At 43.4% G+C, this 67,500-nt stretch overlaps 2 protein-coding genes across 2 annotated transcripts in view; one reads left to right on the forward strand and one right to left on the reverse strand.

Annotated features, from left to right (window-relative positions):
- Positions 1–30,635: 30,635 nt before the first annotated feature.
- Positions 30,636–59,421, forward strand: prpf40a (PRP40 pre-mRNA processing factor 40 homolog A). The gene is made up of 27 exons (XM_083641647.1): positions 30,636–30,660; positions 31,372–31,455; positions 32,662–32,805; positions 35,951–36,034; positions 39,005–39,023; positions 39,143–39,162; positions 39,285–39,326; positions 39,493–39,603; positions 40,823–40,943; positions 42,959–42,983; positions 43,481–43,738; positions 47,558–47,669; positions 50,344–50,408; positions 50,518–50,682; positions 53,166–53,274; positions 53,489–53,639; positions 53,916–54,049; positions 54,342–54,456; positions 55,410–55,501; positions 55,718–55,834; positions 56,021–56,158; positions 56,295–56,390; positions 56,478–56,564; positions 57,213–57,303; positions 57,401–57,465; positions 57,568–57,723; positions 57,923–59,421. Exons 1-27 carry the CDS (start codon positions 30,658–30,660, stop codon positions 58,010–58,012), a joined length of 2,694 nt encoding a protein of 897 aa, XP_083497773.1. The 5' UTR covers positions 30,636–30,657; the 3' UTR covers positions 58,013–59,421.
- Positions 59,422–64,477: 5,056 nt separating this feature from the next.
- fmnl2a (formin-like 2a) overlaps positions 64,478–67,500 on the reverse strand; it is a gene marked incomplete at its 5' end in the record, with an annotated part of 67,626 nt that continues 64,603 nt past the window's right edge. The window contains 2 exons of the mRNA XM_083642240.1: positions 64,478–64,540; positions 66,939–67,064. Of these exons, the coding sequence (XP_083498366.1) occupies positions 66,973–67,064 (92 nt within the window). The 3' untranslated portion in view covers positions 64,478–64,540; positions 66,939–66,972. The remainder of the gene's footprint in view (positions 64,541–66,938; positions 67,065–67,500) is intronic.

A 67,500-nucleotide genomic window follows, 5' to 3' on the forward strand; every position in this document is an offset into this window, starting at 1 on the left:
GCCTGGCCTGCTTGGTATCTAATGCCCGGCCTGAATTATGATCCCAGTCCGCCCCTGGTGCCATCTCACTACGCCTCTCATTACACATTTGTCCTTTTTACATTGATAGCTGGAGGAGTTTTATTATCTTGTGAGAGCTGCGTGGAATAGACCACATCGGTTTGGTGAGGAGAGAGCAACTCTCCTTTCGATAAGACTCAACCTAGACAGGAAGTCTTATTCTGATGTCCATCAGTAGACTTTATTATGACAAAACAAACGGGAAGTGATTCCGGTGTGATTTTGTCAGCTTGACCCAAAGATGATGGGATTTCAAGCAAGACACCCCAACCAGAGATATTTTATTAATATTAATATTAGAGACACCCCACTCCAGGCTCCGCCAATCGTAAGAAATTGAACTCTTCCGGTCTCCTAAATGGGCATGGTTATGGGCTTGAGAATTGGCTGTCTGTCAATGGTATTAAACTTCATTAGCTGACCAGTCTCCTAAGGGGGCGTGGCGTGGCAGTGGCGAAACCTCTGTGGCACAGATACAGGAAGTGTCTGGAAGTTGGGGTGTGTCTATCTATATTAAGGTCTCTGCCCCAACTTCAACTCACTTCCTGTAATTTTGTCGCGTGGGTTCTGTGCATGGTTTTCCATGGACACGCCCACTTAGGAGACTTGTGGCAGGTCTGAGTCTATTGGAGTCAATGGGAGAAGTGAATGTGATCTCAGATTATAACAGATTATTTCGTCCCCATAGTTATCAAAGTAAATATTCTGCCCATTTTACAAAGCTACATCTTCTGAACATTCTGACACTATTTTTCAGACTGACATCAGGAGAAAATTTTAATTGTTTAAGACCTCTGTCTCAACAACACACTCGTGAGATTTGGCAACAGGAACTCACGTAAAGCAACATGTGAAGTTGGTTGATATAGACAGTAGCTAAATCTGTGGCTGGATTTTTTTTTTTTATCGAATATCTTAGTTACAACATATATTGAGCTAACAAGGGGCAGCTTTGTGTTTATATGTGTGGTTTGTGTGGAGTTTGGGAACTCCTGATCTCTATTTCAAGTTAGCTTGCTAGGTCAGCACTAACCACGTGTCACCAGGCAACAGTCCTCTCACAACACTTCAGGGGAGAGGTGACCACGTGACCATTTAGGAGACTTGCTAGTACCATTTGTTAGAATTGGCGGAGCCTGCGGTGACACATCTCTATAATGGACCATCTCTGGCTTGACTCAGACCGAGTTAGCCCAGGGAATGAGATGATCGAGACATTCCAAACCACTGCTCTTGGCTGCTTCGCCTGACGAATGGGAGTGGCTGAATGCTAGAGCCCTAAGACTCCCTCACTCCAGCTGGATCAACATTCAAGCAGGTGCCTTCTCACACTCTACTGCATCCTTATCTAACCTGTCAATTCTCAGCAAACTCATGTGTTGATGAGAGATGGGAAGGAAGTGCTTGCTTGAGTAGGCTTTTATTTTGATAGAGACACAGGAAGTGATCTCCCTACTCTGTGCAATGTTGTGAGCTTTAGCGCTGACGCCTACACAGGGCTTGCATCCAGCCAGGTATGAAATCAATACAAGTTGTGACCGGCGTGGGGCAAAACAGAGCTTTTCTGCTGTGGATGGCAAGACTCTGTGACGCGGTATGAACCAAGTGTCACAGACCCGGACCACAAACCCACAAGCAGACACAGAGTCAGAGAACAGTTCAAGCAGACACAGAGTCAGAGAACAGTTCAAGCAGACACAGAGTCAGAGAACAGTTCAGGCAGACACAGAGTCAGAGAACAGTTCAAGCAGACACAGAGTCAGAGAACAGTTCAAGCAGACACAGAGTCAGAGAACAGTTCAAGCAGACACAGAGTCAGAGAACAGTTCAAGCAGACACAGAGTCAGAGAACAGTTCAAGCAGACACAGAGTCAGAGAACAGTTCAAGCAGACACAGAGTCGGAGAACAGTTCAAGCAGACACAGAGTCGGAGAACAGTTCAAGCAGACACAGAGTCGGAGAACAGTTCAAGCAGACACAGAGTCAGAGAACTTTGAGGCCATTTACACCTGGCGTTAACATGTGTTTTCTGCCATCAGATTGCAATCAGATTGTATTTGATCACTTCAGCCTGATTCCATTTACACCTGGCGTTAACATGCGTTTTCTGCAATCTGATTGCAATCAGATTGCAGAAATGGTTGCATTTACATTGCATTTACACTTGTGTTCAATGTGTACACAATGCATCCCTGACCACCTCCGGAGGTGGTTTGGCCGATCAGATTGCAATCCTTCTTCAATGCGTTTTGGGGGTGTTTACACCTGTACTTTCAAGTGATAAAACACAATCTGATTGCAATCTGATCACAGAGAAAACGCATGTTAGCGCCAGGTGTAAATGGCCTCTCTGTGTTTGAGGTTGGGATTGGGCTTAAATTTTGCATGCCGGCCGGTAATGATCTGGGGAACCACCTGGAATATCCTATAAAATCCTGGAAACCACCTGGAAATCACCTCACACCCACACCCCAGTGCGGATTGGGCTGATTTTCTTTGCATGGCTGTGGGTTATGATCTGGGGAAGGTCATGGGCACGTCATCAAGTCCTGGAACCACCTGGAAAATCCTGGAAAGCACCTCACGCCCACACCCTAGGTCACGCCCACACCCTAGGTCACGCCCACACCCTAGGTCACGCACACACCCTAGGTCATGCACACACCCTAGGTCACGCACACACCCTAGGTCATGCACACACCCTAGGTCACGCCCACACCCTAGGTCACGCCCACACCCTAGGTCACGCCCACACCCTAGGTCATGCACACACCCTAGTTCACGCCCACACCCTAGGTCACGCACACACCCTAGGTCACGCCCACACCCTAGGTCATGCACACACCCTAGGTCACGCCCACAAACTAGGTCACGCCCACACCCTAGGTCACGCACACACCCTAGGTCACGCCCACACCCTAGGTCATGCACACACCCTAGGTCATGCACACACCCTAGTTCACGCCCACACCCTAGGTCACGCACACACCCTAGGTCACGCCCACACCCTAGGTCACGCCCACACCCTAGGTCACGCCCACACCCTAGGTCATGCACACACCCTAGGTCACGCCCACACCCTAGGTCACACACACACCCTAGGTCACGCCCACACCCTAGGTCACGCCCAAGTCCTAGAAAATCCTGGAAACCACCTTACATGCCCAGGTCGGATTGGGCTGAACATTTGCATGGGTTATGACCATGGATGGGATGGTCATAGGCAGGTGGTATAGTCCTGCAAACCATCTGGACACCAGCATAATTTCCAGCCAAGCAAAAGGCGCAGTTGTATTGCTTTATGCCTATTTAACCCGGGCAACGCCGGGTACATTGCTAGTATACAATATTTTCAGACTTTTCCCATTTTTGCTTTTTGCGTGTGTGTGTGTGTGTGTGTGTGTGTGTGTGTGTGTGTGTGTGTGTGTGTGTGTGTGTTCATTGGGCTTAAAATGTAACTGCTAAATGAACTTGTGTGCTGCAATATCAGCTATTTCCCCCCAAATGGAAGCCAGGCTAACACGTCTTCCTGAAGCCGCTCACCATCAAGTCATAGACTGCTTCAATCCCCAATCAATGCCCGGGCTGATTTCTAGTCACTGGACTCAAACTTCAATTCACACACTGCCAAACACAGAGCCATGACTCTTGTTGCCACTATTTGTCCTTCACATCCACGCCAGTGGTTTTCATTTCAGAGATGCAGTAGAATTAAAATCGATGTGTAAGAATCCATGGGATTTTCCACTGCTGTGAACCGCTACCCAGAGCCTAATCAGCCTGTCAGGCGTTTTGCTCTGACAGCAGTGTTAGGCTACACTGAATGACTGGCCAATTATGCAGACTGATAAAAGCAGACAAAACACTTCTCCTATGACATCGCAAAGAGGCGTGTATCAATTAGTAGTCAACAGTCAGCAATAAACACAAGTCCTTTACTAATGATACTGTCACTCATAATCATCACTTAGCTCATTTTGTTGAGTCTGAGTTTTGCAGCATTTTGCAGAATCACACAGTGGACACAGATGAGACAAGAGAGAATCATATTTAGAGTCACTGAGCTTCTTTGGAGTGCAGCTTGACCATAGAGACCAAGCATGTTGTCAGGCTGTTTCAGCATGAATCCAGTCAGCTGACAGCCAATGCAGGGCTGAGCAGGTCTCTGTTGGAGGAACCCCGGGGGAGAGAGAGAGAGAGAGAGAGAGATGAGAGAGAGAGAGAGAGAGAGAGAGAGAGAGAGAGAGAGAGAGAGAGAGAGAGAGAGAGAGAGAGAGAGAGAGAGAGAGAGGCCCTCCCCCCTCCACACTTTCGTCACGCAACGCCACAATGCACAGCAGAGCGTCCCCAAACAGGCAGCCTCTAAGAGGGGGCGGGGCCTCTCCATCACATGTCAGACTGTCTGCATCAGACACTGGCATTATGTCATCTGGGCATTTGAAAGATCAATGCAGCAAATTGCTTTCAAAATAGCTGCCTCGGTGTGGCAACATTTTTACAGCACCACAGATGCACAGTGTGATATACACGGTCTGCAAAAACCCTTCACAAGGTGGGAATTTGACATTTTCATTTTTTCACATTTCCATCAATTAGAAACTCTCCCCCATATAGAACTTTTTGAATGACTCTGATAGCTCTCTCAGATCAAAAAGAGTATTCTAATCTGTTATATGTCTAAAAGTAAAATGTGATGAAAAATGGACATTCCACAACATTGTATTTTCTACAGTGGCATTCCACCAAAACCATAAAAATAAATACTTTTGTTTTTTGAAAATAATTATTCACCATGATGTACTACGGAGATGGAAGTAACCAAATCACTCAGCAACTGCAGCGACGTGAAGGCTTTCTGCAGGCCACCACACAGATCTGGTGCCATGAGGGCACCAAAAATATCAAAGTGATATAGGCTGTTCGTCTTGCTAGCCCATTTGAGCATGTGTCAACCCAAAACAACAACAACATAAAACAGATTTTGTGGTGGAATGATGAGAAAGAAATGTACTTTTCTTCTCAGGCATGATATTATGCATGTCAGGACTAATGCCCTCTGACAGCCAAGTGACAGCAGTCACTCCTGAAGCCCTGAGCAATGGGCAGAATGGCGACCTACATGCGCTCTCAGTCTCAACACAGGCACCCAGACACATGTATGGTACAGACACATGTACGGTACAGTATACGTTCACACACACACACACACACACACACACACACACACACACACACACACACACACACACACACACACACACACACCACACCACACCACACCACACACACACACACACACACACACACACACACACACACACACACACACACACACACACACACACACGGTGATGGTGACACTATGACAAAAGGCTCCTGAGTGAATGACAAGTTGTCACAAGACGTTTGTGCTGGTCAGCTGCTGACTGATGAAAGCACTGAAAATGACAGGTGACATTTAGAAAATGCTTCAACAACTTGATGGTGAATATAGAGACCTCTCTATATAGTCTTTCTCTGAATTTGCCCATATAGTTTTCAGCAGTCTTCAACCTCTCTCTCTCTCTCTCTCTCTCTCTCTCTCTCTCTCTCCCTCTCAGTCTCCAGTGTATTTTTGCAGTGCATTTTTGGTGACAGCACTGTCGACACACATTAGCTATATCCAGAGCAGAGCACGTCAATGAGAAATCTCTCACAGGAGCTGTAGACACCCTCGAGCATCTTCCCCTAAAACTACAACATTAAGATTCTGCCCAGCACACATCAGATGTATATTGTTTTTGTATGCAGTGTCTGACAGACTGCCCCACATCAAGTGAACTCTAATAATACCCATAAATGTGATCATGTGTTTACTCGAGTCAAGAAAGATGGGCCAGGAGATCTTCACCATGGGAGAGATTGGTCATTCACGTAGCAACGTATCCTACATAGCAACAAGAGCCACCAGAAAATGAGGATTTATTTATTTTTTTATTGGCATTTCGACTTTCTCCCAAATCAAATAAACCACAAAATAGATTGTGAAATCGCACACAGTGAACAGGTATAGTGATTAATATTAACGAGCAGCAGATTATGCCAGTCAACTTGCCTGTGACTCACCACAGCCTAATATATTGGTTCTGGATAGGGCTGCACAATATTTGGAAAATAAGTAAATAAATAAATATGGATGGACAGGGCCGTAACCAGGGTCCCGAAATAGGGGAGGTCCAGCAAGGGGAGGCGTATTCGGCAAAAAAATTTGAGTTTTTTTTCCCCCCTTTTTTAGCCATATTTAGAGTAATATATCATTTTAAATCAACATTAGGATTATACTGTTGTGATGTCATTATTCAGTATATTCTCTTTCATGTCACCACCTGCTCAGCTCTCCTGTCAACATAATTGTAACTAACAAACACAAACTGTTTTAGCCAAATTCATATCAAAATGACACCTACAAACACAGGTACACAACCCAAGCCGTACACAACACACAAAGTCATCATCGATAATAAAAAAAACATACAGAGGGACATTTATTTATTCCTGATAGGAACGATTGAAAAATAAAATAAAATATATTATGTTGTTTTTAACTTTACACCACCTCTTTTTGTTACTTATTGGGTCATGAAACTGAAACCATGCATATAGCCACCTGCATACCTGACTTCGGGAGCTTGGCAATTGGCATCATGCATGATTAGCCAGTAGCATCCCAACATGTCACACAGGTAACATTACTTAAGAGACAGACTAGACACTTACTTTATTGGTTGTTGCTAAAAAATCTGTCAGTGTCACTCACTGTCTGTCGTTCACTTCGCTCACTGTCTCGCAGCTCGCTCACCTTCAATTATCTTGCCAGGCAGACAGACAGTCATCACTCACCACCATGCTGCTGCTCTCTCGGAATCAAGTTACCGTGGACGCGGCGTCAGATGACTTCCTGCCTGACCTGCCTTTCGTTTCAAAATAAAAGCGATCCCGTGTTTTTCATGCTTTTCCATGCAGATTGTTTTATAAAAAAAAATAAAAAAAAATCTCTGAAATATTAGGGGAGGTCCGGACCTCCCCGTCCTCATAGCTAGTTACGGCCATGTGGATGGAGTTTTAAAAGAATGTCAGAGCATCACATCTAACAATTTCAGTCGATCACCAGCCCGAATGTTCTTCTGGATGATGGTTTCTTCCACCTTGAGCCCATCTGGATTACTGTTATGTACATGAAAGAAATGCTTAGCCATATTGTAATCCAAATGAGCAAAGACTCGTATCTTTGAGGCGTCTCTATGTAAAAGCAACTACAAGTCGACATGGAGGGCTTAGTAAAACAGCCTACAAGTCGACATGGAGGGCTTAGTAAAACAGCCTACAAGTCGACATGGAGGGCTTAGTAAAACAGCCTACATGTTGCCACATGCACTGATGATGATGTCAGAGGGCTGTGATTGGTTGATTGCAATGTCAGTCCAGGATTGCAAGGGGGATGTTGATCCAGGATGATGTCCTACTTGGCAAAAGGCCGGCCGACGTGCCTCCTCTGTCGTATAGGCGATGCCATAAATAGCAGTGAGCCGTAGCGTGTTTTCCTAGAAGGATGTGGGCATGACATGCTACAGCGTCTGCCAGACATCTGCCACATAACATTAAGTCTGAACACAGACTCTGCTTACTGGCAGGTGGGGCAGATCTGACAGAAGGCAGCTGACACTTTGAGATTCATGTTTGAGCAGCTAAAAACACTGGAATGGATTCTGAGGGCCGGTTATTAAAAATGCAGCTGTGGTATCTCCCTCTCTCTCTCTCTCTCTCCCCCCCCCCCCTCTCTCTCTCTCCCTCTCTCCCTCTCTCCCCCCCCCTCTCTCTCCCCCCCCCCCCCCTCTCTCTCCCACTCTCCCTCTCTCTCCCCCCTCTCTCTCTCCCTCTCTCTCTCTCTCCCCCCCCTCTCTCCCTCTCTCTCTCTATCCCCTCTCTCTCTCTCTCTATCCCCCCCCCCCTCTCTCTCTCTCTCTCTCCCTCTCTCTCTCCCCCCTCTCTCTCTCTCTCCCTCTCCCCCCCCCTCTCTCTCTCTCCCTCTCTCTCTCTCTCCCTCTCCCCCCCCTCTCTCTCTCTCCCTCTCTCTCTCTCTCCCTCTCCCTCCTCCCCTCTCTCTCCCTCAGATGTTGGTTTTTGTCTGGTCAAAGCAGCGCAACACATTTATTTTTCTTCCATATCTAATTAAAGTGATGAAAGAGTTTCCAAGGAAGTATTCGTCCCAGAGCCGTTTCTTTCTGTCCAGTTCTTTATAATTGAATTAACGTGTGACATTTACTTTGTTTAGCTCCAGACATGAGAGGCATCACATCCTTCCAAGGCCCCTTCATGGAAATGAGCATATTAATATACGGTACCTACTGTTGTCTTGTTACTGGGCTTGTGAGTGGGCTTGTAGATTTAATAAGTTTCTCTAATAAGGAGCAGCTGCTGCCACTCCAACAATAACACATGCTAATGTAGTTCAGTGGCATCACATAAGAATGTCAGTCCACAGTTAGTCCACCTGCTATATCAAATGATTACATTGTGCATTATTGTGTTGTCATTTTATTTCTCTATTTTATATGGTTGCCTCAAATAAAGGTATCAGGACAGACAAACCCCATCTTTATCTGTCACAATGAATGCACCAATGCATGCACACACGTGCACGGCATTGCACACACACACATACACGTACACGCACACACACACACACACATGCATACGCACGCACGCACACATGCGCACACACACACACACACATTATATGCTTAGAGGCGCTGTCAGGACAGGAGGGGTGGGCAGCTGCAGCGAAGCGCTCGGGGACCAACTTCTTCCAACACAACCGCCGCTGGTCAGAGGACGATCTTATACAGTTGTGTAAGAAATATGTGTCCGTTATTATGTCAGTTATGTGTGAGATAATTACATGTGTCTCTAGTACAAGTGTTTTTATGTGGCTATGTCTTCATACAATATATTAGCACATGCAATTTGTTTGTAATATAGGTGAATAGATGGCCTTTTGGTCCTCTGCCATTTCCCCCGGCAGTCCAGTTTCCTAGAAATGACTGTTGTTCCTAGAAATGACTGTTGTTCCTAGAAATGACTGTTGTTCCTAGAAATGACTGTTGTACTGATGAAGTCCCAAGACAGAGTGTGAGTATAGAGCCCTCTGACACATGAGACTGAGAGAGACACGGAAAAATCCCTTCCCATTGTGTTTTTGTGAGTAAAACGTGATTCTCTATAGATGGTTTTTATGGAATTGTGTTGCTAGGCAACAGTTTGAAACCTAGGTTATTTCCTGGGAGCTATTGTATTAGCAAACGTTGCAACAGGAAGTAAGCTGGGGGCAATTTAGAATGTTTATGTTGTAAAGTTAAAAGCGTCTATATTGTAGCTACTGTATGGAAATGGAAAAATTGAAGTTGAGAAGGTTGGAAAGATTAGTATGTAATGTGTTTATATTGCACAAAATAGTATACAATGTATATTGCACGATGCAGGTACAGGTTAAACACAGACACTTTGATGTGTAAAAGCCAGCATCCTTTATGTACGTTTTTTCTGCTGGTGGTTTCTTAGGTAAGGAATGTGTTTGTGTTGAGATCGCCTACTGCTTCTGTTGAAACTCAGAACACAGATTGATACTGACAGACTGTCACCAGCAGTTAAACCACAGCTAGACCGAATTTTCAAAGAAGAAGAAGAAGAAGTCAGGCTATGTTATTTTGATCCGTGTCTTTTGCAGGTAGTGATACACCGGCGCATAGGCATCATTGTGAGGAAGGTTTTCAGACTATTTTGAATAAGAATGTATTTATTACTCTGGATGCTCTGGATTCTATTTCTTCTTCTCCCAGTTGTCACCTGTTGAGTGACTTTATGGAACAATGCTGCAATGGGGACACCACTCTTTCATTAGAGATAGATAGCCTTACATGTTTCTCTAGGGGGAACATGTCTCTTTGTTTTGATCTATTGCAGATGATGCACCTCATTGCTTCTATAAAGATGTATTGAACTAATGAAGTACCAAAGCTACCATCCCAGCCTGCATTAATGAAGATCTCTGTACTCTGAGAGATGTGTGATCAACCCCCGAGCCTTTGAATTTGAGTCAAATACGGAAGGTTGACTGTTGTATATTTGATGTTCATCAGTTTCACACCTCAACATGTGGTTTAAATAGGGAATTATTCAGTCCATTCATTATTTCATTCATTATTCAGTCCATTCAGACCTTTGAAAGCAAGACCATTGCAGAATCAATTACATCCCCAATTTGCGATTTTTGAGTATACCGATTATATTATTATATATATATATATAATAAGATTTTAAAAAGATAGCAATTTGTGAAGGAAAATAATCTCTTCACCACTTAAGTATCTCACTGTCACTCCATAGCAGTCCTTGTTTCAAGCACTCGGTCAGTCAATTTAAATGATGCAATGCAAAGAAATAAATGTTAAAAAAGCAGTAGCGGGGGGAAATGGTACAGGGGGCAGTACCACATTGGCTATATTTGCCATCCATAAAGTGTAAATCTTGGATTTCCCTCAGCAACCTCCTGATTCATGTCATTGATCACATCAGCATCAGAGCTTTTATCCTCAGTCAATAGAGGAGAGGAGTTAGAGAAGAGGTTAGAAGTTAGAGGAGAGGAGTTAGAGAAGAGGTTAGAAGTTAGAGGAGAGGAGTTAGAGAAGAGGTTAGAAGTTAGAGAAGAGGAGTTAGAGAATAGGTTAGAAGTTAGAGGAGAGGAGTTAGAGAAGAGGTTAGAAGTTAGAGGAGAGGAGAGGAGTTAGAGAAGAGGTTAGAAGTTAGAAGAGAGGAGTTAGAGAAGAGGTTAGAAGTTAGAGGAGAGGAGTTAGAGAAGTGGTTAGAAGTTAGAGGAGAGGAGTTAGAGAAGAGGTTAGAAGTTAGAAGAGAGGAGTTAGAGAAGAGGTTAGAAGTTAGAGGAGAGGAGTTAGAGAAGTGGTTAGAAATTAGAGGAGAGGAGTTAGAGAAGAGGTTAGAAGTTAGAAGAGAGGAGTTAGAGAAGAGGTTAGAAGTTAGAGGAGAGGAGTTAGAGAAGTGGTTAGAAGTTAGAGGAGAGGAGTTAGAGAAGAGGTTAGAAGTTAGAGGAGAGGAGTTAGAGAAGAGGTTAGAAGTTAGAGGAGAGGAGTTAGAGAAGAGGTTAGAAGTTAGAGGAGAGGAGTTAGAGAAGTGGTTAGAAGTTAGAGGAGAGGAGTTAGAGAAGTGGTTAGAAGTTATGAGGAGAGGAGTTAGAGAAGAGGTTAGAAGTTGGAGGAGAGGAGTTAGAGAAGAGGTTAGAAGTTAGAGGAGAGGAGTTAGAGAAGTGGTTAGAAGTTAGAGGAGAGGAGTTAGAGAAGTGGTTAGAAGTTAGAGGAGAGGAGTTAGAGAAGAGGTTAGAAGTTAGAGGTTAGAAGTTAGAGGAGAGGAGTTAGAGAAGAGGTTAGAAGTTAGAGGAGAGGAGTTAGAGAAGAGGTTAGAAGTTAGAGGAGAGGAGTTAGAGAAGAGGTTAGAAGTTAGAGGAGAGATTAGAAGTTAGAGGAGAGGAGAGTAGTTAGAGAAGAGGTTAGAAGTTAGAGGTTAGAAGTTAGAGGAGAGGAGTTAGAGGAGAGGAGTGTGAATGCTGAGCAGTAATTAGTCATCTCAGCATTGCCATGCTCATAAACATCACGGCTGTATAGACAAGATAAAGGACAATACAAAAAGTTGTTGATGCTCATCATTCAAATCTGCAAATGCATTCTACCCCTATAGATCAACAGTTCCCAACCTTTTCTGACTCATGGACCCACTCATGGACCAACTTGAAAATCTCACAAATGTTTGCGGCCCACATTTGACCATAAACAGTACGGAGGCCAAATAAAAGGAGCTGTCCATCAGCACCACAGAGACATCAGAAACTCAAAGTGAGGGGCTGTCTGCAACAGGCTAATAATTGATTACAAGTTAAACTAGAAAAGTGCACTCAGTGGAGTGCAGATCTCCGCCAGGACCGCATTTTCCCCCAAGCTGATCCATAGACCATGTGTGTGACATGACATCGTCTGAATGCAATGTGGTAGTGAGTGTTGTCATACTGAGATGCTATTGTAAATCATATATTGTTATTGTCTGCTTTTATTTTTGTGTTTTGGCTATGTATTTGTTATGATGGGTTTATTGTATGTGTTGTAACGCATGTATTTGTGTTTTTGTCAAGTTTGTGTTAGAATAATTGTGGTTTAGTTTTTTTGATTAGGGGATGAGGTTACGCGTAGAAGGGTGCATCTGAAAACAGGTCACTGTTCTCCGTCACGTACTCCTTAGTACACTCCTAAAGTTTGGAGTAGATCCGACCAACGGTTCTGGAGATCTGGGAGGAACACACAAGGAACACCCAGAAACACACAGAACACACGCACAGACAGACAGACGCACGCACTGACAGCGACAATCTCCTGGCGGAGATAATAACGCACGCTATCATGCAACATTGGAAAAATGCATTTTCATACGGTACATAATATTAATAATGGGGGGGGGGATCATGAAGATCGCAATGTTTTGCTTGTAACTAGGGTTACAATACGTAACCATTGTTATTCAATGTCCTGTCAAATGAGGCCTATGTTGGCTAAATTGATGTTTGGTTTGCTCTCGGTTTATAATTGATCAAAACAACGAGTCTGAGACTAAAAGATCAAAATATAATGGTGCTCTCTAAGATAGCCTATCGCTTGACCCAGTGAAGTGAGAAGGATCCAGCTGAAAGAGAGACAGTGAAAAACAACTTGGCAATGTTCTTTTAATTAAAGGCCCGTCTCAAGTGTGACAGGACGGACCTGTGGTATCAGAGGCACTGAGAGACGGCACAAAGGGATCGCTCTATATGCTCTGTGTGAAGTCAACAGAACCACTCCAGCGTCAATGAGAGCTGGCGGAGAGATGGCTTCTGCCCAACTGTTTCCTGGAGATAAGGGGGAACTGAACATTTGGGACGGAGCAAATTAAAGTCAGGCAAACAGAGAATGACAGTTTAACATGATATCTAATTAACAATGAGGGATTGCCAGGCATAATAAACACATCCAGAAGTTTCCAATTTGGCCAAAATAATGCTAATATAATAAAGTACAGCTATTTTTCATCAGAGGAATCAGACATACCAATCGACATCAGGGAGGTGTAAATGTTTAGCTGCTAGCCCTTACTTCTAATTGTAAACACAGCAAATAGTAAATCTGAATAAAAGTAGGTGCTAATCAGTGTGCGATCTTTATGTATGATGATATGTATGATCTTTATGTATGATGATATGTATGGCACCACATTGGTTCCCAAACTGTGTCATGCTAGCTTGTCAGGAAATAACGCTCCAAGCTCAATTTTGGTGAGGGGAAAAATAATATTTTCAAAGGGGTTCTCTTTTTCACAACCTAATTTTGGCGCGCGTGTGTGTGTGTGTGTGTGTTCATTTTATATATATACATATATAAAACGAACACACACACACACACACACACACACACACGCCTCGGGTTATCAATCTCTTCATTCAGTCCTGGATATACTGTGGCCTGCATTTGATAGAAAGTTTCTCTCTGCAATAACAATTTCAGTCGATCACCTGTTTACCCCAAATGTTCTTTTGGATGCGTGGCCTCGCCTGCCCTATTGGCATGTGCAGTGCACAATCGACTGCTCCATTGCGCAAGCACAATTGCCCAACTTCGCATCACTGATGACATCACTGTCACTGATGATGTCACAGTGCCTATGACATCATCAGTGATGATATAAGATGATTTTGGTCAATAATGATTACTGATGATGTCATAGACATTGTGACATTGTGACAAAAAGTGAAACAGATATTGCCCACTTGCTCCCTTTTATATGAAAGGAGGATATATATATATATATACACACACACACACACACACACACACACACACACACACAGTATATATAGTATGTATATATATATATATATACTGTATATATATACTGCATATACACACACACACACACACACACACAGTATATAGTATATATATATATATATTGTATACACACACACACACACACACACACACACACACACACACACACACACACACACACACACACACACACACACACACACACACACACACACACACACACACACACACACACACACACACCACTGCTGCCATGACTAGAACATTTTCTAAGTGCCTCATCTAATAACAAGCTTATGCAACTCAATAAAACGAAATAAATCATAAACTCCAGCACTGGGAATAGAATTTTTAATGTGAAAATTAACGACCCCACTCACCAGTCACTGATGCATTATGATCACAAAATAATAATGACCTTTCTCTCTTCATCTTGAGAAATGGCCTCCACCGAGAGAGAGAGCTCAGGGACTCGATGGATTCAATCACAAATGGAATGATTCCACTGGCAGCAGGAATCAGTGCTTTTAATGAGTTATCAAAAGCATCAGGCAGTTAAAGTGGATGGGGATTTTCAATGGAGCCTCGCCACCTGAGCTTCAGACAAGAGGTTATTTCTTTATTTTTCTTCTTCTACCCTGACTCACAGTTCTCATCATCTCAAACTCTGCATGCTCATTAGAGATGGGGAGCAGGTGCTTTAGTGAATATCATAATGCTGTGTCAGTCACCACATGAATATCATAATGCTGTCAGTCACCACATGGAGGACAGGAGGACAATGGCTCTGCCTGGCTCCCATGGGTCTCATGGATGCTTCAAAAGAGAGCATTCAAAATTCTTTTAGAAACTAGAACTCCAAAGAAGAAATTCTCTGAGGGTCAAAATTCCCTGAGGCAAAAGGTAAAGAACAAAAGAAAATATCCCACTTTTGCATTCCCTTTCACTTTTCTTCTGCACAAATAAAATGTGATTGGGAAATAGATTTCTAGTCCACAGCTAATGCTTACAAGCCTAGATCTAATATTATAACAGGAATGGAACAGATATCATTGACATTTTAATTAAAATCGCCATAACTGAATGACTATTTGCCTGATGCGCCTAGGCTGTGTGCACGCAGACACCTCTGATACAAATATATTATTCTTTGGGTCATTTTAAGGAATCCTTTAACAATACATGACTCTTTGTCAGGTGTTTGTTATTAATATCGCTTCATTGCCAGTGTGCATTTTTCTTTTTTGCCAACATTGTCATCAACAAATAGTGCATGAGACTTGGATAGCCGATAGTTTTGGCTCTTTTCCAGTTGCAGTTGCAGTTCAGGTGTCTGAGTCTCCTGTGCTGCTACACGTCAAACAAGGACCATTTCCAAAAGGCCATTTCGGTGCTGTTATCTCCGATGTCCTGAAGATAAGAATGATGTGACGCGCCCTCTCTATCCATTTCAATTCTAAAAATAGGAACTTCTTTATTCTGACAGTTGGTGACTCTTTGACTTGTCACACAAAAGCGTCCAAACAAAATGTTCTGTTCTCTCGTGGCCCATGGTGGTCAGTGTTGCGTGTCAAATTGGTATTGCCAGATGTGTAGACGCATTCCAATATGATGCAGAGTCTTCTCCTGCACGACAGATGTGAGTGGTTCCTCTGGATGAGCATTGTTTTGGAGGTGTCTTCTCCCCTCAGTGCTGTTAAGTATTGTGGAACTCAACCAGGCGTATGAACCTGCTGCCCGTTTACAGTTCACTTCCCCAAGCCGCTCCCTCTGGGATGAGTGTCCCATTCCACACCTGATGTTCATCCCCCACCTGATCTCAGCAGTGTCCCATTCCACACCTGATGTTCATCCACACCTGATCTCAGCAGTCTTTCAGCTCTGCTCACTTTCACACACAGATGCCACCACAGATCTAAATATAGTTTTCTGACTGTCAGTCTTTCTTTGCTCTCATTATTTCCCCTGTGAACTACACTCATTTAGACCGGCTCAACTTTAGCTGCACTATAGTCTGTATCATATTCTCCACGGACTGAGACTGTCTGTCTGATTGACAGTTAGAGTGTTTGTTACCCACACAGACAAATGAGCGCTATAATAGCTAATTGAGCGCTCCTTCGTGTCCTGAACACAATGTTCTGTGTGAACAGGGGAGGGAGTCTATAACAACCATTACAAGCTACATTCAGCAGTGGAAGTCAATATGCCTATTATTGATTCTGGGTTTGTTTCTTTCCTTTTGGCGTAAGGAAGTTCTTCGCTGTTCCTTGGAGATACGACTTCATCAGATGGCTTTAAACGGGTGAGTCTCTTGAAAGCAGCCTACATTTCAAAGTAATCTTGCTGGAGCAGTGTGGTGAGTGTGGTTAAAAGCCATGACAGATCCAGAGATTACACTCTAGCCCACATACATACACTCTGTGGAGATAAGCTGCTGGCTGGGGGGGGGGGGGGGGGGGGGGGGGGGGGGGGGGGTGGTAGCTGGTGACTAAAACAGTCTTCTTCATCCTGCATGTTCCATTTGCATCGGTCCGAACTTCCTCCTGCACGTTACAGACCACACAGCCTGAGTAGCTGCTGCACGTTACAGACCACACAGCCTGAGCAGCTGCTGCACGTTACAGACCACAGCCTGAGCAGCTGCTGTACGTTACAGACCACAAAGGGGTAGTTCTTAATGGTAGTTACTTAAGAACTGACCATTAGTTACCATGTTAACGAACCAGTAAGTAATGATTACTTCCTTAAAAAAAGAAAATTCACGCTAGTTCATAAGTAGTTAATGGGCAGTTACTTAAGAACAGACTATTAGTTACAATAGTTGTTACTAGGGAATTAATCATTAGTTCACGATTACTTCACCATTACTTACCATGTTTGTGCCCCCTCAAGTAAAGCAGGGCTTCATGCTTAGTTGTTACTAGGAAATGCATTACTTCATGATTATCTTACCATTAGTTACCAGCCAGAGACCAAGTACTTATAGTATTAAAGGTATGTTCTACCCAAATACCACTTTCTGTGCAAGTACTTAGTGTTAAAGGTATATTCTATACTAAAACTGCTTTCTGTCCAAGTACTTATACTTTAAAGGTATATTCCAACCAAATACTACTTCATGTCAAAAGTACTTATAGTTTTAAAGGTGTATTCAACCCATATACTACTGTACTTTCTGATTAAGTACTTCATTCATTCATTCATTTTAAAGCTGTATTCCAGCTTGCCTCTACCCGACCACTGAGCACCAGGATCAGTCTCAGAGACCCAGAACAGCCCTCCAGCCTGCCTCTACCCACATTCTGAGCACCAAAGTTGGCTTACAAGACCCAGGACATGCCCCTGGTAATCAGTGGAGAACGAAATTGTAGTATTTTACTGGCATATACCTAAGTTCTTAGACATGAAGTATTATTTGGGTGGTATAGACCTTCAATACTATAAGTACTTGGACACAATGTATAAATGGCCTGCATTTATATAGCACTTTTATCCAAAGCGCTTTACAATCAGTAGATAGTCTACATTCACCCATTCATACACCGATGGCGGCAGGCTGCCACGCAGGGTGCCTACACACCATCGGGAGCAAGGAGGGTTAGGTGTCTTGCCCAAGGACACAACGACAGCAGCTGGGAGGGAGCGGGGATCGAACCGCCAACCCTTGCGTCATTGGCCGACCCGCTCTACCTCCTGAGCTAAAGCCTAAGGTGATAAATACTAAGGTGAAATAGAATCATTTTTCTGGGCTGTATTTTAGGAGACATTTACCGTAAATTCCGGACTATAAGCCGCACCTTTTTTCCCGTTTTTTGGCCTTTTTTGGCCCCTGCGGCTTATACACCGGTGCGGCTTATAGTCCGGAATTTACGGTATTGATAATAGCAGAGAAACTTTCCACCGTTACACCCCTTCTCCTTCATCACAGAGATGGAGACGGCATAGTATTTCTGCCTTAGAGAGAATATTACAACTAAATAACAATAAAATGTATTCTTGATTTTAAAATATTTAAAATATGTATCCAAGATGGTAGATCACACTAAATAATACATGTCATGCACCGCCTGACACTATCCATTTTGTCATTCAGTCCTGGAAGCCACACACACACACACACACACACACACACACACACACACACACACACACACACACACACACACACACACACACACACACACACACACCCTCTCTCTCTTGAGTGACAACCTGTCAGCACTAAGCCTGACCATCTCACTTACTGACAGCCATGCAGCAACACATCTCAGATCCTCTCACACACATCCTCTTGTCAACCAGCACAGCTTTATGTAGCCTACGCAATCAGCAGAATATCTCAAGTGCTGCCTGCAGCATATATGTCAGGTTTATCAGATAATAATGGAGATATTCTGGGACAGGATCAGTATCAGACATTAATTCATTTCGACAATAATTGCTTTTGACAGAGAATGTCTATTTATTACATGTATAAGAATGATGTGACCTGTCGTGTCGTGTCATGTGTGTGTGTGTGTGTGTGTGTGTGTGTTTGTGTGTGTGCACGTGCGCGGGAGCAGTGCAGGGGAGAGGTACAGCAGACCCCTCTAAGGAGAGGTGCAGTAGACCCCTCTAAGGAGAGGTGCAGTAGACCCCTCTAAGGTGAGGTACAGTAGACCCCTCTAAGGAGAGGTACAGTAGACCCCTCTAAGGTGAGGTACAGTAGACCCCTCTAAGGAGAGGTGCAGTAGACCCCTCTAAGGAGAGGTGCAGTAGACCCCTCTAAGGTGAGGTACAGTAGACCCCTCTAAGGAGAGGTGCAGTAGACCCCTCTAAGGAGAGGTACAGTAGACCCCTCTAAGGAGAGGTACAGCAGACCCCTCTAAGGAGAGGTACAGTAGACCCCTCTAAGGAGAGGTGCAGTAGACCCCTCTAAGGAGAGGTACAGTAGACCCCTCTAAGGAGAGGTACAGTAGACCCCTCTAAGGAGAGGTGCAGTAGACCCCTCTAAGGAGAGGTACAGTAGACTCCTCTAAGGAGAGGTGCAGTAGACCCCTCTAAGGTGAGGTACAGCAGACCCCTCTAAGGAGAGGTACAGTAGACCCCTCTAAGGAGAGGTGCAGTAGACCCCTCTAAGGAGAGTTTTTTTTTTTGATTGATTGAGTTCTTTATTGATAATGAATACACAGTATATACAATATACATATATACATACACAGGCCCACCATTATCAAAAGGATAAAAACGCAATAAAGCTGACAGCTTATTTCCATTGCGGTCCTCATGATGACTGTTATAGAATGTGTACTGTTGTGTGTATGTCTGGATGTGTGTAAGTGTGTGATAGTGTGAGTGCCACAAGCACTTGTCAGAGTCTGAGGGTAATGCGTGGGTGTGCCTGCCACGCAGGGGGGAGAATGATATGGGAAAGTGGGGCACAGTGAATAACCAATAAAAATAAGCATAAAATAAGATAAAAGACAATTTGTGCTATTAAAAAATAAACCCATCAAATCCTAATAAAAACATACTTTAAAAAATAATCAAATAAAATAAATAAAATAAATAAAATACTATAAGATCTAATAACATATAGGGTCGAGTGAGACACCGGCTCAGTTACTGGCTGGCCGACAACAGGTCGCCCCCCACCTCAGTCACCTTGGCTACCATCAAATCCATCCTACATGAACCTATACTGGACAATGACAAAAGTTCAATGGACAAACCAAAGAGGATCCTGGAGCACACGATTCACTGGAAAATTGCTTTATTCAATGACTAACGTTTCAACGCCTACTGCGTCTTCATCAGAGTCAAAACTCGTTTTGACTCTGATGAAGACGCAGTAGGCGTTGAAACGTTAGTCATTGAATAAAGCAATTTTCCAGTGAATCGTGTGCTCCAGGATCCTCTTTGGTTTGTCCATTGAACTTTTGTCATAATACTGTCCTGTCCTGAGAGCACCGACCTCCTTTTGCGGAGGGGCTGACGCGCAAGAGACTCCTTTTGTATCTATACTGGACAATATTTTATAATATACTATAGCATTACATATCATTACCATACAATATTATATACTATATAATAATATAGATATAATATAATATATAATATAATAATATAATACCACAATATAACACAACACATTAAGTCCAGGTTCTATTTCTCCTGATCCAGTTCTTGACTTTACCTTTGAAGGAGGGATAGGGGCTAATTGTCTTAATCTCAGCTGGGAGACTGTTCCATGCTACTGCCGCTGAATAAAGAAAGGAATTTTGGCCGATGCATCTTTTACATTTTACTGGGACCAAGTCTGTGGGGCTCCCTCTAGTGCCGTGCCCATGTACGTCACTGACCTTGGTGAAGTAATGTCTAAGATATTTTGGGACAGCATTGTTAACTATCCTGTGGACCATGCCGAGTTTGATTTGTGATACTCTCTCCTCTACTCTTAGCCACTTGAGGCTGTCGAAGTGAGACTGTAGTAGGTGAGTCCTAGGATTCAATTGTAAAATGAGTCTGACTAATCTATTTTGTGCTGTCTGGAGCCTGTTTTTCAGTGACACAGCGATGCCGGTGTACCAGGAGGAACATGCGTAGTCGTATTGACACTGAACCAGTGCTCCCGCTAGGATTTCCAGAGCGTACCTGTTGACATAGGTGGAAATCCTGGAGAGGAATTTCACTCTCTGGTTGACCTTTTTGGCTACCCTCTGCGCCATGCTCTCTCCTGATAAGGTGTTGTCCAGCACACAGCCCAGATATGTGACCTCCTCCCTAGCTGAGACCTCTACGTCTCCCACCACCACCCTAAACCCCGGAGACCTCCTCAATTTGATGGTAGAACCAAAGAGAATGGCTTCTGTCTTACCTAAGTGGAGGGACAACCTGTTATCAACCAGCCAGCAACTGATCCTGAGTAGTTCTCGGCTGAGTATGATTTCTACCTCCCCTTTATCCTGGTGTGAGACCAGTAGAGCCGCATCGTCCGCAAAGAGAAGCAAGTCACATTCACAGGCAGATTTCATGTCATTGACATATAAAAGAAATAAGACTGGACCCAAAATGCTCCCTTGAGGCACCCCGCAAGTTGGCACTAGTGAGGATGACATAATGCCATTCACTTCTACCACTTGCTTCCTCCCCCTTAGGTATGACTCTACCCACCTTAGCGAAGCACTGTTAAAACCCATAGCCTTCATTTTGAATAACAGTATATCATGGTTCACGGTATCAAAGGCTTTTTGTAAATCTAATAAAACCATTCCACAATATCTGCCCTTGTCTACTTCTGTTCTGATTTGGTCTGTCAGGTACAGCAAACATGTGTCTGTGGAGTGAGATATTCTGAACCCCGACTGATACTCATACAGGATGTTGTTTGTTGACAGGTATTCATTTATTTGTTCAAAGATGATTCTTTCCATTACCTTTGACACCGTGCTAAGGATCGAGACAGGACGGTAATTCCCCGGGTCTAATTTGTTTCCTTTTTTGTAGATAGGAATAACTCTGGCTGATTTAAGATCAGTGGGAAACTGCCCCTTTTCAATGGACTTGTTTAAGATAAATGTTATACATGGAGCAATTGTCTCCGCTGCATCCCTCAAGAATCTGGCGGGAATCTTGTCCTGTCCTGTTGCCTTCGCAGGGTTGAGGGCCTTAAGTTTCTTTTCTACCGTGTCCTCAGACACACTTGAGAAAGAAAAGGTATCTGCCAGGATACCTTTCTTCCTGTAAAACTCCCCCACCTGTCTTTCTCCATATTTGCCACTAGGGCTGGGCAATTTATTTACTAGTTTGTTTGCTATTGTAATGAAGAACGTATTTATATAATTAGCTACATTGGCATGTCCTGTAATCAGTGTGCCTCCTATATCTAAATTCATATTTTTTGCTTTTGTCTTGAGCCTGTTCCCGTATCCCGTCATTTTCAGACACTTCCATAATTGTTTAGGATTTGACTTATTTTCTGTTATTTTTTCATTGTAGTATTCCGCCTTGGCTATCTTAATTAATCTAGTTACTTCATTTCTAAGTGTTTTAAACTCAGTATATAATTGCTCTTCGCTATTTTTTCTAAATCTAGTGAACATGTCATTTCTGGACTTTATTGCTCCAATTATTTCGGGGTTCATCCAAGGCTCCGATCTGACTTTAATTCTGATGGTTTTTTCTGGTGCACTTTCATCTACTGCTTCCAGAAAAAGGGATTTGAAAAATCCCCAGGCCCTGTCAACATGCGCACAGTTGAAAACAGGTGACCAGTCCGTGCCCCTTAACTTTTCTTTTAATGCCTCACTATTGTAGTTCTTCATAGAACGGATCCTAATAGTGTTGTGGTAGTCAAGGGCTGCCCTCATAATCCTTCGTGTACAAAAGATTATTGAGTGGTCACTAAGTCCGCAGTCTATTACACCACAGTTGGAGATTTTTGACTTATCTGACACCAGGATTAGATCAATGGTGGTCTTGGAAGAGCTTGTTATCCGAGTGGGTTTGTTTACTATTTGTTTGAAGTTAAAGGTTGAGCACAAGTTCTGAAATGCCTTAAACATTACATGGTCACGTCTTGAGACATCGGTGTTAAAATCACCCAATAATAAAACCTCACCATTCATTAGCTCTTTGTGTTTGGAACATAGATCTTCAAGCTTATTGTAGAAATCGCTCTGATCTGGAGGTCTGTAGCATACTCCTACAAGGATTGGCTTGCTTTTAGGCAACAAGATATTGGCCCAAAGTGATTCTAACTGATCCTCGTTGAGATCAGACCTTACGTTGAATACAATATCAGCCCTTATATAAATACAGACCCCCCCCCCCCTCCTATTTCGATCTTTCCTAGTTACTGTGTAATTTTCAATTTCAATTTCTACATCTGATATTGATGCATCCAACCATGTCTCAGTTATACATATTATTCCTGCCATGCTACTGTTTACGAGCTGTCTAATTTGGTGAATTTTAGGTATAAGACTTCTCACATTGAGATGCATTATGTGTAAGCCCTTTGTTTTACAAACGTCTATAATTTCTGCATTCGTATACTGCCTTGCCTCCTCCTCTGCTGCTGGACCTGAAGTCGTCGGCTCCTGCCCGCAGGGAGTCCTTTGAAGCCCGTTGTTTGGTACGGCAGACGGTGCTCTGCTGTGGCGCCTGGTCCGCTGTGGTCGGCCGCTCGGCTCCTCTGCTGCACGGCCCGACGCTGTCTGCACGGACCCACCCGGAGACCGCTCCTGGCCACTGATCTGCCCGGTCCTCGTTGCTCTGGTGGGCATCCTGGTTTGCTGCGCTGCTCCCCGGATCCCCTCTGCTGCTCGTCTCGGCGCTGTCAGCCCGCACCCGCAGGGAGTCCGCTCCTGGTCCTGGCCGTTGATCTTTTCGGCCCTTTCTGCTCTGCTGGGCCTCCTGGTTGGCTGTGGTGCTCCCCGGATCTCCTCTGCTGCTCGGCTCGGCGCTGTCAGCCCGCACCCGCAGGGAGTCCGCTCTTGGCCGTGGATCTGTCCGGCCCTTGATGCTCTGGTGAGCCTCCTGGTTGGCTGTGTTACTCCCCGGATCTCCTCTGCTGCTCGGCTCGGCGCTGTCAGCCCGCACCCGCAGGGAGTCCGCTCTTGGCCGTGGATCTGTCCGGCCCTTGATGCTCTGGTGAGCCTCCTGGTTGGCTGTGGTTCTCCCCGGATCTCCTCTGCTGCTCGGCTCGGCGCTGTCAGCCCGCACCCGCAGGGAGTCCGCTCTTGGCCGTTGTTCTGTCCGGCCCTTGATGCTCTGCTGAGCCGCTTGGTTCGCTGAGCTGTAACTCGGATCTCCTCTGCTGCACGGCACTGTGCTGTCTGCCCATACCCACTAATAGTCCTCGGTTGGTCACTGTTAGCTTCTAAGCTAACAGGGCCTGTGTTAGCCCCTTGGCTAGCTGCTCGGCTAGCATTGCTAACATTAGCATCTTGGCTGGCTAACCAGCTCGCTTGCTCACCAGCATGAATTACTGGACCTGGGCACGGGTGAATGTCGCCAGAAAGTAGGAGGCATATGACGATGACCGAACGAAGATCCCCTCCACCTTTCCGCGACACAGGACGCATCTTGCCCCGCTGTAGGACGTGGATGATCGCCGCCCGCCCGTAGCCAAAATGTTTGTCCTCCGTGTTATTGTCGTCCTGAAGGTAGAAGTTTGGGAAATTTTCCATTCTTTCTCCTACTAGTGCTTTTTCTGTCTTTACGTATCTTAGACTCGATAAAGCAGTAACGACCGTCAGGATGGTTAGCAAAATCAATGCTCCGCGAGCCGTGGTGGACACCGATCCGCCTGCTGCCGCCATTGTCACCTCTCCTTAGAGGTACAGTACCCTCTAAGGAGAGGTGCAGTAGACCCCTCTAAGGAGAGGTACAGTACCCTCTAAGGAGAGGTGCAGTAGACCCCTCTAAGGAGAGGTGCAGTAGACCCCTCTAAGGAGAGGTACAGTAGACCCCTCTAAGGAGAGGTACAGTAGACCCCTCTAAGGAGAGGTGCAGTAGACCCCTCTAAGGAGAGGTACAGTAGACCCCTCTAAGGAGAGGTGCAGTAGACCCCTCTAAGGAGAGGTACAGTAGACTCCTCTAAGGAGAGGTGCAGTAGACCCCTCTAAGGAGAGGTGCAGTAGACCCTCTAAGGAGAGGTACAGTAGACCCCTCTAAGGAGAGGTGCAGTAGACCCTCTAAGGAGAGGTACAGTAGACCCCTCTAAGGAGAGGTACAGTAGACCCTCTAAGGAGAGGTACAGTAGACCCCTCTAAGGAGAGGTGCAGTAGACACCTCTAAGGAGAGGTACAGTAGACCCCTCTAAGGAGAGGTACAGTAGACCCTCTAAGGAGAGGTACAGTAGACCCCTCTAAGGAGAGGTGCAGTAGACCCCTCTAAGGAGAGGTACAGCAGACCCCTCTAAGGAGAGGTACAGTAGACCCCTCTAAGGAGAGGTGCAGTAGACCCCTCTAAGGAGAGGTACAGCAGACCCCTCTAAGGAGAGGTACAGTAGACCCCTCTAAGGAGAGGTACAGTAGATCCCTCTAAGGAGAGGTGCAGTAGACCCTCTAAGGAGAGGTACAGTAGACCCCTCTAAGGAGAGGTACAGTAGACCCTCTAAGGAGAGGTACAGTAGACCCCTCTAAGGAGAGGTACAGTAGACCCTCTAAGGAGAGGTACAGTAGACCCCTCTAAGGAGAGGTGCAGTAGACCCCTCTAAGGAGATGTGCAGTAGACCCCTCTAAGGAGAGGTACAGTAGACCCCTCTAAGGAGAGGTACAGCAGACCCCTCTAAGGAGAGGTACAGTAGACCCCTCTAAGGAGAGGTGCAGCAGACTGCAGCAGACCCCTCTAAGGAGAGGTACAGTAGACCCCTCTAAGGAGAGGTGCAGTAGACCCCTCTAAGGAGAGGTGCAGTAGACCCCTCTAAGGAGAGGTACAGTAGACCCCTCTAAGGAGAGGTGCAGTAGACCCCTCTAAGGAGAGGTACAGCAGACCCCTCTAAGGAGAGGTGCAGTAGACCCCTCTAACCGAAATGATTGATATCCATGAAATCAGCAACTCTTTCAGAACAGCTGTGAATAGCTGTTACTCAGTAATCAACACCTTTGTGTGTGTGCGCTAGAATTGCAGCCCAAATCGGAATCCTGCCAAAAATAGTTTCTCAACCCCAATTATAATTTGAGTGTGCAGTCGAAGTTGAGTTTTTGAATATATAACACCAGACTATGAATGACCATGTAGCAGTGGAATGTAATGTCATAAATAAAACAGACTGTACAGACATGCAGGAAATGGTCATAGTATTTGATTGGTTCATGCAGAGGTCACGCTGTGATTGATCCGTGATCTAGTACAGTCGTCAATAATCGCCCACAGGACAAACATGCTTTTAGACAAATGTAGGCTCATTTTTTTTTAACAACAAACAACTAAACAGTGTTTAGGTTGTTCATTCCTCCCGTATTGGTATTCAAAGGCGTATTACTTGTCCAACATATTGTAAGGACTCAGCATACTCTACGCCAGCCCAGTACACAATGCCTTTCAAAGCTGTACGCTACAGCAAAAAAATAAAAATAAAAGACAAAACACATTTGTTATCAGCACAGCCTGAATTCCAACCGCCTGTGCACAAGAAACAACAAGGGAAATAAATGTAATTCAAATCAAAGTACCGGTAAATGATGTTCTTGTGTACCCCACACACTGCAGAACCAAGAAGTCTTCAACATGTATTTGTATAAGTGTAACTAATCATATTGAAACAGTCAAAGTGTATGGTCAAGCTACAAAGGATTACTGTGACTTGTACTGTAACTGTTCTTTTCATGATGCAGCAGCAGCTGTGGTTCTGATTAACATCAGTAGATCACAGAGATGTGAAAAGCTTAATAGCCATCAGCAAATCCAATAAATCCAGTGGTTAGAAAAATCTTTGATTGGGGCTTTAAGTCACAAAGAAAATTAACCTTGATCAAAAGAACAGATGACTTTTTCCTCGCTTAAAAAAAAAGTTTGAATATTTTTTTAAACAAGAATGGAGGACTTTTCTTTTACAAACATGTCCCCAAAAGTCTTCACAAAAAAATACTGTATATTGTGAGTTCTGCAGATACAAAAATAAATAAATAAACAAACAATCAAAAAACAAACAAATATTTCATTTCATTTTTTTATTTGTTCCTGTCATGAAAATGCACAATAGTACAATATAAATTTGGTCACACAATACATCACAATACATGTTTGAAATCAATGCTTTTCATGACTGAAAAGGAGCAGAAAGAAGAATATAATTCTTATTTTGTATCTGCCCCTTACTTGAACACAAAGAATCTTAAATGGTCTGTCATTTACAGATACCTACACCATCAACACCGTGATTACAACAACATAAACAAAAATAACCTATAAAAGAAAAAAAATTACAAGCTTAAATCAAATAAAGCTAAAATGCAATTAAGTTTCAACCCAATGAAGAATCATTTTGGAACCTTTATTTTTAGTGTGAATAGAAAACTGAAAAGCTTACTGTAGATGTCACTGTAATGTTGTTGAGCATGGACAGGAAGCCAATTGTTAGATGAGAGCAGAGTGCCTATAGGCAGGTCCGTACTCATGCTTGATGGAGTAAAACAGCTACAGGCTACATTAACGACCTCATTACTGTGTCTATACTGTGAATCAATCACACACACAGCAATGAGGCAATGAAAGTGTGTTGGAAATACATACAGTACATGCTTTAGCAAAGATTGTGCCATCCACAAAGTTGCAGTGTATGTTTTAAGGCTATATGTGAAATGGTTTTAAAATCTATTTAAGCAAACAAATAAGCAAAACAATGAACAATAAGATGATCATACGTCGCCAAACAAATGCAGCATCCAAAGATTACAAGCAGAATGATGATGTCTGATTTGTGTATTGAGACATGCATTGAGGAAAGTGTGTTTTTCACTCATCCCCCTCCAGGGAGGTCAGAGGTCAGGATGAGCCAGAGCACAGCACCCCCTGGTGGCAGGGACTCAGCGGGTTGCTCAAGGACACAAGGTGTTGGGGTTGTCTGGCTGAAGGAAGGTCACTCTAGCAGCGATAGCTATAGGATACGATGTTTGCCTTACATTTACAGTATGCAGCAACTTCACTGGCTCCCCATAATATTGCATAACTTTCAAGATCCTCCTCCTCATCTACAAATCCCTGCATGGCCTGGACCCCGACCGACCTACTCCACCCATACACACGCAGGTGATCGGATGCAACCTGCCATCCCTTCAGGACCTGCATGCAGCTAGAACACTGAAGCGATCTCATAAGATCATGGCCGACCCCTCCCACCCTAATGAGCTCTTCAAAGCACACAAGAAACTGGGGTCTGTCAAGACCAGAACCTCTCGCCACAAGAACAGCTTCTTCCCAGCCGCCATCAGCCTCACAAACAAGGCCCATAAGCCCCTTCTACCAAGGTCACCTACCAACACCCCCCACAAACCCCACCACCTCCTCCTGAACCCACCTGAACTCAGCTGAATCCCCCCCACTGACATCAGGCCCCCCACCACCGTCACTTTGGCTTCACTCCTCACTTAAAGTACAGCTGCTTCTTCCACCAGAACTCTATACCACTAGATTACTCTTGCTACCTACATCGTGCACCACTTAGACTGCAACTCATATTTAATTTAATGCCTATTTAACGGACTGTAAATTCATGTAAATTCACTGTCTATTTAACGCCCATTTAACTCGGACTGTAAATTAATATTTCATGCCTACTGAACACTCCTCCACTCGTGTATATATTGTATATATTGGACTGCACTTGCACTTGTCTTTTTGTTGTTTTTCCTATTTCTTTATCTCTGAATATTGACATGAGCGCTACGCTGCAGAATAAGACAAATTCCTCGTATGTAATCTTGCATACTGTGGCAATAAAAGTGATTCTGATTCTGATGTGGACTCCGTTCCTCCGACACTTGAATTGTCTCCATCCCCTGCACTAGGTGTTCCACCCTTGGTGACCAAGGCAAGCTTTCTCTGTTGCTGCTCCCAAGCTCTGGAACTCCCTCCCACCCTCCATCCGTGGCTCTGACTCCATCTCCGTCTCCATCTTCATCTTCAAAAACAGACTGAAAACGCACCTCTTCAGCCTCGCCTTTCCACGGCACGGCCAGGGTCCAGAGTAGGGCCAGGGTCCAGAGTAGGGCCAGGGTCCAGAGTAGGGCCAGGGTCCAGAGTAGGGCTATCCCTGTTGTTTTTAATCAATTTTTTCCCCCTATGCTTTTGTTACTACTTTTTAATTGTAGCCTACAGTATCCTTGAGTTTAAGAAAGGCGGTTTTAAATCCAAGTATTATTATTATTATTGTGCTCACACACACACACACACACACACACACACACACACACACACACACACACACACACACACACACACACACACACACACACACACACACACACACACACACACACACACACACACAGGGGCTATTTAAAGCTACATAACACTGGTGCCCAACAGGTGGTTTATGGTTTGTCTACTTCTCTGCAGTAATGATCTGTGGCTGACTGACTCCCATCGTTAGTGTGTATCTCGATCCATCAGCAGCCCTCACTGTCTCCTTGCTCACTGTCTTTCTGGCTTGTTAAGAGAATGGATAGGGAATACTACTCCAGCACTTGGATCAGTTGATTGCGTCTGTACCTCAGTGGGCTCATCTGGTTTCACAACTCTTTTGTTGCATGCGTCACACTCCAATAGCACCACTCTAAACCCCAGGGACAACTTCACAGTCAACAACCGCACAGCACAATAAGCTCCACATCCCCTACCTCTGTATAGTCATCCTTTATTTTATCAGAATATGATAATATGATCTATGATGATCTTGGATGAATAACTTGCACAGCCAATAGGCCTACATGGAAATGATTCATTTGTTTCTCAAAATCAATGTGTTTATCCGGCCATCAGACTCCTTTTGTGTTTGACTAACCCTCATAATGGGTGAGATGCTGCTTGACCTTGTTGTTCTGGATGGTGTGAAATAACGTGCTGCTGTGTCCTGCTTGAAATCCAGTGTGAATGACAATAACAACAATGAGACGAAGAAGAGGAAAAAGAAAAAATAATATTGTGCGTCATGTGAATTCTGAGCAATTGTGCAAAAATAGGAAGAGATTCAAGACAACATAAGCAGTGTGAATGACACTTAGAGAGGTAAAAAGCCTAGATTGACCACTTTCTAATTCCCCACTCTCTGGGCTTGTTCCAGCAGCCACATATATATCAAGAATTGGAAAATCACAACCTGTTCTACAAATTATCTCCAATACACCAAGGTCATGTGTTGTGTCTGAACACCAGCTACTCCAGCATCTAAAATTGGCACCTATGTCAGTCGCTGGACTAATGTCACACATTCATAGCTTTGTAAGAAAGAAAGAAAGAAAGAAAGAAAGAAAGAATGGAAGGTTATGAACAAGGCAGTGAGAATATGTGGAGTTCAGAGCAAATCAGAGGATCATAAAATCTACTAAATGTATCATTAAATTAGTTAAGTTAGATTTAATGACATTTTAAGCATTTTACAACTAACATTTTAGTTGGACAAACCTGGAGTAGACTATATAAATGTGCAGAAATTATGGCAAATTCATTTTCTTGTGATTTCCAAATTAGATGTATTATATTTTTGGACTATATTTTAGCACATTTCTATTTCTCTGAAAGGCTCAGAGTGTGGGACCACTTGGGGTCCTTTTTTTGGGGGGGGGGGGGGGGGGGGTTAACAATTCACCAACAAATTGATGAATTGTTAAACTTCACCTTTGTAGTGACTGTTAGGGACTGTTTTGGTCATAGCAGTTCCACACCGTTATCTCTCTACATAGAGTCATCGTCCATCATATCCACCATCATATCACAAAATCATATATAACAGGAAAAATATCCTCAGATTTGAGTCTGAGACAAAACATCATCAAATGGGTTTCAGAATAGCGCATTTCTGCACAATGGCTGCGCAGAATGAAGCGACAGATACGTTACCTTTGACCTTTCCGCATTGGGAGGAAAACGAACCAATCGCGTTGCTCGTTGTTGTGGGGTGACCAAGTTCCTTGGATGCTCGCCTCTCGTCAACATGGTGAGTGCAGCTTTTTCAAAAGAATCGTTTTTTACAGTTAACCACTGGTCAGAAATGTTCAAAGGTTTCTGCGTAAATTACGTCCCTTCTGTTACTGGCTGCCTTTCTGTTCCCCAGCGACTCTATCAATGATACCGTATTGTAGAAAACGACGGGTTAGCCAGAGTGTGTTAGCATTTGGCTAAATTAGCGGCAATGTACAGTCTGTTAGCGGCATCACAGCTACACATAATGGTCGTGGTTCAGACTACGTCTTGGAATGTTAAATGTTATTGTTGGTAGCTAGTAAGCGATAGCTACCCCCCCCCCCCACACACACACACCGTTACATTTCTATGCTAACATCCCATAGCAGGTGTTATCGTATGAATATTCGCCACCAGAATTTAGACAGAGTCCATGGCTAAATGAATCAATGGTCAATGGGATTTCAACAGGTTAGCATTAACATACAGAGCTGCTACCTAGGCTTTTTCATAAACCGTGTTAATAATATCAGAAGTCATTTAGGGAAATAGACGAACAGTAACGTTAACGACCAAGAGTTCAGTTTGATTTTTAACGTTGCTACCCACTGTTCGTTAGCGTGCCAACGACATGTAATGGTAAGTTGCTGAAGTAAGCACGCTGCAGTGCTAACTATACTATTCATCATCACACCAATGTTTGCTCTCCATAACTAAACCCTCCGTGCTCTCTTGTTTATGGCAGTCTTCATCGGAGGCGAATAATGGGCCGAGCCAGGCGCCACCTTACCCAGGTGTCGTCCCCCCTTCAGGGATGCCTCCCCCCTTTGTAAGTTGGTGACAGCACGATGTGAGAGTGATGGCTACATGCACAACTTCTTTACTTCCTGAAATTAGTACAGCTTCTTTATTTCCTGTCCTACACTATTGGATGAACTGATTAATCAAGTGTGCCTGATCATTGTTGTGACTGCAGCACACCTGACATTAACTCATTGAGTGCCAGCCACTTTTGGAGAACGGACGCTCCCAGTGCCAGAGTTTCAGAGCGTTTTCAGTGATTTCTCGAGGCCCACAGAATATTGTGTGATATTACTATGTAAACACCGAACACGCCCAAAGAACGATGAGACTCTCTTCTATCATCTGCAAAAAAAAGTTTATTGATACCATTTTCCGTTCTTTAGTTATGAGCCGGAGAAGATAGGTTGTTTTGAGCAAAAAGAGACGTTTCAAATTAGAACCTGAGATATTCCGCCTTTTGTGAAATTAAGCATTTCAAGCACATTCACTGAGTCTGAAGCTAATATTTTCTGATGTAGTGACGTGGTGTAGTTGTGTGGTGCCCTGCGTGCCCCACCCCCCTCTCCCCCTCTCAGCTGCAAACTCCTCCCCACACTAACACACAGCCTCACGCACCCAGTCTATTTTCGGAGCGCTCCGTTTTTGTGCGCCGGCTCCCAGCGCGACACGGAAAAGCCAAACCGGACTGCTGAGAAAGGTTTGGCCCTTCGGCGTCGGGTGCTGCCTTTCTGGCGGCTAATCGTGTGGAGAAACTATGCAGACAGACAGACAGAGGCAGAGGGGCTCAGTTGTGGGCGCGGATTGACTGCTGTTCGCAGCCAACGTCAGCTGCAGCCAGAGCCATCTATATGGCTCTGGCTGCAGCATGAGCGATTTCTCTTTCATCACGGGGCTTTTTCCTGCTGTTTTCCGGACCTTTCTCTAATCTGGAGAGCACTGTCGCCACCTAATGACTCCGTAAAATAGGTTATACACCTTCAATAGCTACAATATTTTTATAGGAGATGTAATCACTAATCGAATTGACGACGATTGTCGTCATTGGCACAAATGTGAGTTAATCTCATCCAATAGTGATGACAGGAAATAAAGAAGCTGTACTAATTTCAGGAAGTTGTGCATGTAGCCCATTACTACACACATAGCTACTAGGTTTTTAACGTTAAAGCTCACCATCAAAAGTTCCATCCAGTCCAATGTTGTATTTTTATCTCCCTCCCCTTTGGTGTAGATGGGACCACCAGGGATGCCGCCTCATTACCCTCCCATGGGAATGCCCCCTATGGGACAGCGACCACCTAACATGACTCCTATGCCCCCTGGTATGATGCCCCCTGGTATGATGCCACCTATAGGGGGGCCTCCAATGGCACAGGTGAGCTTTGCAGAAAACTTAATCCAAGTCTGAGGCTCGGTAAAAGTTTTTATTGGACTTCTCTTAATATTTGGGGTGTGAGCACTGAGCAGGCAGGTTTTCTTTAGCCTCCACCTTACAAGATACAATTTATACTTTTTATTTGGTTTCAGTACAGCTTATTATATAAGCTCTGCAACATGCTCCTCCCACTTTTTTTCCTGCAGCTAGTGGGTGATCAAGGATTTAACATTTGTAGGCCAAATAATAATGCTGACTGCAAGTTGATGACATGTTTTTATGGGAGGTGGTTGGTTAGGTTATTGGATGGTTAGGCACCAATCTAGTTTAACCCTCGTCTGTCTTCTCGTCGACCATGCACCTGTTGTCCTCCCGGCTCAAATGGACCCGGTCTGGTTTGACTGTTTATGAAGCAAGCATAAAGTATACATTCAGGCGGTGTCTCGTCATAGACACGTGATCAAGCGGTCAGCATGGAGGAAATCCTCCCGTTCTCCCCATTCAGCATAGTTAGCATTTAGCTGATGGCCCAGCCCAGGCAGACAGGATTGGGGATTCAACCCACGCAGTAAATGCACATCTGAACAGACATCTATGTACCTGCTCTTGAATCCCCAATCCTTTAGTGTAGAGAGCCAGCCCTTTGAGATATTTGGGGGGTTTCCCCCACTGCCCCCTTGGCCTTCGATCCACCTTCCCGCGGGTTACCATTTTAAACAGACGTTGATTTGGGGCTGATACTACCTCCACTGCCGGAACAAAAGGTGTAACAAAATGACTCCCCATTCTGTCCTTGTGACTTTTAAACAGGAGGTGAGGCGTAATGATGCCGCAACGATCGCGGCTTTCACAGGCTGTGTAAAAGGGACTAACGATAGCGGAAGTAAAGTTTTGTGGGCGTTTCCACACAGGCCGACTGCATCTATAAATAATCACTCAATTCTGTGTTGCACCTTTCTAGCCCACTTCATTCCAAACCATTACCAGCATTTTTATTCTTCCTATTGGAATTTATGGTCAATAGACCTCATTTACATGAAAATATACATTTTCTTTTATAAAAATACAAATAAAAAAAGAGAGAGCGAGAAAAAGGCAGACATTTTGAATTTTAAAGATCAGAAGCACATGTGTTGATGGATACTGTTTTGAAACTATTTCAATTTTTTTAATGGCAGCAAATAATCACACCTGTTCTCTGCGTCAAATTGACCCGGTCTGGTTTGACTGTTTATGACTATGAGCACCATGAAGTATACATTTTCACCCAGTTCTGTGTTACACCTTTTTAGCAACTTCATTCCAACCCATTAAAACTAATTTAAACTTCCTATAGGAATGTATGATCAATATACCTCATTTGCATCAAATTAAACTATACCTTCTTTTTCAGTTAAAAAAAAAATCGAAATTATGAATTATTTCTGAGTATAGTTAAAGATCAGAGGCACATAATGGTATTTGTCAAAGTTTAGTTGGGATACTGTTTTGAAACCATTTCAATTTCATTGTATTGTTGGCGTTTTATTCATAAATAATCACACCTGTTGTTCTGGTTTGACTGTTTATATAAAAACACCATGAAGCATACATTTTCACCTAGTTCTGTGTTACACCTTTTTAGCAACACCACTCCAAGCCATTACCACCATTTTATGCTTTCTATTGGAACTCATGGTCAATAGAGCACATTTACATGAAATCATACTTTTTTGTGTATAATTGTTGATTAATTTGCATTACATACACTAGCAGGGATGGGCAGCCATGTGTGATGGAGGACAGGTTGTTGTTCCAACCAAAGACTACAGCAGCTGATTTCCTCCCTCTGCTTGAAGATGTGCTGATCAGTGAAATTGGCTTCTGTCCACTTTAGTTGAAGGAAAACCTGCAGAGACTCAGCCCTCTGTGGCACATGGCTGCTAGGGGTGGGGGGGGAATCGATACAGCATAGTATCGCGATATTTTGTGGCAATATATCGTATCGAAGGCCAAGTATCGTGATATTTTATTATCCAAAATGTCACGTGCATGCAACATTTATGGCAGGTTTTTAGGATGGTTTTGGTCAGTCTGTCTGCTTGACAATCCCATTTTACTGCAATAAAAATGATTGAAGTGAGATGAACAGACTGGCGGTATTTTGCGCATACAAACACTGCAGGAACATGTCCACACAGATAGAAGTTAGACAGTGCTGTGTGTACAGCTGGTTTAATGAGACACAAACAAGACAGAAGTGCTAATAAACAGCATTTTCCTACTATTTTAACTGCTGATGCGTGGAGCAGCCATCTTGGATTTTTGAGGTTGGGGCTGCTGAGGCTCCTCTGAGTTCAGCAGAGAAAACCAGAGCACAGGTGACGTCACCATCGGAGCTCATGACCTTTGAACACCACATTATTCCTGTTTTAACGGAACGGCCCATTAGTTCTCCTTTAAGGTGTTCAGAGGAAGACACCTGTGCTGTTTATTTTCTTTTATTTGATTTTAGTTTATTTGATTTGATTTGATTTTTTCTTTGCCCACAAATTGTGCCATGCTAGCTGTCGTTTCACAGTTCCAACAAATATGCTGCTGTCACTCCCATTCACCATCGCATTATCCCGCCATAGTCTGTGGTATATATACTATCAATGTCTGTGGTACATAGTGTGTAGGCTATTTTTAGCGCAGGTTGGACTATACCACTTGGGCTGGAAAGAGGGTGCAGCAATCCAAATGCAACAATGTAGACAGAAGATATTTTACTTAAGTCTTTAATTAAATGTTAGATTGCAAAGATTGAGAGATTGAAGATCAAATATTAGATTTGTACAAACATTTTAGTTTTAAAAGGGGTGAATCTGCCTAACTTGCCTAATGGAGTAGCCAGTGGTGATCCCATTCTACATATAAAAAGGCCTGATGTGGTGGCAGTGTGGGGTGTCAGCTGCCAGCGTCACTAGGTGGTGAGGTGAGGGACTGCAGTTTGGCACAGGCTCAGTGGACTGTGTATGTCCCCCCCCCCCCTCCAAGTCACACATAGCCTTTCCACTCAGGCGCCCACACACCCTGTCTCACACTTTCTTAATACCCCTGCCTGCACCCAAGTGCTATGGAAATGAGCGGGTCACTGAATATTTCATGACGCTTCTTTTATTAGATGCCAGGCATGATGCCACCCATGATGCCTGGGATGATGATGCCTCCTCGCATGCCAGCTGCGGCGATGCAACCAGCAGGACCGGTAACTCTCCTCACTTTCTCTCTCTCGCATCAGTGCTCTGTTTCACACTTCATCAAAATAGTCTGCAATCTGTCAGGTGAGAACCTCAGCATTGGCACAACTAAGATAACACTGCAAACTGAGTGTTTGTACTGTACTGATGTAGGCCTATGAAACTTTTAATATCACAGTATTCAGTATTACAGAGGATTAGACAGCTGAGCTGTGATATATATACCCCTGTAATTTGGATATAAATATACAATACATATATGTATGATACAAGTTTGGAGTGAGATATTCGTAGAAATCAAATGAAGCTGCTTAGTTGTAATGAAACATCTTAAAGATGTCATTAATACAGGGTATGATTAAAATGAAAGTGAATATATGTGTAGCTACTAGCTATATGAAGATCATGTCCCTTAACACGTTCACTGCCATTGACGAGATATCTCGTCTTAAAAAATCCAACGGTTGACTGCCAATGACGAGATATCTCGTCTTAAAAAAAAAAAAAAATTTTGACGGTGGGACGTGGATCAACGCCCCCCACGTCTCCTATAAAAATATTGGAGCCACCGAACGTGTACAACCCATTCCACCGACCCACTAAGTGGCGACAGTGCTCTCCAGACTAGAAAAAGCCGAGCCAAAACTGCAGGGGAACGCGCGAGGAAACCATTCTCTCATACTGTAAAATGGATTGGCGAAAACGCTTTCGCTTTCGCGCATTATCGCGCTGGGAGCTGGCGGTGGGGGATTGCAAATTTGCATAATAGATTATGCGTGCAACACACTTTGAAACACCCGCAGAAAGCCCACAATCGCACGCAGCTTCATTGCAGCTGAGCTCACAACCGAAACGACTCATGCAGACTCGCCCAAAGAGCAGCCGCCAGCAGCCAGGCAGCACAGACAGGCAGAGCCTCGCTTGTGACAAACGCTGCAAAGCCACCAGAGACACACCCACGGAGGGAGGAGTTTGAAGGAGAGGGGGGTTTCCTGCTGCTATGGAGGAAATTACTGTTCAAAACTATTGTTTAGATGTCTGACGTCTTACGCCAAAAATAAATGGTTAAAGTGACTGTTCTATCGAATTTCACAAAAAGCCATTTATCTCAGAATAAATTTTCAGACGCTGAAACCATGCTGTATTCTACTGCTAATGCCTACATAACTACTAACTCTACAAACTAACTCTTTTAGACAGAGAAAGCACACATTCTATTAGTTCTTTTGAGATCATTTGTGTTCACAAAATCTTAGCAGAAAAGAATCCTCGGCTCTTGAAAGATGAGCCAGAATCCTCAAAAAAAAAACTTGGCAGAACCTACCTACAGTATTGAATAGGGGTGGGACAAAATATCGATACTCACGGTATCGCGATATTTCCACTTGCGATACGTTATCGATACACTGGCACCAAGTATCGATATGTTTATTAAAAAAAAAAAAAAAAAAAAATTTTTTTTTTTTTTTTTTTTTTTAATAAACAGGCTAAAATATTATGCTGTGTGTGGTAGTTCAAACATAGTTTCAAGTTGACGTTTATTTATGTTTGTAGTTGAAACAAAAACATAAATACTGTAGGCTACTGAATGGAAATGTTTGATCATTAATATCTACTTTTAGAAATTATATAGGTAGGTAGGTTATATAGGTTTTCTTGTTTTAATAATAATAATAAAAAGACTTAATGTGTAACTTTTCCTCCGTGGTATCGAAAATGGTATGAGTGAGTGAGTGAACTCTGAGAGAGTTCATGTCAATTCTGCTAATAAATACATAATACCTGCTTCTTGCCTTTTAGGGGTATTTTTTTCTCTTCAGTTACACAGGTATCGTGATGTATCGTCTTCCAATATATCGATTATCGCAGTATCGCTGTATCGTGATATATCGTTATCGAGGGCCAAGTATCGTGACGATATCGTATCGTGAGCTACTCAGCGATTCCCACCCCTAGTATTGAAAAAACGGCTGGCAGTGAATGTGTTAAGTGTGTCTGTAATACATACAGTTCTGGGAACGCTTCGGTCCAAATGTGAATCACTAACATAATGATGATCAATGTATTCATCACCTGGGCCCGTCGCTGTCATCCTTGGCATATGGCCAACCTTTGGGTCAACGCTCGTGCTTTGTTTAGAAAGGAACATAATGCATCATGGGACGCCCCCCCCCTTCCCTTTAGGAAGACTATAGAGATGCAAAGTGACGCCTGCTTCAGCGCTGTACCAGAGATTTTCATCCGCCATTCATTTTCCCATAGACATTTCATAAAATGCGTATAAAAATAGTTTTACTTGTTCAAACCAAACGTTTCAGCTATATTTAGAATTGGGAGAGACCATAGAACATTTCACTCGGACCCAAAAAAAATAAATAATAAAAATAATATTTTCTTTAAATAGGCAATTTCTTTTACGTTTTGGTCCGATTGAAATGTTATGTGGTCTCTCCTGTTTTTAAATATAACTGAACTGGTTGGTTTGAACAAGTAAAACAATTTTTATAAGCATTTTACGAAATGTCTATGGGAAAATAAATGGCGGATGAAAATCTCTGGTACAGTGCTGAAGCAGGAAGTAGGCGGTCACTTTGCCTCTCTATATTGGTGTTCTGCCCATTTTTGCACCATGACCAGAACCAAGTCTATCCTGTTTGTGTGAACTGTTTTGTTTGGTTACTGGAGAGTAATTAAATTATTCAAAATTGCATCTCTGATGTATGAAGTATTTTGACAGCAGCCAGATGCCGTTATACATCATCTTATCAACACAAGCATATATTTGCATGTTGAGAGTTTTGCGCTCATTAAGAAAACCTTCTCAAGTGTGATTTATTGTAACACTGGAATTGATGCGTCTTGCAGATAAGTTCATTATTCAGTGGTAATGAGGAGTTGATGTAGACTTCCAGCAGCGTGAATGTGTCCCAGTGTTGATATGGTATTAATTTTCCTTAATCAAATGGTCTCTTCCGCAGCCTGGTGTGGACTCCACAGGTGAGACCATTCATTGTCTACTCTTATCTAGACTCTACTCACAAATCATATTCTGGGTTATTATTTTCTGTTCTCCAGAAGTATCTGATTTATGCTGATTTATCTTTTTATCCCAACAGCGCCTGCACCTGGGACAGTTGTAAGTCTAACCTCATTTTCCTTTCTACACAGTAACTTCAGGTGCCCAAGTTACACAGTGCCGTGCTGTCCTTCCTGTAATTGTAGTCGATCAACCTTGTCTTCTGTTCTTTTGTCCTGCAGAGTACCACAAATGGATCTTCACAGGAAGAACAACCAAAGAAGGTTTGTGCACAAGAGAGCTAGATCATATACACACTTTAAATATTCATTAGGGTAACCCTGGTAACCCATTTAAAATACAGACATAGGTCAGTTTGTTTTTTAAACAAAACACTTCATTTAATAACCCAGAGCAGCTGATTGATCTGTTTGTTCTTGTCCTCCTCAGAAGTCCCTGTGGACAGAGCATAAATCTCTGGATGGAAAGACCTATTATTACAATACAGAGAGCAAACAGTCCACCTGGGAGAAACCGGATGATCTCAAATCTCCCGTCGAGGTACAAACATTTAAGCTGTGTTCACACCCACATATTTATTTGTCTCTCTGTCGCTCGATTCAACCCTTTGGAGTCGCTCTGTTTAAATCGCTCGTCAACAGGCACACGAATTGACGGACATCTGGGGGCTATAACGTTATGTAATGTCATGATGTTTGTCCACTACGAGCCACCGTAGTTGTTTACAAGCTAAGCCTATCAGCGTGCTCCTAACGCAAGCTCCATACCGGTAGTACAGGCTTCACTTCATGTCAGCTGTCAGCTGTCAGCCTGTCAATGAGCTGTCAATGCGGTTTGTTGCCACACAATAAACCAGCGGTTTGATCCTTGACTCACTCTCACACGGCAGCCAATCAGCGTTGAACAGCGAGCGACTGATGGCAGCGAAATTTTGCTCGAGTTGGGATATTTCATCTGGGGCGACGAGCGAATTTTCGCCCTATCGCTCTGTCTCTGTCGCTCGGACGGCCATCGATTTTTCTCCCGGGCGAATATACGCTCAATCGCTCGTTTGCATTGACTTTGTATGTAAACTCGATGCCAGCGAAAAACTTTAATAGGTCGGTGTGAACGCACCTTTATTACTTCTGTCACGTGTATATATTAATTCTCGTGTTCAGATCAACGTTTATTTTTATGGGAATCTTAACATCTGTATGGTTATGGGCGTCCGGCTAGTGCAGCGGTAGATTCCCTGCCTACCAACACGAGGGTCGCGGGTTCGAGCCCCCGTGTTACCTCCGGATTGATCGGACGTTCCTCGCTATCAGGTGCAAAGAACCGGCAGGCGACTGCACATGGATCAGAGGAAGATGGGCTAATTTACAACTCTCCCCAGATGGGCAGAGGGGGTGGAGCAACGACGGGGACAGCAGGTGGAATTGGCCAAGTACAATTGGGAGAAAAATGTGGATCCAAAAACAAACATCTGTGTTGTTATTTCACTCTGTCATCATAACTTCATATGTTCCCATCTACTTGTGTTGTTATTTCACTCTGTCATAACTTCATATGTTCCCATCTACTTGTGTTGTTATTTCACTCTGTCATAACTTCATATGTTCCCATCTACTTGTGTTGTTATTTCACTCTGTCATAACTTCATATGTTCCCATCTACTTGTGTTGTTATTTCACTCTGTCATAACTTCATATGTTCCCATCTACTTGTGTTGTTATTTCACTCTGTCATAACTTCATATGTTCCCATCTACTTGCAGCAAATGCTGTCTAAATGCCCTTGGAAGGAGTACAAGTCAGACACGGGGAAGCCTTATTATTACAACTCCCAGACCAAGGAGTCCAGATGGACCAAACCCAAAGAACTGGAGGATCTGGAAGGTAAAGAGCTGCTGACTGAAGCTGACGAGCCTGTTGTGAAAAAGACAGTAGCGCAGCGTGAATGTAATACTAGACTAGACGGTGTTCTAATCTCTGTCTGGATAAAGCCTTAAGGCCATGGCACACCAATCAAACATTCTCAAACAAACACCAACAAACACCAACAGACAATTGTCTGTGAATGTTGGCAGATGTTGGAGATTGTTTGAAAGCATGGCACACCGACCAAACATATTCAGCACAACAGTCCCAAACATGTAAAAAAGAAACACCAGAAAAATAGAAACTGCACTGTGTTACAGCACATAGAAGATGGCTCAGACTGACAAAGTTAGTTATACATCTGTCGAGTAATACAATGATACACCCAGTTTATTTCTTTTGTAGCGACAGATGGCCATAAACGCCACACTCACGTGACGCTTCTTGAGAGAGAGGTGAGGTAACTGCATCTTTCTGCAGACTTTATCGAGGGACCTTGAAGGCGTCATGTGACAGGCAACACTAGTTAAAGCCTGGAAGTCCTGCTCATGGCCGCTGCAACAGTGTTTTCTCTGCTATCAACCTGGTTAATCTCGCTATATTCTTCACCACAGCGGGTCATTACCCGCTGTGCACTTAATCGTGCACTAGTTCTGCATAAGCACCTGCAGCTCTCTCCTTATTTTACTGACGTTCTCAGTGATCACACGGCTGTTTACATGTGTTTCTGAACGGCTAGCTAGTTATTAGCATAGCTCGCTGTTAGCCGTCATGGATGTTCTCTCTCTCCCTCATTATGTAACCTTGCTGCGCATAACATTACTTATTTGCGGGAGTGCATGGGAGAAGTCTCCCGCTAGTGTTGTTGATGCCCAGTGTGATGGCACATGGTTGGCAGAGAAACGTATGTTTGCTGCGTCGCGTGTAACGTTAATTTAGAGGAGGCTCTGCCTCTGACCAGACAACCGCATGCATGAGCTCCGTTTCCATGGATACGCGACTGAAAACATGGGAAGTTACCAGACAACAGCGAACAGCGAACAACGCCGGATTGAACAAGTCGAATCCTGGCAAACATGACAGAACATCGCCGAACACGAACAGACAAGGAAAGACAGCTATGGCACACCAAACGAACATTTGTCTTTGTTCGTGTTTGTTCGTGTTTGTTTGTGTTTGTTTGAGAATGTTCGTTTGGTGTGCCATGGGCTTTAAAAAACCATGATGAGTGTCTGTCTGTCCGCTGGTCTGTTTGACTGATAATACCATGCATTGGTTTTGAGCGGCAAACACAGGAAGCACAACACAGCTGGCTCCTTCAGTGCATTTCTCTCTGTGCTTTTCTCTCATCTGCAACGTGCTGTGAAATGAAAGCAAGTACCTTAACAGCCATCTAACCCTAACAAGTACCCTAACCCTAACAAGTACCTTAACAGCCATCTAACCCTAACAAGTACCTTAACAGCCATCTAACCCTAACAAGTACCCTAACCCTAACAAGTACCTTAACCCTAACAGTAACAAGTACCTTAACAGCCATCTAACCCTAACAAGTACCCTAACCCTAACAAGTACCTTAACCCTAACAGTAACAAGTACCTTAACAGCCATCTAACCCTAACAAGTACCCTAACCCTAACAAGTACCTTAACCCTAACAGTAACAAGTACCTTAACAGCCATCTAACCCTAACAAGTACCCTAACCCTAACAAGTACCTTAACCCTAACAGTAACAAGTACCTTAACAGCCATCTAACCCTAACAAGTACCCTAACCCTAACAAGTACCTTAACAGCCATCTAACCCTAACAAGTACCCTAACCCTAACAAGTACCTTAACCCTAACAGTAACAAGTACCTTAACAGCCATCATACCCTAACAAGTACCTTAACCCTAACAGTAACATGTACCTTAACCCTAACAGTAACAAGTACCCTAACAGTAACAAGTACCTTAACCCTAACAGTAACAAGTACCTTAACCCTAACAGTAACAAGTACCCTAACAGCCATCTCCTTCTCTCTATTCCAGCCATGATCAAAGCAGAGGAGAATGGGTAAGCACTTACTGTTCATCTTCAGCTACACTGCACCGCTACACTATTGATGACTTTGTCGAAACCCTCATTAAGGACAACACATCCATCGCTTGTTCAAGAAGATTCAAGACAATCATTTCACCTCCATTATATCAATCCTAGTCATGTTTTTACCGCGGCACTGGGCCAGTCGCCCCTGTCAGGGTCATAAGATGGAGAAGTCATGACAGTCAGTCAGTCAGTCAGTCATGGACGTTTAGTGAGTTTAGTGGTTAAAGGGACATAGCTAGGGAGGAAGGTGAGTTGGGATTCGAGGGGTAGGATTAGTGGCTAGGGGGATATGGGTGGGGGAGTGGCTCCATCATCTAAAATGTTTGTGCTTGTTAGAAATGTGCCCGTGTACGAGAGAGCTGAGCCTTTTCCATTCCACGCAGTGACATTGTGCTGTTATTCTAAGTGACATGCCGGTCACGCCGTGTGACTGGGCCCGTCACTCATCATCGCTGTGATTTCAGAACGCTTGAGGCTGCGGCGCCCGGCACCACCCCGCTCCCTGTCCTGCAGGCGGATCCCTCCGCCGCCATGCTAACCGCCATGGAGGCAGAAGCAGCAGCAGCAGCAGCTGCAGCTGCAGCAGCAGCAGCCTCGGTCTCAGAGGAGCACCTGTCCCAAGCGGCCATGCTCCACCACGCAGCTGAGGTCAATGCCGCCGCAGAGCCTCCGCCCGTGGCTGCACCAGAGCCGTCAGCCGCCACGGAGCCAACCGCAGCCAGGTAACATGTCTGACAGACACGTACTGCCACGTACTGCCACGTACTGCCACGTACTGCCACGTACTGCCACGTACTTCCGCCATCTGCAGATGATCAGTTGATCAGTTATGCCATAGCATAACATCATAGGGTTTACTGTCAGCTAAATGTATCGGTGGATACAGAACACAAATCTGCCTTCAGACTTGTTGCTCGTCTACAGAATTGGCTAGATAAGAAATGCAACTACACAGGTTCAGTCCATGGTACACCAAAGTAACTAACTACACAGGTTCAGTCCATGGTGTACCAAAGTAACTAACTACACAGGTTCAGTCCATGGTGTACCAAAGTAACTAACTACACAGGTTCAGTCCATGGTGTACCAAAGTAACTAACTACACAGGTTCAGTCCATGGTGTACCAAAGTAACTAACTACACAGGTTCAGTCCATGGTGTACCAAAGTAACTAACTACACAGGTTCAGCCCATGATGTACCAAAGTAACTAACTACACAGGTTCAGTCCATGGTGTACCAAAGTAACTAACTACACAGGTTCAGTCCATGGTGTACCAAAGTAACTAACTACACAGGTTCAGTCCATGATGTACCAAAGTAACTAACTACACAGGTTCAGTCCATGGTGTACCAAAGTAACTAACTACACAGGTTCAGTCCATGGTGTACCAAAGTAACTACACAGGTTCAGTCCATGGTATACCAAAGTAACTAACTACACAGGTTCAGTCCATGGTGTACCAAAGTAACTAACTACACAGGTTCAGTCCATGGTGTACCAAAGTAACTACACAGGTTCAGTCCATGGTGTACCAAAGTAACTAACTACACAGGTTCAGTCCATGGTGTACCAAAGTAACTACACAGGTTCAGTCCATGGTATACCAAAGTAACTAACTACACAGGTTCAGTCCATGGTATACCAAAGTAACTAACTACACAGGTTCAGTCCATGGTATACCAAAGTAACTAACTACACAGGTTCAGTCCATGGTATACCAAAGTAACTAACTACACAGGTTCAGTCCATGGTATACCAAAGTAACTAACTACACAGGTTCAGTCCATGGTATACCAAAGTAACTAACTACACAGGTTCAGTCCATGGTGTACCAAAGTAACTAACTACACAGGTTCAGTCCATCGATCTTAACACGTTCAGTGCCAGCGACGCCATATGGCGTCATTAGAAATTTACCGTACAGTGCCAGCGACGCCAAATGGCGTCATAACTCCAAATTGTTTTTTTGACGGGGGGGTGTCGATCTAAGCTTCTTACGTCGCCTCTAACAATATTGTAGCTATTGGAGGTCGATAACCTATTTTACAAACCCATTAGGTGGCGACAGCACTGTCCTGATCAGAGAAAAAGGAGCCAAACACACAGAAATAGTCACTGGTGAAAATGAGGAAATCGCATTGCATCCGTCCGTATGCATCGACGTGCCTCCATAAACGAGCACAACGCCAGCTGTGCCCCCAGCAGCAGCATCCGCTGTCACAACTGAGCACTTCCATGTACGCTGCAACAGCACATTCACATAATCAGCATTATTATTCCGAACTGGAAGCATGCCAGCCCGTGACAAACACACGCGGAACCAAAAAGCTGAATGTCGCGCACCATTCACTGTGTGTGCGCAGCAAACTCAGCAGAGACTGAGAGCCACCAGACACATAAGACACACCCAGGAGGCGTGTGCAGTTGAGGGGGGGGGGGGGGGGGAGCACGGAGAGCAGCAGAGCAGCATACACTTCACCCAGACAGACCCAGACATCAGAAAATTAGCTTCAGAGTCAGAGATGTGCTTGAAATGTTTAATTTCACAAAAGGCTCATTATCTCAGCTCGTAGAAAAAAAGGTATGTTTTTCGTTCAATCAAGCTATCTTCTCCGGCTCATAACTAAAGAACGGAAAATGGGATCAATAAACTTTTTTTTGCAGGTGATAGAAGAGAGTCTCATCGTTATTTGTGCGTGTTCAGTGTTTACATAGTAATTATTAAAAAAATTATATGACTGTTTTAAAATGCATTGCGGCCTATGTGGCACAGCAAGCAACCTTTTGCCCAAGGGCCGTGGCACTGAAAGTGTTAATTTCCACTGGGTCACCGCAGGGCTGTGTTCTTTCTTCCTTTCTTTTTATTTTATATACAAACGACTGTCTTAGCAAATATAAAAATCACCATATTATAAAATTTGCTGACGACAGTGTTATCTTATCTCTTCTCAGTCAGTCAGACCAATCACATGGACCCATAATACAAGACTTTGTAGACTGGTGTGATCGCTCTCTTTTGGATCTAAATGTGTCCAAAACCAAAGAAATGGTAATCTCACCAAAACACATAGACATCGCTCCAACAACCATCCACGGAGCTGATGTGGAAATTGTCCAGAACTATAAATATCTGGGAACTGTGTTTGATGACAAACTGAGATTCAGTGACAATACAGATATTGTTGTAAAAAAGGCTCATCAGCGTCTGTACTGTCTTCGTAAACTAAACTCCTTTGGAGTCGACCAGAGAATTCTGGCCACGTTTTATTCTTCCTTTATTGAAAGTATTTTAACATTTTCATTTATCTGCTGGTTTTCATCCCTCTGTCAAAAAGACAAGAACAGACTGCAAGGTGTTGTCAACCTTAGCTCTAAAATTATAGGCAAAACACAAAGATCCCTAGTACAGTTTAATAGTGCACAAGTGCTCAAGAAAGCGCACAAGATAATCAATGACTCCACACATGTCCTTCATGTCTGTTTTGATTTAATGCCATCAGGAAAGCGCTTTAGACAGCCTGCCTGCAAAACAAACAGAAGGAAGTTTGGTTTTGTTCCAGAGGCCATTCGACTGGTGAACAGCCACAGTACAAGAAATGGTCAGTTTATCTAGACTAAGTCTGCACCTTGACCTTTTGATTTGAATATATTCCTTGTGGTGTTGGATACATTGTAATCAGGGATCTTGCTTTATCAGTGCCATTTATTGTATTTATTGTCTTGTTTTTTGTATTGTTTTTGGATGTGTACAAAGTACAGCTTGTTTGCAGTATTCATGCCTTAAATTGCCCCTTGCGGGACTAATAAAGTTTTTTGAATTGAATTGAATTGAATTGGTATACCAAAGTAACTAACTACACAGGTTCAGTCCATGGTGTACCAAAGTAACTACACAGGTTCAGTCCATGGTATACCAAAGTAACTAACTACACAGGTTCAGTCCATGGTATACCAAAGTAACTAACTACACAGGTTCAGTCCATGGTATACCAAAGTAAGGAGCATATTGAGAACCTTGGATGTGATGAGTTTCCATCTTATGATGTGTGTAGTCTGTCCTCTCCCTCTCTCTCCTCCTCCTTTCCTGTCACTCTAGTATTTGGACTCAGATGTGAAAATGCTGCTAACTCATCTCAATCCAAACCTTGTTTTTTTGTGAACACAACCCAAGAAAAGGGACATTTAGCAAGTTATCTCTGCTACAGTCGTCTAACAGATAAATGGGCAGTATATTTGAAGTCTTGAAGTAAAATAATCTTATAAGATCATCCCACGGTCACAGTAAATATTCTCAGGCCAGGCCACTATGATACTTGTACTCTGATACTTGTACTATGATACTTGTACTCTGATACTTGTACTCTGATACTTGTACTCCTTAATATTGGTTGCTTGTAATGTTGGTTATCTAAGAATAGAAGTGTTTTGTTGTATTCATGAAGTGATCCTGGATGAGAGAGCATCAGCGATTAATGGCTCAAATGTTAAAGGCCGTCGTAGCTAAATGAATCAAATTTCATATTTTTTCCCCCTTTTAGCCTCGGCACTGAGGTTGCTAAGGAGGAGCGGCCAGAACTTCAGAAGAAGACGTACAAGTGGACCACAAAAGAGGAGGCCAAGCAGGCCTTCAAAGAGCTGCTGAAGGAGAAGGTGAGTCTATAGCCATGCTGTCACATGGGATCAGTGCTCAAGTGAACTAGGTCAAACACCGGAGAGGCTGCGCTATTTCTCTAGGCCAAACTCTGCATCTTTATGTTTATTGACATGTAACCGTTGAAAAATAAACACAGTATCAGTTTGCTGTATTCATCAATATATTTGCGTTTTCAAAATGTCAGGCAAACATTTTGAAACCCCCCCCGGACGATCTAACCTGCTCTTTAAAAGTGTTCTATTGCAACAATAAGGAAATACCTTTAAAGTCTCAATACATTTCTGTTAATACAAATGATTGATTCCTCATTATGATAGTTCTGATAAATGAGTTGTAATTTCAGGGTTCCCACGGGCCCTTGAAAGTTTGTGAATGTGAAAAATCAAAATCAAGGCAGTAAATGTTTTTGAAATAAATAAGACACGGCTCATTCAAAGTGCTTGAATTTAGGCTTTTTTCTGCATCGAGAATTATGAGGGGACCGCCTCCGTCAAATTTCGCTCCGCCTTCAGCTCTCGATAAGTGAAAACAAAATATATTCCAACAAGCATTGAGAAGTGTTCACACATTCAAGCCTCTCTCTTTGTAACTGTGTAGTCTCAACGCCAGACCCAGGAGAGTTCTTACGCTGATACACTACGTTACTTACTGCAGATCTCTCTCTGGGTCTGATACACTGCCCACACAAAACTACTGATGGAATCCTGGCCAGTGATTGGTGGGTTCGGAATCCTGAACCTGACTCTGTTGACTTTTAGAAAATTGGTGCTACGACCTGTCAGTCATTGAATTGTTCCACCCTCAAAACAGCAGCGGGGGCTGTGAAGTGGCACACAGTCACACACTCATTGATGTGAGCTTCTGCTAGTTCACCTTGATCCATGTCTCAAACTAGGCTGTGTTGGGTCCTTGAATTTGGGGAGTTGGGCCTGGAAAGTCCTTGAATTTGATGTTGAAGAAGGTGTTGGGCGGGGGAAATAAAACTGGATGGGAGCTTTATTTTCTGTGTACAGATTCTAAGTTTATCGTCCGTTTGTCCGGCACCTGACCTGCTGAGCTGTTGTGCGCGCTTCTACTTCTTTCTTGAAGGTGTGGGAAGGAAGTCTGTAATCTGCAGAGGTGGGTTTTGGGTAGGGATGCACGATATATCGGCAATCATATCGGTATCGGCCGATGTTGGTCATTTTTTTACATATCGGTCATATCGGTATCGGTCAGATGTTGCAATGTTAATATCGGTTATCATTATCAGCCAAATTCTTCACATTGATATGAAATAATGCAGTAAATCTATGATTTATGGGCTTTTCCAAAGGCTTTGCAAATAAAGAAATGGATAACTTTTTCAAATTCAGTGTTAACATGTGTTTTTCAGTATGTACAAAATGTGATGATCATAAAAATGTGGTTTTATACAGATCATATCGACATCGGTAAATATCGGTTATCGGCCATAACAGCAATGTTAATATCGGTTATCGGCATCGGCCAAAATTTTCATATCGGTGCATCCCTAGTTTTGGGGCTCCAGAACAGAACCGATGGGACTATCCTAAAGCACATCTGGGTGCGACGTCTGCATTTGCAGTCCACAAAGTTAGCTTTTTTTCATACGTTGTACCAAGCAACCCCAAAAAGTGTCTGTAATTTGTAGGGGTATTTGCTGACTAACGGTTAAGGGTCTAGATTCTAGTATTTCATTGTAGTTTGTTTGCAAATCCTGGTTGAGCTGTCCCAAGATGATATGAAGATTAGAACCTGAAACCGATTTAGATGCACTTTAAAAATACCGTTAAAACTTTGAACCCTCTATCATGGTCCAACCTGATGTCTGTTTATGAGCACGGGCCTTTGTATTTTGATCTGGATCTAATCCTGCCCTCCCCTCCCGTGAGCCGCTGGGACTTAGCATGCTTGTTAAGCTTCGCCTCCTGTTGCTGTGTGGATGTGTTTGTGTGTCGGTGGTATGGTGGCTCAGCGCCGCCCCGTCACCGATGCTGCTGCTGCTGCTATATTTAGGCTCTTTTTTAATTTGGTGCCCACAGCTTTTCCTCCTGAGAGAAAGTGCTCGCGCGCCATTTCACTGCCACATCTTAATGGTTCTGTCGTTATGATTAGCGTTATTGGATCAGAGCCACGGGGGCTGCCCGGCCCGGCCCGGCCCGGCCCAGCCCGGGATGAGGCCGCGGAGATAAAGTGGCACGCCTCAGTGACTTACAACCACTGTGACAACTGACGAGCCAGATGCACCGAGTGGACTCGCCCCATAATGGAGGAAGGATGCGCTGGTCTCTAGGAGAGGCGCGTGGTGGCAGCGTTAGTCTCTGGGAGCCGCGCGTGGCGGCACTTACATGAGCCCTTGATGACATGTCTTTGAATTATTGGCGCTCCACACCTCTTAACCCGCCATCTATTAGTCATGAAGAAAAAGCATTGGCAGAGCAGCTAAGCCCCGCCCCCACCTGACCCACTTCATTCCCGCGTCACGTGCTTTCCATGTCTACACATACACGTGTGCGTTAACACAATCCCTTTTCCCCTCATCTATTGTTGTTTCATATATATATGTAGATGCAACGATTCCATTTGATGGCTTGTTTTACCGTCATGGTTTGAGGTGTAACAGACATTCCCCCACTTTAATTGAGTTTTATACTGTCTGGATTTCAGGGTGTGTCTTCAAACGCCTCTTGGGAACAAGCTATGAAAATGATTATCAACGACCCTCGCTACAGGTATGCTATTCTCTCCTGGGATCAGCTACTGTAAGCTTATTTACAAAACCAAATGAGGGCAATAAATACCGTCTCGAACCGCAATTCTTGCTTTTCTTTGTCATTCAAGTGCTCTTCCCAAACTGAGTGAGAAGAAGCAGGCGTTCAACGCCTACAAGGTCCAAACGGAGAAAGAGGAAAAGGAGGAGGCTAGGATTAAATACAAGGAGTCCAAAGAGACCTACCAGAGGTACTTGGAGAACCATGAGAAGATGACCTCTACTACTAGATATAAGTAAGTGCTGCAGTCCTCTCACAATAGAGGCAAAGTGCCTACTTCCTGCTTCAGCACTGTACCAGAGATTGTTATCTGCCATTTATTTGGTCTGAGTGAAATGTTATGTGGTCTCTCCTGTTTCTAAATATATTTGAACCGTTTGGTTTGAACAAGTAAAACTATTTTTATAAGCATTTTACGAAATGTCTATTGGAAAATAAATGGCGGATGAAAATCTCTGGTACAGTGCTGAAGCAGGAAGTAGGCGGTCACTTTGCCTCTCTATAAAATGTGTTTACACTTTGCTTTTTTCCCTCTATTGACTTGTGTTCCCCACAAATGTCAGTGTGATGATGTGGATGTCATCAGTGAAAGAGTTACACATGCAGCTCCAGCACTTTCAAGTTTGAGCTTTCTCTGACCTGTAGGCACACCGTGGTGGGTTCTCTCTGTACCTCCTCCATGCCCAGCTATTCACCTTTTTCCTGGACTTACGTTTCCCATGATTCTCAGCGGTTGCCGGTTGTCGACTTCCTGTTTAACATTTTTTCACTACCAAGGAGGTGCGCGCCGCTGTCAAAGAGTGGGAACGTTTGGCTTATTTGATCCGAAATGGCTAAAAATAGTAGTGTGTTGTGTGGTTGCATAGCGGCGATATTTTACAAAAACGAGGTCAATGTCAATTCACTGGTACTGTACGGGCTTATTTTAGCCGAAATTGCTAAAAATAATATGTGGTTGCATAGCGGCCACTTTTATTTTGAAGGCTAAACGTCCAAACCGGAACTCTTATTATTTGGTCATTGAACGGAGCTTTAGCGGTCGCTCTCTTTCAAGATTCAAGATATTGTCACTCCGTTGTACAATTATGCACGTGTGAAATTATTGTGCTGGGGGGCTCCATTACAAGACATAGGTAGGTACAAAGTCACAACAATTATTATGATTATTTTCAGTCTCTTTCGCTATGAACGGTCCTGGGCGGAAACAGGCAACCAGCAGCTGGAAACAGGGAGGGAGGGTGTCATGGAAACAGGGAGGGAGGGTGTCATGAAGCGCCCACAGTCTCACCAGGAAACTGGTGAATAGCACAGTGTTGCTATGTCACACCACAGTGTTGCTACGTCGTCACACCCTGAATGAACAGACCTGAGGAACATGGTGTCCTGGTGGCTCTGCGGGGCTCAGGCGCATGTGACAAAACTGCTTTGAATCTAACTCGTCATGACCTTTGTTACGTTTTCTCCTCCTCTTCTCCCATCTTCCTCGCTGAGCTGAGCAGAGCTACACTTCATCTAAAACATCTTCCTTGCTGAGCTGAGCTACACTTCATCTAAAACATCTTCCTCGCTGAGCTGAGCAGAGCTACACTTCATCTAAAACATCTTCCTCGCTGAGCTGTACACTTCATCTCAAACAGTGCAATACCCCAAAATACAGGTTTACTTCTTATTGTTGAGTAGACGTAAAGATGGAAGATATACACAGAAAATTAAGCAAGCTAGATTAATAGCGTGGGTCGTACCATTTCTTGAAAGTTTGTTAAATGCTTGAGTTTATGGTTTCAAGGTTAAGATTGGAATATGCTTACATTTTAATATACTAGTATATATATATACTAAAGTGCTTGATTTTCAACATAATCTGGTGTTTCATCTACACAATCACTCGTGTGAACCAAAAATCTTTTAATACCTGAAATGGAACGATCCTGTCGTCATATTGCCTCCTAGCGTCTCACGCAAGACGCGGAGCAGATAGTGGAGTGGACCGTCGCTAGCTAGATTAGAAATGGACTCCATGAAGGTCGTTTTTCCGTTCACCTCCGACCTCCGTCCGCTCCACGTTACGATGTACGGCCATGTACTCTCAGCGCTCTGAAAGTGCTTGAATTGTTCTCTTAAAAAGCTGTTCCATCCCTGTGATGAAGTGGCAGACTGTTCCGATGTCACTCCAGTCCATATTGTGTGTGACATCCAGCAGACCAGCGCTCTTTGGTCGGGTGTTTAGGGTGAAAGTCACCGTCACGGCCAGAGGGGACGCATGGATCGACTGGTGACTTTGACAACCGTCCGGACGGAGTGCAGCTGGCACTGGGGTTGTGGTGACCGGGGCACACAACAGGCAGCTAGAGAGTGACAGCGGGGCCTGTCTGACTACTAGACCTCTCCACAGCTTTGGCTTTGATGAGCATCCAGTTTGGGATCTGGGTCAAGAAAGTGAGATGTTTTGAAGAGATAGTCGTATTTTATTGACTATTTATTTTTTAGTGTGGTAGATTTCACAAGATTCGTATCAAGTGGATTCAACAGGGCATTTGATGACCTGTACATGGAAAACCAGTGTGCAAGGGATAAGTTTGCCCTATGAAATGCTGCCCTCATGTGGATAATTGTCATTGTGCAGTGTCCTCCTAACTGTGTGTGCAGTGTCCTCCTAACTCTGTGTGTGTGTGTGTGTGTGTGTGTGTGTGTGTGTGTGTGTGTGTGTGTGTGTACCAGGAAAGCAGAGCAGATGTTCAATGAGCAGGAGGTGTGGAGCTGCGTCCCAGAAAGAGACCGACTGGAGATCTATGAAGATGTCTTGTTCTACCTTGCTAAGAAAGAGAAGGTTAGGCCTTCAACAAGCAGCACTCCTCCTCATCGCTCACATTCCTCAGGCTCTTAGCAGGTCTTTCAATGGGGTCGTCAGTATAAACGTGCTTTATCACGATGCAGCATGCATTTTTCAACCCGCATTTGCAAATATCACAGATGGGGATGGGAGCTTCTGAATATTGGTTCAGTTAATGATTTCCCCTCCTACGCTCTATCTGGTGCTATAGGAGCAAGCCAAGCAGCTAAGGAAGAGGAACTGGGAGGCTCTGAAGAACATCCTGGACAACATGGCCAACGTCACGTACCGCACCACCTGGTCTGAGGCCCAACAGTACCTGCTAGACAACCCCACCTTTGCAGAGGATGAGGAGCTGCAGAGTATGAGACACATCCATCTACACATCTGTTCACTTACCTACTGCTGTTTGAAATCACAATGGTTTACCTTCACATCACATGTATTGTAATGTGAATATTTAGATAGAATATTTTATGACAATCATACATACACAAATGGAGCTGTTACTGCATTGTAACAGCATAAAGGAGAAACCAAAATGTACTCAAGATACAATCGGTGCGCTGGCTTCTATGTTAATGTATGTAGCCTTTGTGAGTTCGCTCTGTTGATGGTCTTCTGTTTGCTGTTGACAGATATGGACAAAGAAGATGCCCTCATTTGTTTTGAGGAGCACATCCGGGCGCTGGAGAAGGAGGAAGAGGAGGAGAAGCAGAAGACGCTCCTCAGAGAGAGGCGACGACAGCGCAAGAACAGAGAATCCTTCCAGGTGAGACGGTCTCTCCACCTGTATCTCACAAAACATCTCACACAACACTCTCAAACATAGGTCACCAGGTCAGGTGAGGGCAAGCTGGCCTGACATCCTTAACATGTTTTCACATTGCAAAGAAAAGTTTGAGCATAGCACAGTAGTCTGTTGTCTTTTGAATAAATTTATATTTTGTCTGTTGTGCTGCAATTCTGATTTGGACAGATTATTATTAACACTTTCACAAGTTCTGAGTGAAGAAGTGTATCTGTCCTGAACTCAAGCTTTGTTTTGTTTTTGTGTCTCACAGAAGTTTCTGGATGAGCTCCACGAGCACGGTCAGCTCCACTCCATGTCTGCCTGGATGGAGATGTATCCCACCGTGAGCTCCGACATCCGCTTTGCCAACATGCTGGGCCAGCCGGGTAGGACAGCAGGCTGCTGCACACCACATGTCTCCATGAGCACAATTCACTGAAGCACCAGGACACCATGCATGCACCAACACATCAAACACAATGCACTGAAGCACCAGGACACCATGCATGCACCAACACATCAAACACAATGCACTGACGCACCAGGACACCATGCATGCACCAACACATCAAACACAATGCTGCACTGAAGCACCAGGACACCATGCCATGCACCAACACATCAAACACAATGCACTGAAGCACCAGGACACCATGCATGCACCAACACATCAAACACAATGCACTGAAGCACCAGGACACCATGCATGCACCAACACATCAAACACAATGCACTGAAGCACCAGGACACCATGCATGCACCAACACATCAAACACAATGCTGCACTGAAGCACCAGGACACCATGCCATGCACCAACACATCAAACACAATGCACTGAAGCACCAGGACACCATGCCATGCACCAACACATCAAAGAAACATACACAGTCCACAGGATTTTCTTATTTTTCCTGAACACTCAGGACATAAATCCTGTTTCTTCTTGTCTCATCCTTTTTGCATCCTGCTGTGGGATGTGGGACACATGCTGCTGACGGTGTTCTGTCACGTTTATTCTTGTCTCGCTGCAGCATAGAACATAATGACGGCATTTTGTATTCATGATCTGTGCTTTCTGTTTCTCAGGTTCCACTCCCCTGGACCTGTTCATGATCTGTGCTTTCTGTTTCTCAGGTTCCACTCCCCTGGACCTGTTCATGATCTGTGCTTTCTGTTTCTCAGGTTCCACTCCCCTGGACCTGTTCAAATTCTATCTGTGCTTTCTGTTTCTCAGGTTCCACTCCCCTGGACCTGTTCAAATACTATCTGTGCTTTGTGTTTCTCAGGTTCCACTCCCCTGGACCTGTTCAAATTCTATCTGTGCTTTGTGTTTCTCAGGTTCCACTCCCCTGGACCTCTTCAAATTCTATGTGGAAGACTTGAAAGCTCGCTACCACGATGAAAAGAGGATCATCAAAGATATTCTTAAGGTGAGATCTCACTCTGTGCCACTGGGGGGAACGCACATTTATAGCCTAACAAAAAGTCACAGCAATAAATTGCACACTTCACATCTGGCCAATACCAGTGTTTATTCTAAGAAGATTGTGTTTGATAGATTTTATTTGGCACCATAATATTTTTATATTCATCATCTGATGCCGTGCATTGTTTTCAATCTTTCATGTCCTTCATGGTGCTTCCAGGACAAGAGCTTCTTGGTTGAAGTCAACACTGGCTTTGAGGACTTTGGATCAGTCATCAGCTCAGACAAGAGAGCCACCACACTGGATGCAGGCAACATCAAGCTGGCCTTCAACAGTGTAAGACTCCTGTCCTTCATACCATCCACCTCTGTAGCCTTGAATAGTTCCTACAGATCAATACAGATGCTCTTAACTGACGCAGGCAAAGCTTCACCTAAGCTTTAAGAAGGTCACATGTGTGCTTTGCCTTTAAACATCTCCATTGACTTGATAACAAGGTGATTGTGACGTCTTTGTGTGCAGCTACTGGAGAAGGCCGAGGCCAGAGAGAGGGAGCGAGAGAAGGAGGAGGCCAGGAAGATGAAAAGAAAAGAGGCAACCTTCAAGAGCATGCTGAAGCAGGCCACGCCCCCGCTGGAGCCAGAGGCTACATGGGAGACAGTACGTCCTTCACTCATTCTATTCATATGCTTTCACACCACTGTGTGCTTTCTATTTGGGCATATCACCTTGTTCATAGTGCTCGTTTAGCGTTTTTTTTTTTTTTTTTTTTATGACTGAAGTTTTGTCATCCCAGGTCCGGGAACGATTCTTAAAAGAATCTGCCTTTGAAGATGTGACCCTCGAGTCGGAGAGGAAAAGGATATTCAAAGACTTCATACATGTCTTGGAGGTAAGGCTCCTTTGCATGTAATCTCGATGGGAACGGGCTGTCATTCCCATCTTGATCTCCAGCTGACAGTATCTGTTGTGTTCACAGCATGAATGCCAGCATCACCATTCCAAGACAAAGAAGCACTCCAAGAAGTCCAAGAAGCACCACAGGAAGCGCTCTCGCTCTCGATCGGTTAGTGTTCTTCACCAAATCCTGCTTAGGCCGTCTCTGATCGTTCCTGTGCTACACTTAGCCAGGAGCCGTGGGCAGATCATTTAACAATCCTTAATTATGGTTCCCATAGGTCCTTGAAATCTTTGAAAGTTTGTATTTGAAAGTTTGATTAAGGCCTTGATTTTTTTTTTGAAAATGGTCATAAATAGACAGGGGTCATTGAAAGTACTTGAATTTATATATTTTGTGCAAGTTCAAAGTTATTTTGATTTTTTTTTACAACACATTCAAGCCTCTTTTTAATTCTGTGAGCTTCTGCATGATAAAAATTTGATATGATAAAAAATGACGGTAATGAACATTGAGCCGTTTCTCAAACTATGCAGTTTTGGGTCCTTAAATTTGAGGGGAAAGTCCTTGAATTTGATGTTAAAGGAGGTGTGTGAATTCTGTGTAATATACCGACACACCCTTCTCCACACCAGGTCATCATGGTTGTAGACCAGTTAATTTCCTAATGACTGATGGTTCTAGACCAGTTAATTTCCTAATGACTCTGATGGTTCTAGACCAGTTAATGGTTCTAGACCAGTTCATTTCCTAATGACTCTGATGGTTCTAGACCAGTTCTTTTCCTAATGACACTGTACCTTTCTGTCTTGGCAGGGCTCAGAGTCTGAGGAGGATGAATACCACAGGAAGAAAAAGAGGTCACAGTCCAAGTCGGCCTCTGAGCGCTCGTCCAGTGGAGATTCTGGTGAGCGGCTTCACAGCCAACATTTAAGTGGACGTATTAATCATCGTGCGGTGATGTGTTCGGTCACTTGACATCTAATTTTCCTGTGTGCAACCAGAGAGGAGCTATAATAAGAAGTCCAAGAAGCACAAGAAAAAGACCAAGAAGAGACGCCACAAATCTGTAAGTCCACAAGGCTCAAGAGTCCACTAAATACCTTGATTATGTCTTTATATTTATTTGAGACAGCTGTGAATGTACACTGATTCTGACCTTACTTCCTAGGGCTCTCCCGAGTCGGACAATGAGAAGAAAGCAAGAGACCGTGATGCAAAGCGTGAAAAGGACCTGGAGAAAGATAAAGAGAACGACAAATCCCGGGGGAAAAGTCACTCTGACTCCAAGCAGAAGTCTCCTAAAAGGAAAGCAGCCAAAGAGGAGGTTGGTTTTTTGTTTTTTTATTCCGGGAACTTGACCTAGGAATTCATAGCCTGAATTTTTTATGACGTTTGGCGTTTTTTAAGATTACCTGGATGCTGAAATAGATGGGGATTTGAGGAGTGAAATAGTTGTTAAATTTGCATGTAAGACAAGTTAATTTTCTTCCTTCAGTGCTAATTCCTTGCTGTGTTGCATTCAGGGTGGCTGGGATACCTCAGGCAGTGAGCTGAGTGAGGGAGAGCTCGAGAAGAGGAGGAGAACTTTACTGGAGCAGCTGGACGCACCGTGATCGTCCCTCTACAACCATCCTTTTCTCTTCCTCGTCCACTTTGACGTGCATCATTCCCTTCACACTCATCTGACTGTATGGCCATGTGCTACACCGAGCTCACATGCTTCTTTTGGGACTGATTTAATTTGATATCAGGACGGGTTGACCTGTGGTGACATGGTAGATAGCCCCTTTGTTGCCTTTATGCTTAGATACATTTTTTTAGTCGATTGTAGTTGTACACATTTTCCTTTGCCAATTGTTTTGATATCAATTAAAAGCAAATCCTAATGCCGTGCTGACTGACTCTACCTTGCAAAGAATGGCAGAGCTAGAATTGAGCAGTTTCGGGAAAGTAACTTGTCCACAAGTCCAGAGCTACGGGAATATTTCTGTTTAGACTTTTTAACTTCATTGCAGCTCTATGCTAGGATCAGTTCGATTTTAATTTGAACATTTGTTAAAGTCCTCTAATTGATATTTGTATGTAATAAAATACTATTTGTTTAGATGATGTCTCTAATGGGTACTGAGGGGGGATCTAGTGAGGCTTTAGTCAAATAGGATTTTTTTTGACATGAGAAAGGTTATTGGTGGATAAACTATAAAGATGACTTGGCTTGCTTGGATTACAAGTTTAATAGTCCATCTCTCTCTTGTCTTAATTTTAGCTACTGCTGCAAGAACCTAATGTCAGAGTATTGTGACAAAACCTCCAGTTATGTGTGGCCTTAAACAGAGGTTTGCCTGTACCAGAGCTCATGCTGTTGATGAAACGGTTGCAACAAGGAAAAAGAATCACTGCAGCAGGATATATCAAGTCAATGCCCAATATGATTTCATCCATTTCAAAGCTGTATAAGGTTGCCTGTTTGAAGTAATGCTCTTAATGTTGGTAATGAAACTCCCCAAAAGAATTCTGAAAGTCCTCAATCAACCAACTGATATTTGTCCTGTTTTCATGTATTTTTTTGATTTGGATGCTCTAATGTAAGGGATATGTCTGGTTTCTATTGTAGTCAAATGAAGAAAAAAAGAAAATTTGAATAATTTGCTGCTATGGTCGTGTTTTTGCTAGGTATTGTGAAAATCGTGGAGCACTCTGGAGATTCTCACCTGTTATACACATTTTTCGGTGATCAATTTCAACTAGAGAATACAGGGTTCCTACACATTTTCCATTCCAAAATTCCATACTTTTCCAGACTCAGAATTCTCTGTCAGACCATATTGACATCGGAGTACACAAGGGTGTCACTTTGTGTTGAAAAGTGGTGGGGACATGTCCCGATTGTAAACATGGGTGGATGTGGTTTTGGTTGTTTTTTCTTCTTTTTGCTGTTTGAAGCCAGATTTAGAGGAATTATTATTACACAATAATTACAACAATTAGTCTCTGAATAATATAATAGTAATAATAACTAGGCTGCTACTACTACCACTAATAATAAAATCATTGTAATATTTGTATAGTATTAATCAGTTGTAATTATGGTTCAATAAGTATAATGGAAATATTAGAATATGAGTAGAATTACAGAACATTAATGCTCGTATGTATAGTAATGTAATGTACACTACATTTATGTTAATGTAATGTACAGTGCTTCACTGTTGCTTTTGACCGTGCTCAAAGACACTTTACAAACAGGATAAAACAACTTTCAAATTAAATAGATGGGAGAAAAAAAAGATTATAGGTCAAAAGCAACAGTGAAAAGGTGGATTTTGAAGGCTTTTTTGGAAAGATGACATGAGTATGTAAGACAATGAGTGTTGGCCTGTCAGATGTGACTGGGGAGGGCATTCTAGAGCATACATGGGCAACATACGGCCTGCGGGCGCCCCCTGTGTGGCCCGTGATGGAATTGCAAAAAAAACTGCACTTGAACGCAACATGCAATATACAGTACCTGCTGAATAAGTGTCCAAATGTTCATGTCATTCTGGGCAATACTCTTCTGTTATAGCATTTCAGTCTGAAATATGGAATATCTTTCAATAATATTTATGACTAAAAGGCTAAAAGTAATCTCATGTGTAAGAAATGACTGTTCTACATTGAAGTAGAAATTTAAATAATTAACTTGTTGGTTTTGGATTTATTTAGCTTCAAGAGTGCATTTTTGTTCTTGTGTGACCCTCAACACAGGCTTTGAGAATCCCGGGCCACTTACTGATACTTATGCTTAAATTAACCCACTCATATTCTGGTTTATTTCAAGAAAAACATTTCGGCTAGTGGAAATACTAATTGGCTGGTAACTTTAAAATCTAGCAGCCATATTGGCAGGTGGTGAAAAAAGTTAATTTCAAGCCCTGCAGGGAGAGTGTGGTGACATAGGAGTGAGTGAGAAAAGGATCAAATATTGGTGGCTAAGACTGAATAATGACATCACAACTGTTAATTTAAAATTAGTTATTCCTCTAAACCTGGCTTCAAATGCCCCAATTTTTTCGCGCTGGCGCCGTTCAGCCCTCAGCAAAATCTGGTAGCGAGGACTTTTTTTGTGGCCCTCTCTATCATCAAAGTTGCCCATCCATTACGGCATGACAATATTTGTTCGGCCCCCGGCAACAATCTAGATTTCTCATGTGGCCCCCCATGAAAAATAGTTGCCCACCCCTGTTCTAGAGGGAGGGGGCGGCTGCAGCAAGGCCCTGTCAGAGGCCCCCCTGTCACAGCTTTAGCAAAGAGATACCTGTGATGCTTGTCAAAGTGGATATAAATTGTATGATCATATTCAGCCAGACAGTGAGATGGAGATTTCCAATGGTGAGCTTTTTTCTTTCTTCCATTTTGTTTTTGTTTTGTGCCCCTCCACTAAATCTGCCCATGATTGTAAATGACACCTATGGCCACACCACAATTTGGAGGTTTTGGTGTTGAGCCTCAGTGAAAGCTTGGCCCTTGAAGAACTTCTCAACTGAAGACTGAAAAGCTCTGACAGAGATTACTTGACCTTGTGAGACTCTTGTGGCTCAGATGAACAGGGGGTTAGAGAGGAAACCACAGACTGGTGAACTTTTACCCACATTGCATTGAAAATGCATTATTTTCCTTTCTCCAGGCCTGGAAAATACTAAAATCAAATTTGATACTTTTCCATACTTGTGCGGGAACCCTGACAATAAGTGGAAAATACTCATGATGTATTAAATGTAAATAGTTTATTTGATCATATTTGTTGAAAATCTCAGATCACCTAATCTTAAAAAAGCATGTTATTTAAAGTATTTTGTAATAAGCACAAAATGCCTAAAATACATTTCTGATGAAGAACAAACAAAAACATGCCAGTATTATCCAGTCAGAGGAATGTTGCTGATAGAGAGACAGTGAAGTTCACAGAGAAAAGATAAATGGCAGCACATGCTTCAGTGGAGATGTTCATGGTCCAGAGAGGAGGGCATGTCACAAAGCCGTAAGATACATAAGCCAGCTATTAAAACTGTTACATGTTCATCAAGTATACAAGGCTAAATCTCATGTTCATCAAGTTAAAATGGAAATATGTGCTTAATTGCGAATCAGAATATGTTGTATAGTAGCTGGCTTTGATATTGCAGACACACCCTCGAGCAAATTCAGTGATCCAGTGCCTCCTGCAGGACAGTGGGGCGTTCGGATTTAACAGGCTAGCATCTTTCTGTTAATTAATGGTTTAAGCCATTGTTTTTGGCTTAATTAAATATACAAAACAGAAACAAAAACTATAAGTTAAAAACATTCAAAGTGTATAGCACAGGGCGTTGAAAACTTTGTTTAAACAATATGTACAATATTAACCTGGTAATGTAGTGGAGTAAAAAAAACAAAAAAAAAACATGGTTTTGTAGCAAAATATCTGTACATTTAGAAAACTTTGACGTTGTGTACTTTGTTTTGCCATGCCTTTAATGACTAGGTGCTGCCAAAACAACGGACACACATCAAAAGGAAAACATGAGCCAAAGCTAAAAGGAAACATTTCAGTGGTTAAATACTATACATTAAAATTACAAAAAGTGAGTAGACACAGTAGCCTAGATTATGATTTTAAACGTTTTCAGAGATACAATGAAAACTTAGATCCAGTTTTGACAATGAGTTCATCCACTAGGCCTCGGTATCTTCCTTGCAGTCTGTAGACTTGGCTGAGAGTGTATCTGGTTACTTTGAGTCCTTTAGAAGCTCTTCTAGTGTCACATAGTGTATCTGGTTACTTTGAGTCCTTTAGAAGCTCTTCTAGTGTCACATAGGTTTAAATGGTTCCCAGAAACCAGCAACTTGCTGCAGACTGCAGCAAAGCAGCATTTGAAATGGATGGACGCTCTACCTAAGCAGACAGCCTATAGTTCTATAGATTCTACCTAAGCAGACAGCCTATAGTTCTATAGATTCTACCTAAGCAGACAGCCTATAGTTCTATAGATTGAGAGCTACAGATTCACGCTTGGTCCAGTAACACTGATTAATAATTAATAATGCACCAGTATGGCGAGGCCGTGCTACAGTATATACAATTCACATTAGCCTGGTCTCGTTTTTTAAAGTTTCTTCTTTTTGATTTCTTGACACACATGTGTACCTCATACTTGCCTAAGCCCTTCCATAGAGTATTCATTAGTTTTGGACCGCTGCTTTAGTCGAGAAAACTAGCACACATCTGTTCATCAGCCCTTTTATTAGACGTTGAAAAGCTCATGAGATTTTAGAAAGTGCTGGTTGAGCACATGGTTTTATTGTGAGAGGAATGGAGAGATACTACTAATATAGTGCTTCATAGTCCTCACCACAGGTGGGCTATTTTGCAACAGCTAAGGGAGTGCGTCGCAATACATTCTACATGTTTCCCAGGAAGCATCTCTTCATGTGGCTCTTTGCTACGGACCCTTGTGTCCAGTTTTACACCACAGGAATCTTACACTTAAAGCCTGGTCCAGTTGTATTGCTTGAAGTGAGAGTAATACAAAAAAAACAGTCATCGGACAAACAAGACAACATGACATCGGATCACACAAAAATAAGTTCAGGCACTTGGCTTGTCTTAAGGTTTCTTACAGTCGACCTCGCAGACATTTTTCTTTCTTTGTCAGTTCACACCATCTCCAGTCCTTCATAGTGAGAAGCTGCTACTACACCACAGATATGGAATGACATCACATTGTGTATTCTTACGTAATATATATATATATATATATATATATATAGATATATATATATATATATATACACATACACACACACACAACCATCTCTATGGTTGCTACCACAAATCTTTCACTTGTCATCCTTCACTTCACATCCATCTTCACCCTCTCTCTCCCCTGTCATTACCCATCCTGCCTCCCACCTGCCTCCCCCCCCCCCAGCACATGTGCACTGTTCCCTCATCACATGACCACTTCGCCGTTGTTCACCGGCCGCAGGTTCTGGTCATCGAAGCGTCTCCTGACACTCCTCCGCACCGCGTCCGCTCGCCTGTAAGGCTGATTCCTCAGATCTGAGAGGGGAGGCGGGCAGAAAAGAGCTGTCAGTCAACTTATCAGGTCTGTCTGATGAGCGCTGGCAGCCTCTCACCCAAAGCAGCTTGAGTTCTACACAGAAAAACAACCTCCAGAACAGCTCTGTCTGGGTGGCAGGACCCAGACAGGCCATAGGAAAAGTCCTGAAAGGGTTTCAAATGGCAAGCCTCTGTCAATATTAGATGCCTCAGGTAAACCCGAGAGGCATCTTCCCCAGAGAAACATTGTTTTACAATGTTGTAAAACATATGCTTTAGTTCCAAAAGGAGAAAAAATATGGAAAGAGATGGTTTATATTTATACACTATTTGTATCATCAGACATGCAATACTTTTGATTATGAAGGGGATAATGAAGGAAGAGAAAAGAGAGGGAGATGAAGGGGATAATGAAGGAAGAGGAAAGAGAGGGAGGGAGATGAAGGGGATAATGAAGGAAGAGGAAAGAGGGAGATGAAGGGGATAATGAAGGAAGAGGAAAGAGGGAGAGGGAGATGAAGGGGATAATGAAGGAAGAGAAAAGAGAGGGAGGGAGATGAAGGGGATAATGAAGGAAGAGGAAAGAGGGAGATGAAGGGGATAATGAAAAAAGAGGAAAGAGGGAGATTAAGGGGATAATGAAGGAAGAGGAAAGAGGGAGAGGGAGATGAAGGGGATAATGAAGGAAGAGAAAAGAGAGGGAGGGAGATGAAGGGGATAATGAAGGAAGAGGAAAGAGGGAGGTGAAGGGGATAATGAAGAAAGAGGGAGAGGGAGATGAAGGGGATAATGAAGGAAGAGAAAAGAGGGAGGGAGATGAAGGGGATAATGAAGGAAGAGGAAAGAGGGAGATGAAGGGGATAATGAAGGAAGAGAAAAGAGAGGGAGAGGGAGATGAAGTTGACATTATAGTTGGAAGAGAGGTAAAAACAGGGAGGGAGGTAATAAAGAGATGCTTGCCAGGTTTGGGACACATCCACCACTACAGGAGTGCTATTGGAGGAGTTCCTTACCCTCGAGTAGACATTGGGAAATTTAGTAATATTATTCTTCTTTAGGGCTGAAAGAATGATGAAGAGAAGACAAAATGAAAGTTAAAGATGGATGGGGAGGATGACCAGAGCTTGTCATCCCAATATTTCACAATGGCCTTGCAGCGAGAGAGAGAGAGAGAGAGAGAGAGAGAGAGAGAGAGAGAGAGAGAGAGAGAGAGAGAGAGAGAGAGAGAGAGAGCATGTTGTGCGAGCAAAGCAGGGGAACGAGAGGCGGGCGTGGCCAGAGGGGGCGACAGAGCTGCAGGCGGCTGTTAAGTGGCACCGCTGAGTGGAGGATCAAAGCATCTTTATTGCTTTTCTTTTTTCTGTGTTTCTAAACCCAGACTGCTTTGCTGATGGCTGCCAGCAGGACAGACAGAGGAAGAGCCCGCTTCAAAATGAAAGAGGAAGTATTGACTCAAACAAACAAACAAGGTTCCAAAAGACAACAGGTTTGTTAATGTTCAACAGCACCTTGACCAGGAAACCAACCAAAGCGTGCATGCAGCCAGGTAAACATTGATTGCCAATGAAACAATTTTTTCTTAATGAATGACTGCTAAATAGGTGTAAATAGACTGAATCCACCTGGTTGCATGTTAGTAGCACACATCAGAAAACAATGTCACTGTAAAGAGTGTTTGACTGCAAAACAAAGATAATGCACACATCATGCAGCATGCCAGCCCACACAAACTCATTTGACAGGAAGGCGACTTATCAGCAGGTGGCAGAACCAGGCACAACGTAAGGGCGGGGCAGCAGGGATGCATTATGGGTAGGGAGCAGGGAAAAGCTATTGGCATGCAAGAGGCCAGAACAACAGCCATCAGAATACGTGATAATGAACACAAACATTCAGTTTCCATGGAAACGTTGATTAACAGGAGAGCAAGGTATAATGCCACAGCAAGGAGGCACACTAGTCAAGTAGACAGCTGGGGTTGTAGCACCAAATAATGTAATCATTTCCTGAAGAGATAACACCTGCAAATATGATCAAATGTGCATTTAACTTGATTGAAAATGTAATAAAACCCAATAATGCACTAACTTGACCAATAATGTAATAAAATGTCCTGACTGATATTGTAATAACACGTTTACTGATCATGTACATGTAATACCTTTCAGATGGGCCTTTTTTCTACTTTCAAAACTGTAATAATAATGTAATAATGTAATCATTTTGACAGATAATGACCAATCAACAGCTATGGGCAGATTTGTTTGTTGTTTTGATAGGGATTTTAGTTGAATGCATCTTTGCCTGAGAACAACTTACCATCTGTAGTAATGATTTCAAATTCTACACATTTACATTTCTAAACATGAAATCAGTGTCAAATGTCAGTAGGCTAACATGACACTAACACTATTATGAAATGTGCATACTTGCACACTTTACATTTCCAAGAACAAAAGCATAATTTTTTACATTATCAGTTAAAATTATTACATAATAATAAGTTTGGAAGGAAAATAAATAAAATTTAATGAAATACAATAAAATAAAAATAAAATAAAATAAAATAAATAACAAAAATAACCCACCTGAAAAGTATTACATTATCTGTAAAAATGTTATTACATCAGTCAGAACATTCTATTAGATTATTGGCCAAGATATTACATTATTCATGTTTATTACATTTTCAGGACATGATTAAATGATTGGGTGCTACAGGGATCTATTGTGTAGACATGATGTTCCATGGTACTTACTTAGTAATGTAATTACTACATATTGCAACATGGGACTGCAATGTGTTTAGTGGAACCCACTCAATGTGTTTAGTGGTACCCACTCAAACCCCACTCAATGTGTTTAGTGGAACCCACTCAATGTGTTTAGTGGAACCCACTCAATTTCCTTTCAACCATCATTTAATTTCCGTCTCATTTGATCTCAAGGAGAAAGCTGTGCAGCCGTCCATGCACAACTTGGCCACTAGATGGCAGCTGCCACACTTGCATGCATGTACTACACAACAGAATGAGAAGGTAACTACATTCTTCAGCAGATCTTAATCATCTGCTGTGGGTCCAGATAAGAGCGAGCTTGGAGACATGATGCTTTGCTGTGGTTCATAATAACACACAATGTTGTTGATGAAGGAGAGGGTGTGTGTCACAGTTCATGCAGGTGCAGTGAAAAATGTTACCCCTCCACCTCGTCATGCTTAGGAGGGAGGAAAACACACCAACTGCATGCACACACTCGCATCGAAACACACACACACACACACACACACACACACACACACACACACACACACCTCAGTGTGACGGGGCTGAATGGGGCAGAAACATGCGTAGGAGGTCTCAAGTGTGAGGGTGAGAGACGGTTAAGAGCGTGTGAGGGGAACACGCCAGGTAGGAGGAGGAGGAGGAGGAGGAGAAGAAGGGTTTTGTTCCAGCAACCTTTCAGAAGAGAGAGGAGAGGGTTCTAGAAGCTTTAGTAATGGTACTCCTCATTGAGGGCGGGCTCGCAGAAGAAGCGAGAGCCGCGCTTGGCGTTGCGGGCGGTAAAGGGCACTGTCTTCAGCACTGCATTGAGAAGAACAGGGACAACAGCCAGGACAAACACAAGACAAACACAGTATAAGAAAGCAAGACTGCTACAGGGTTTAGCACTGGTACAGGGTTTAGCACTGCTACAGGGTTTAGCACTGCTACAGGGTTTAGCACTGCTACAGGGTTTAGCACTGCTACAGGGTTTAGCACTGGCTACAGGGTTTAGCACTGCTACAGGGTTTAGCACTGCTACAGGGTTTAGCACTGGCTACAGGGTTTAGCACTGGCTACAGGGTTTAGCACTGGTACAGGGTTTAGCACTGCTACAGGGTTTAGCACTGGTACAGGGTTTAGCACTGCTACAGGGTTTAGCACTGCTACAGGGTTTAGCACTGCTACAGGGTTTAGCACTGGTACAGGGTTTAGCACTGCTACAGGGTTTAGCACTGCTACAGGGTTTAGCACTGCT

Source organism: Poromitra crassiceps, assembly GCF_964638095.1.
Source record: "Poromitra crassiceps genome assembly, chromosome: 8".
In the NCBI taxonomy this organism is placed as follows: Eukaryota; Metazoa; Chordata; class Actinopteri; order Beryciformes; family Melamphaidae; genus Poromitra; species Poromitra crassiceps.

Bases quoted from the DNA above. Each gene is read 5' to 3' on its own strand.
- prpf40a (XM_083641647.1), top strand. The intron at 50,409-50,517 runs GTATGCTATTCT...TTGTCATTCAAG, and splicing joins ATCAACGACCCTCGCTACAG to TGCTCTTCCCAAACTGAGTG. The intron at 55,502-55,717 runs GTGAGATCTCAC...TGGTGCTTCCAG, and splicing joins TCATCAAAGATATTCTTAAG to GACAAGAGCTTCTTGGTTGA.